Source organism: Hetaerina americana, unplaced genomic scaffold, assembly GCF_022747635.1.
Source record: "Hetaerina americana unplaced genomic scaffold, ioHetAmer1.1.p SCAF_6, whole genome shotgun sequence".
NCBI classification, from domain to species: Eukaryota; Metazoa; Arthropoda; class Insecta; order Odonata; family Calopterygidae; genus Hetaerina; species Hetaerina americana.
In genome coordinates this window covers 48,808,778-48,880,866 of record NW_027287205.1, presented here as the reverse complement: position 1 = coordinate 48,880,866, position 72,089 = coordinate 48,808,778, and positions in this window count along the sequence as shown.

Below are 72,089 nucleotides of genomic sequence, written 5' to 3'. Positions count from 1 at the left end.
TTTTGCGTGTGGTCTGTGGTATTGGGAAGCGCTGGACGCCATATTGTATGCAGTCGGAATGCTAGGCACGTAGCGTTAAGTTCTTGGAAAGAGCAATAACTGAAACACACCCGGCACTGACGATGATTTTTATCCCAAAATTAAGATGGTTTTGAGCGCGAGAAGGGTTGGTAATATGCTCGGCGATGTTTCCAAATGGTAGTATTATTCCTGTATGTGTATGACAACGGCGTATTTCTGGAATTCAAGCAAATGTTTATTAATTTTGAATATCAAATGAGTGTGAGGTATCATATAAAAAGTAAATTTAACGCTATGGAAGAAATCTCTCTCTAGCTCTAATTTTAACTCTTCATCTGAACTGAGCGGAACTGATAATTTTTCTATTTATTTCAAACCACTTTAGTTTTTCTTTCAAATTTTCATCTATATAACTATAATTAAAAAAAACAATGCTACTCTTTTATCACCGAGAGGAGATAAAAGAATTAGGTAATGTAAAAGAATCGTCTTATACTATTATGACTAAATTCTTAAGATAGATTGTTTCCTCATTTTAAAAAAAACCTCCAAACAGTATATTGGTAAGGTATTTGATTGGTAGTAAATTCTCATTGAACCAGGAGACCGTATTGTTCTTGACTTGAGCAAATTGCCAACAGGTGTCTTTTTATAATGTCATTTATTTTTCATTTAATTTATAAATTTCATCATAAAAAATAAAACTCAAAAAACTCAAAAATCTGCCAACTATGAATCTGACACAAGAATGTATATCAATATTTTTACATCAACTAAATATGTTGGTCTAATTAATTCTACCCATGTGTTCATATATACATCTAAAACTCAAATCGTGTAATATTGTTGGTTATCCAAATAACCTAACGCTATAACTTTCCACAAAATAATTAATTAATTGCAATAAAATAAAATCCAGATAAAATCTAATCAACTAATTTCTGCATAGCAGTGTCAGTGTAAAGGTACATGTAGTGGAAGAAGATTCAATGGATCGTAGGATCACCAATGATTAAGCTTTATGGAATGTAGGGAAAGATAAAATCTATTGCAAAGGCTACAAAAAACGTGCTACGGATATTAACTGTTGGTGAAAATAGGTTTCTGAATAGTATGTGGTGAAATTACAGCAACTAGTTTCACTTTCTAATAAATACTAAAATAAGCTCACTAGTTATTGTTATCGCTGGTGCTTCCGTATAAATGAAAAATACTCGAAAATAGTAATGGGAGCTCTTTCCTCCTAGGATATCCTCGTTCAGAGAATTAACTGAATTTATTAGCTTCCAAAATTTTAGACACATTCAGAAGGATGCGCTTTTTCATCAATGATTTTAGTATCTACACTTATCTCTTCATGAGAAAATATTTTTGCACTGAAAGAGCTTATTTTGAGTTGACAGGTATCAGGTTAGATTAGTTAATGACTGTTAATTTTTACCCAAAATAATGTTTCCCTTAGGTAATGACGTAACTCGTTAATTCGGCAATGAAAATAAATCATAAACTTAATTCCAAATCGGAATAAATTTAGAAGCATGAAGATTCGTTTTTGAATATAAACATGTTAAATGCATTTAACATTTTTGATATGATAGTAATGGGTATAATGTTTTTCTACGACCTAAATCTAATGCCATAATTGGAAATTATAAAATGCTAGTTCTAATAGTAATGATATAATGTCGAATTTATTAATGTCGATTATGGAATGTTATAGGCGTTCAGACAACTAAGACTTTTATTACTGTCGACCCTGAAACTATGGTATCACCTATACGTGCCAAACGAGGCTTCAATTGTGATCTTAGGTGAGCCGGAGAAATTGGTGTTTCTGTCGTCGGAGCGACTCCGGTAGAAAATGTGACCTTGGCAATATGTGTTCAACAATGCTGACTCGTTTATAAAGAAAGGGAATAGGAAGTGTGGGTATGATGGATTAAAGTTAAGAAATAGCAGCAGGAAAGCCTTGCGATTATCCGAATTGCAGAGGCTGGTGTTTTGATGTTCCAACTTGTGACAATAGGCGATTATATCTCACGAAAATATCTTCTGCTCTACAAATTTAATTTCGTCTTATGTTGCGGTGAATTCAGGAAAACCTCTTTCACTCAAAATTGCGGCTTGTATGAAGGCTACCGAAATCGATGGTGTTAAGAGCTCAGTTTCGCGATGAATATTTCTCCTGCTTTAGACAAACACATTACGCTTGGAGCTGGACATTCCTTAAAGAATAGCAAATCCGGCAGAATATATACAATTTCAACGTTCCGAGTTTTTGCGGTCGTATTACATGTAGTCTCTCGGAAAAAGTTAAGGGAATAGAATCTTCCCGGGGGATTTTTTTCATTCCCAATTTCCTTTCTCTCCTTCCGGCTTTCCTTCTCCTTCGCGCCTTCCCCAATTCACATGTTGTGGTCCTGGCAGTGATGGAAGGAGGGGGGGCAGAGAGAGAACGTACCATTCCACCGCAAATTTATACATCGGGATTAACGTACTGCAGAAGCAAAGGTGTCACGACAGACGACACCGCTCGCGGGTGGTGTCTGTTTTTTGTTTTCTCCTCGAAATTGCGTTCCGACATCAAGACAATGCTCTTCCTCGAGGAAAAAAAACATAAACGGAGGCCGACCGTAGAGCTAAAAGCCCAGAAAAAAATAACCTCTCAAGGAACTTTCTCGAAGAAAAATACTGTAGTCTTTCTGGGAAGACTTTCTCTCCTTACTCTGCAGTTGTCTAACCTGAGGAAAATCTTATTTTATCTGGCCCTATATACTCATCAGCCAATGATGATTTTGCTGGTATTGTAATCCGTCAGTTCCGAGTCATATATTTCTCTGTATAAGAACACTTATCATTTATAATAAAAGAATTGTATTTTTGCCATATATGACTTTTTCAATCCAAAAAATACGTAGTACGATTGCAGGATCTCAATAAATACATCAAGTATAAATATGACTGTTCTTTTCATTTATATATTCTGCTAATTTCATTAGATTAAAATAAGGGAATAATTGTTGGAGTGTTTTGTGTACCCATGGGGTTTACATTTCAAGTTTTCGGATCGTATGCGGCTGAGGGACCTATTTCCTAATTGTGTCAGCCAATTTAGTTTAGATGTTTAACCACGCGGAAATTATTGGCATCGCATCAATTCCATAATGTGAAGAATCAATCACTGGAGAAGGATATCAGAATAACTATATTGTGAGACCTCATTCATTTCAGATTCATACTTGTAGTTTTTTCTCTCATATCTCCACTCGGGAAATTCCCCCCTATGAGTCTCAAAAATGGCGAATCTATAGCATTCCTCCCAACAGGGTTATTTGCTTCGAAAGGTATCGGACACTTGTAAGTCTAGATGTAAATTAAAGTTTGTAGAGCATTTCACCTTGAATATTTTTATTATAGGTAATCTACCGGTTAATGTATGCTTTGGATGAACCCGACAACCAAATAATTCTCTTGGCTCTCCTATAAAGACACAATCCAACTTCCTACTTTACAACCAAATCCCTCTTCATGCGTACTTCCTTCCTCACTTTATTCCCGTCCTAAGTCCCTATCGTATTCCTACCCCGTTTGCCTAACATTCTCCCTACCCCGTTTGCCTAACATTCTCCCTACCCAGTTTGCCTAACATTCTCCCCTCTATATCTGTCTTCAACAATAACCTGAATACCAACCATTCAATTTAAATTGAAATGTAATGAACTAATTGACTTTGTAATTCCACACATACACAAAAAAAATTCAATTTAAAACTGTGTTTATGACGTAATGATACATGGAATTTGATATCAGCTGGCGGGGATATACATTTGCTTAGTCCTTGGAAATGACATTAAAAAATAACACCAACTGAGACTGAAAAATAATTTAATATTCAGAGGGGTAACAAACATTCAAATTTTGCATTAAATTTCGACTGAAGTTGGAAAAAAATATATGAAAAAGTTACGAAAATGTGATAAATAATACGAAAAAATCCTTAGCCAAGCATTCCTGACAAACGTTTATTATATTATATTTTAATGTATCTTAGTTTAAGTTTTACGAGCCTGTCAAGAGTAGCTAATTAATGTTTATAATACCGAGTGCAATAGGATAAGTTTACGATGCCCATATTGATACTAATAATTACCTTTAATGGGCAAAGCGGCCAACGGTTTTGTTTTCCGGTCATTCCAATTAAAGAAGAGTATTAGTAGCATTAATCAAGCCACATAAAATAAAAAGTCCTTTCGAAACTTTGATTTTTCCATTAAAATTTTTTGTAGACCTCATGGAAAATTTATCTTGGAAAACTTCCGTTCAAAATTTGTAAAAGTATCAATCCACAAGTAGGTCCCATTCATGACGTTTCTAGAGTATGAAGTTATTAGTGACTAATAAAATGAAGTCATTTTTACACCACTGATATACCTAGTGTTCAATTAATTAATCTATTAAACATATTGAAGTATTTGAAAAATCACTTAGCTCAAAAAAAAAGACTCGTAAAATTTTTAATTTACTTATTTTCCCGATAAACTTAATTTGTGTCAAATTCATAGAGCTCCTAGTGACTAGGCTGTAGAAATTCTACAGTTAAAATCCCTGAATTTCAGCAAATGGGTATGCGTGTAAATTATAAATGGTTAGCGCAACATGAGAGAGGATTGGGATAGTGTACATACTACTCAATTGTTACGGTTAGCGAAGTATGGCCCAAACGTTGTTCTACTTGAATGTTACATGTGTTTATTAGTAACTTTGGTAACTTGTTCTTATGAATCATGCCTGCGGTAATCTCAATTGTTTTGTCAATGTGAATTGAGTCGCATGGATAACTTAATGTGTTTGAATATAGTATTAGTAATTTTTGTTTCAATTAATTCTGGGAATTTTAATTAAAATATCTCTCAGCCTTTGGTGGTTTTTTCCACAAATCCACAGAGATAGTGCCATTATGTTTTCACATATAACTACATGTCAGTTTTCAATAAATACCTTTCAAATGTACTTTAAATTCTTCTTCAATTCAAGAGAGAACCTACCTACATTTTAAGAAATATATTTGTAGCCATTATTTTGTACCTTAAATATTTGAAGAAAAATGTTTCTTTCTAAACATATAAGCTCCCTATAATTACGTACAATTTGGTACAAATATAGTAAACAGAAATATTCTGTTTTTAGCAATGTTTTAGAAAATATTTTGCCGCATGCCTATTATCGTCAAATTGCAAGAACTATGTTATAATTTATTCACATAATACCAGGAGAAAAAGCAGTATTTTTGCCTCATTTTAGCATTATGATTTTTATCTTTTGAAGATAATTTGGCAGCATAAAACCCGGATAAGGTTTTATTAATATGGTGGTATTTTCTTCTTGTTTTTATCAAGGAGAAATAAAATTATTTGCCTCATTACATTTTTCTTTAATGCATAACACTAGTTCTTTGTTATGCTCTCTAATGTGAAACAAGTTCACAAATGCTAATTTATGTTTGTTTGGAGTGTCTAGGTTAAGATTGCTGTAGGGAAATCCATTTGCATATAAGATTAAGGAGTGTTATTTAATTTATTTTTAGAAATTGCGAGTTTGTTTTTAGAACCAACCCAGCCCATTCCTCAAATTTCTTTGTGGTATTTAAGTTTTCATTTACTTTCAGCAGAGCGATAAAGACACTATATCTTCTTTGGCGTGATTCAATGACATGGACACCTAGCAGTACTGCTTGATGGGCATGCTTATTATTATTGGCACTTCATAATCGTACTTTTAGTTCCCTAAGTTTATTTATTGATCGTGTCTTACTTTCCCATTAGACGGCTTTTTGGATCATACAAGTATGTAGACAACTTTGATAATTTAACCCCTTATTTTTATGAGTAAAATAATTGTTTTGTTTATTGTCGTTATTTTTTAATAATGGAAATAAACTTTTCTCTTTATTCCAGGTGAGTGGACTTCAATTATTCAGCCATCGTGGTGGTTTTAGTACCGCTGTGATCTACTAAATGTAATGTATCAGTGCTACGCACCTGGAATATTTTTTTTATTTTTTCTTTGATAAACCATAAAATAACGCGGGTTGTTAATGATCAATCTAAAATAATTTCATACTGTTTTATGGTGTGCTATGGTTTCCATTGTAATTAGCTGTGCTTTTTCCCATTTGACTAATTTTAGGTACATATTTAAAATATTTATAGGTACCTCAATGTGTTGTATATATATATATAGGTCTTATAAATTGTTTTCGTAAATATATTAAATTTCGATCAATTTTTATTTTAGATAAAAAGTTTTGTAATTGATGTGATTATTTCACTTGCCGATGTTCTATGGATCTATGGCCATCTTACTAGTGAGGAAGTTTTCATTGGATACTTTAATAACAGGCACACTTATCATGTTCTAAATTAGTCTCCTTGCTCCAATACGATATTTACCACAAATGGAAGTTTCCTATTTTTTTGACTCCCTTCAGGCGTATTTTTTCCGCGGATAATTGATCTCATCATATTAAAACAGAGCACGTTAAAAGAAAAATAATGTTTCAAGCTTGTGCCCTCATACATTCAGAACCCCGCTAATGTAAATAATTTGGAAGAGTAACAACATATTAATTTCCTTTTTAACATGCTATTTCAATATTTTAACCCAATTACTAGCTATTGTATTAGCTATTACTCAATAGGTTTCAATGAATTCTCCTCACATCAGAATGTGTGTACCTTTTATACTTTTCCCATTGGTATTTTCCGGAGTGGGAGTATGAGGCGAGCTTCATTCTTCAACCTGTCTGGGATTATCGAACTGGCCTCTTGTTTCCCTTTGCTCTTCGGGAAACCGTTTCCGTTCGTGTGATGTACTTTTAGTATTGATGATGACTGAGGATGATTAATGATCAATTCTGATCATTTTCTGGCGATTATCGATTGAGTGGCACTCATAGTTTCCCCTTCCGAAAGCAAAATTTGATTATCTTGTCGTAAAGACATGGGAAGGACGACCCGACTTTGGGTAAGAGTGAAGCCAGCAAGACACTCTGCGATCCTCAGCCGTTTATTAGAGGGGTCAGATTGGTAATGTTGACTCGATCAAGCACCGGAACGGGTAAGGCAGGGAACTTACAGGGGAAAGGAAGTATTCGGGCGGGAATCATCCGCAGACGTGCTGGCAGCCGACTGATGAACGCGGGGCTTCGTCGATGGCGGTGGCCTAGCGGGGAGTCCGATGTCGGTGGTCTAGCGGGGAGTCCCTCGGATACTCCGATGCGGCGGCGACCAACGGGCGAACACAGGGTCTCGGCAGCAGGTTATATCAGTAGACTGCCCCTCTATCGCGTCGGTCCGGATCGCCTCCCTGGTCCTCTCTTTCTCCGCCCCCGCACCACCCTGCCGACCCAAGCTGGTCCGCGCGCGGCGGCACCCCTCCCTAGGGCCTTCCCCGTGACGTTGGTCACTGGCCCGGTAGCCCCTCCTCCCACCTGGGATTCCCTCCCTGGAGGCGTAGGAAGGATCATTGCCCCCGAGGCCCTTTGGCGGTGCCCAAGAACCGCTAGGGTTATAGAAACCCTTCCTACGACCTCGCCGAGGCTTTCCCGCTTTAGGTCTTCCGGGCCTTTCCCGTGACGTCAAAGAGTCCGTCGCCTATCACAGGCATTGTCTGGTCATGCCCCAAAAGCTTACAACGGCGAGAACAGAGCCCTCACCACATCACCCTCGCGGAAAAATAAACCCCCAGGTATTAGGGGTTGGCGCCAGCCCCTCTCTTTGCGGTCTGGGCACGACCCTGCTGTTTATAGGTGTCCAGGTGCCCGAAACCACACAACACGTGGCGGAGTAATAGGGAAGGGGGAAGGGAAGAGAGGGAGTTTGGTGCACTGACCTACCAACATTTCCAAAGGTTACAATACAATACAACTTACAAACAAATAAATAAGTACACTTGGTGAATTCAAGGCAGGTAGTTCACATAGCAAGATACGAAATTCTCATGGTTCATGAATGTTTAACACGAATGTCTGAAATCTATATACAATTCTAAATATTGTCTTAATAACTAAAAGAGGAAATTTTACATTTTCTTACATATAGGGATGCTTGTCGACTCTGAAAAATATCTTACACACTAAAACAGAATTTTTACATTTTCAGATATTTGACCAACCTTAAAAATGTCTTAATTATTGTAAACAGAATTTTTCACATCCCGACACTCAAATACTATTTCACGCCTTGAAAATGGACACCCTTATTAAATACAGAAATATCACCTTCGTTGACCCGTATTTCAATTCACAATCACAAAAAGGAAGAGGTCACCTTTTCGTTCACACGTTTTAAGTTCACATCACAGATCACTAAAACAGAAGTCACTTCATCGTTCCCGCTGTCTTGTCCTGCGCGGGGTCTTCCCTGAGATGCCCCGAGCGCGGTCGTAGGTTGTACCGGTGTCGGGGAAGGGAATGCTTCTCTAATTGGGCGGTCGACGTAGGCGTCTTCGGATCGTTAGGGTTTGGCGAAAGGGATGAGGGACAAGGTTCTTGCAGATCTGGGGTATGATGTGATATGTGGGTATCGTTCGCAGGTGTTCCCTCGAGGAACCTTGGTGGAGTACTGGGTACGGGATCTGGGGGTAAGGGAAGAATATTGCGCAGATGTGCAATGAATCTACGACCACTCTGGAGATTTTCGATGTCTAGCGTCACCGGGCTTCTCACTCTAGTGACTTTGTACGGCCCGATCCACCTGGATTCCAACTTCCTAGATTTTCCGGGGGATGGAGCCATATTCCGTAACAGGACTAACTGGCCTACAGAAATTGCTGGCAAGGACAAGCCTTCATTATGGCGAGTATATTCTTTGTTCTTATTTTGTCTATTAAACTCAGTTGCTTGTCCGTGTGCCACGCGTAAGCGTTGGATTAATTCACTAGGGTAATCGGACTCCGATTCGGCATGTGCTAGCGTCGGCGAGAGGACGTCATCCCAGGGCATCATTAACTCACGGCCGTATAGTAAGTATGCTGGAGAATAGCCAGTCATCCTATTTTTCGTGTTCCGGTAAACAAACAAAGCAAAATTTAGGTGTTCATCCCAGTCGCTGTGGTCTTGCTCCACGTAATGCGAAATTATGTTTGAAAATGACTGATGAGCTCGTTCTAGCCTCCCATTAGCCGACGGGTTATAGGGGGAAGTGAATATAGCGGTTATCTTTAAAACCTGGCACACGTTTTTCATTAAATTGGATGTGAAATTCGCCCCTCTGTCCGTAAGAAGATACTGAGGAACGCCATGGCGACAAATGATATTTTCCGCAAACGCGCGGGCTACGGTTTTGGCTGATTGATCCGGTATCGCAACTGCTTCGGCGTATCGAGTGAAATGGTCCTGACAAGTTAAAATGTACCTATTTCCTCGATGAGATTTAGGAAGTGGGCCCACTATGTCAATCGCTACTTTTTCCCAAGGGCGAGTGGCTTCCGAAACCGGTTGCAATGGAATATGCTGGATCGGAGCCTTACGCTTTTTACATTCCAAGCAATTGTTTACATAGGTGCGTACGTCGGAGTAACAACCCTCCCAGAAGAAGTGTCTTCGTACGAGGTCTAGTGTTTTGTCAACGCCGCAGTGGCCGGCTAGCGGCGACTCATGGCACCGCTCTAAAATATGTTTCCTCATTGACTGTGGAGCGCATAAAACTAGAGATGGACCCAGGAGTTCAACAGTCACCTTATACAGAAGGCCACGCTCGTCGTAGAAATAATTTAAATCGTTCCGACGAGCAAGAACATGGAGGGCAACGAGCGATGGACAATCGGCTTGCTCTCTAAGTATTTTTTCTTTGTCCCAATTTATATTACAGTCACGGGCATCGAGAGAATTTACGTTGGTCGGTACCCTAGACAAGGCGTCGCTGTGAGATATTTCTTTCCCTCGGCGATACTTAACGTCGAAGGAATACTCGCTCAATTCCATTACCCATCTGGCGAGGCGCGGCTTCGGCTCCTTAAGTGACAATAACCATTTCAGAGGCTTGTGGTCAGTGCAGAGAGTAAAGCGTCGACCCAACAAGTACACACGAAATTTTTTTACCATCTCGACCACCGCCAAGCATTCTAATTCGGTGGCTGAATACGATTTTTGGGCTTTGTGTAATTGGCGGCTGGCGTACGCAACGGGATGTTCTCCATCCTCCAACTCCTGTGACAATATACCCCCTAGGGCGTAGCTGGACGCATCCGTGGTGAGAATAAACTGTTTGGAAAAGTCGGGGAATTTTAGAACAGGATGAGTTGCTAGGCAATTCCTTAAATGTTCGAAAGCACTTTGTTGCTCCTCTCCCCAAATAAAATGCACCTCCTTACGGATTAACTTCGTGAGAGCACTAGATATTTTGGCAAAATTAGGGATGAACTTTCTATAATATCCCGCGAGTCCAAGAAAAGATTGGACGGTTTTCACATTCGTCGGTGTCGGAAATGTTTGTAGACATTCAATCTTTTCGTCGTCCGGCTGTATTCCTTCTGCCGAAATGAAGTGTCCAACGAATTTGACCTTCTGTCGGAAAAAGTGGCATTTTTTTGGTTTGAGTTTTAAATTTGCGTTACGAAGCCTGCTAAATATTGCACTTAAGCCGGCGATGTGACCTTCCCACGCCTGATCATATCGCAAAATATCGTCTAAATAACAAATGCATCCGTTCAGGAGAAGCCCTTCCAGTACCTTCGTCATAAGGCGAGAAAACGTGGAGGGAGCGTTCGCCAGGCCAAAACTCATTCGATTACATTGGAAATGCCCGTCAGGTGTGCTGAAGGCTGTATATTCTTTACTCTGCTCGTGCATTTCTACTTGCCAATAACCACTGCACAAATCCATCGTGGAAAAATAGCGTGCGCCTCCTAAGTGATCAAATATTTCCTCTAGGTTAGGCAACGGGAATACTTCTTTTTTAGTAACGCTATTTAGCGCACGATAGTCTATGCAAGGACGGTACTGGATGGGCTCTCCGAGCGGCGATTTTTTCTTTACCAAAATAATTGGAGAGGACCAAGGGCTCGTTGATGGTGAAATTATGCCCTGTTCAAGCATCTCTGAAATGCAATTATTCAGAGTAGTCCGCTGTGAATGAGGAACGCGGTACGGTGGTTTCTTTACAGGTATTGCATTTCCCACATCGATCACGTGCTTGACCATATTTGTACAGCCTAAAGCATTTCTGCTGTGAACAAAAATATCAGAATAACTCGATATGAGTATCCTCAATGAATCTAAGGCTTCCGGTGGGACGTGACTGAAATCAAATAGTGTTAAAAATGGTTCTTCCGACTGTTCTTCAGGCCAAAATTCGTTCCCTTCACAAGAGAGTTCGTTTACGGTGGATGTTATTTCCTCTTCCACAAACGGTTCTGCTGGAATATTCGCCCCTTTATGGAAGATTAGATCATTAGCTTCGGGATTAACAAGTAATATGGGAGCGAGACCTTCATTCGAAACTTTAGCAACTACTGATAGCACGCTAGCATTCTCATTGCTCCCTCCAAGGAGAACATTTTTTCCGACCAACTTTTCGTTTCTAGCCCAAAATAACACGACTGACCTGGGGGGTACTCTAACGCTTTCCTCAATACAAAAATCCTCAAAGCCATTTTCAGCGCCCGGAAAATCTCTCTCTATTAATGACCGTGCGATATGCCCAGTGGCCGCATCCGAGACCAAACACACAGACTTAGGGGTCTCAAATGGCCTAGCGTATTCATCGCCTGTCTCCTCACTCTCTATTTCACCTTCCGTTGCAATGGTGGCTTTCCTTTCTGAATGCGTTTGGGTTCCCTTCCACTCGCGTGGGTTATCTTGCACCTCCACGTGCTTGGGAGAAAAATCGATCTTCTCGGATCTCTCAATGTTCCTTAAAATTCCCAAATCCAAGCAAGAAGCTGAATGCGGTTTGTAAATATCCTCTTGAGCCGTCAGCGACGGATTGTCGGAACTCAAAGGACACTGAAAATTGTCTTCTTTGATGGGCCCAGTACCTTTCGGGGAACCAACCTCCGAGTCAATCTCGAAATCTCCTGAAGGTGGGTCATCATCAAATGAAATTAAGTCAATGTCAACTCGTTTGGTGATGCTGGATGTCAATGGTATTTGGTGCTCCCTATTAACCGTTAATATTGAGAGGTCTAAATTTATGGTGCAGCTGTAAGTTACCATGAAATCTAACCCAAGAATTCCATCATAGGGCGTATTTCCTAGATCTATTATCAGGACATCATGAGGATATGCCTTACTGTCAATCACAAATGGGACGAAGCACTGACCGCTAACCGTTAAAGTATGTCCAGAAGCACTTTTAATGGGAGTGTAATACGGAACAAGTTCTAATTTTGTTGAGGCTAAATTCCGTCTATGAAAAATAGTGATTGCTGCACCGGTGTCCACGAGGAATGTATACCTTCGCCCAAGGATATTTATTTGTATTGTCATACCAGCCTCCGGTATCACGGACAAGATTAATGGGTCCCCGACCTCGTGGTCGGGGTTGGCCAGTTTCCCTGATTCTTTATGCTTTGGCAATCAATCGGGCGGTGCCCAGACTTGTGACACAGTCCACAAAGTAGTAGTGGGCATTCTCTTGAAATGTGCGTAGTTTCACCGCACTGAAAGCAACTTCGTGAATTAGCGAGGCATTGCCGGGAAATGTGTCCTAAGCGGCCGCACCTGTAGCACTTGCGTGGAGGTGGTGGGGAAAAGGGACGGCTGTTTGAATGCGTAGAGCGGTGATTCTCACGGGAAGAATATTTTGTGCCTGTGACAATAGAGTGGATATTCTCTGCTTGCTGGGCGAAAAGAGGATCAACTGATGAGCGACAGGCAGGGGAGAATGGGATTGGAAGGGTATGTGGGGGTGAGAGGTAATTAATTCGGGATTGAGGCAAGTAATGACTGGGAACGTCTGCCACTCTAACTGCATAATTCCTGACATGCGCTTCCTCAATCCGTGCCAGTTCTTCAGCCTCTAAAATGGTCTTTGGGTTCCGTACGACAACAAATCTACCCAATTCTTCTCTTAGTCCCAGTAAAAACTGTGTCAAAAGCCTATGACTAAGAATGGAATTTGTGGAGTCTGATTTCGGATCAGGAAATGTTTCCTTTAACTGTCGCGAGAGTGTGCGTAGCCGGGTGGAAAAGTCGTTAACAGACTCGAGGGGGCGTTGTATACACGAGTTAAACATCCGTTCAATTGCAATTGGTGAAGTCCTTAAGGAGAATCTGCGCTTAAGATTTAATGAAAAATTTTGGAAACTGTCTAAGATGTGAGGGTTCGCCTCAACATATTCGGCTGCGGAGCCACTCAGCCTTAACCGTGCAATACATAGGGTTTGTACTTCCGTCCAGGCACTGATATGACTGACTATCTCCAAGCATTCTAAGAATTTACTAATGGAGGTATCATCGTCTCCATTAAAGTTTGGGACAAGATACGCCTGACTACCTATCGCGGCAGGCGGCTGGGGGAGGGTTGTACTAGCAGTTGGAATCCTCGGGTCAACGGACGGCACATCAGCTGATAATGTATTTACAAAGGGGTTGAAATTTGAACTCGGATCAGCTGAGTAGGAATATGGGATTTCGGGAGATACAGAAATAAAAGGATTGGTAGAATAAGAGAGGAAAGGATTGTACGAATACATGACTGTAGATAAATTATGTAACATTCAAAATGTAAGAAATAAATCAAATGAAAATGCACTAAGCCTTAAATATGGATACCGGCACAATGATCTGTTTAGGGGAACCGGGAGCGGATTCTTCCTCTTATACACCTGACACCAAATTATGTCGTAAAGACATGGGAAGGACGACCCGACTTTGGGTAAGAGTGAAGCCAGCAAGACACTCTGCGATCCTCAGCCGTTTATTAGAGGGGTCAGATTGGTAATGTTGACTCGATCAAGCACCGGAACGGGTAAGGCAGGGAACTTACAGGGGAAAGGAAGTATTCGGGCGGGAATCATCCGCAGACGTGCTGGCAGCCGACTGATGAACGCGGGGCTTCGTCGATGGCGGTGGCCTAGCGGGGAGTCCGATGTCGGTGGTCTAGCGGGGAGTCCCTCGGATACTCCGATGCGGCGGCGACCAACGGGCGAACACAGGGTCTCGGCAGCAGGTTATATCAGTAGACTGCCCCTCTATCGCGTCGGTCCGGATCGCCTCCCTGGTCCTCTCTTTCTCCGCCCCCGCACCACCCTGCCGACCCAAGCTGGTCCGCGCGCGGCGGCACCCCTCCCTAGGGCCTTCCCCGTGACGTTGGTCACTGGCCCGGTAGCCCCTCCTCCCACCTGGGATTCCCTCCCTGGAGGCGTAGGAAGGATCATTGCCCCCGAGGCCCTTTGGCGGTGCCCAAGAACCGCTAGGGTTATAGAAACCCTTCCTACGACCTCGCCGAGGCTTTCCCGCTTTAGGTCTTCCGGGCCTTTCCCGTGACGTCAAAGAGTCCGTCGCCTATCACAGGCATTGTCTGGTCATGCCCCAAAAGCTTACAACGGCGAGAACAGAGCCCTCACCACAATCTGACGCTCCAGTGGCATCTCTTCAAACTTTTTTGCGTGAAGACCGCCTACAAGTCCACTAAGGGTATTTTTTTTCTTTTGAAAGCTTGGTAAAGTTACCGAATGAGAGGTTTATTATGTTTGCTTCAATCCCTCAAATCCCGGGACGTTAAAGACTGCTTCGGTCCCTCATCCATTTTAGCCCTTTGAAAAACCGTTTTCACCATGATTTAGTGCTTCTTGCAATGCAGGAATCACTGTATCAGAACACCATGAGATGACCTGTTACTCTATTATTTTGCTACTAGGCCCTGAATGAAGGAGCTGAAGAGTATTTTTTTCATGCGATGCTTAACCTTATAAAAAAAATGTTAAAAAATTTCGAAAAGGACGGAGGATAATGAAACAATAACATTAGAGAAAAAAGACTGGAGCAGGTGTTTAGTATTCTACCTGCTATAGTCTTTTCCCTCCAATTTTAATGCATATTTAGTCTCTATTTGGAGCTAATGGCAATGGTGATGATTATATAATTGAGAAAAGATTACTAAAAAATTTTTATATTGAGCGTAGTATTGTGCGACGTAAAAACTTGATCATTGAAACATAGATTGGAAGCGTTTGAATTAAGGGTATATAGAAGGATAGAAAGAGTGAAGTGGACAGTAAGGTAAACAAATGAGAAAGTTCTTGGAATGATGGGGGAAAAGAGAAGATTGTAGGGATATGTGCAAAGGAGGTAAAGATATGGATGCGGAGCATTTAAATTGGGGATAGAGTGTTGAAGACTGAACAAGAGAGGAGAGAGTTAGATCAGCGGAAAGAGGGAGGAAAAGTTTGTGAATGTTGGACACAATGAACGGGGGTAGAGTATATGGGGATTGAAGAAGGGCTTATTATTATTGTAATCGGTTGTATCTTGTACGAGGGTTAAAAAAATATAGGGTTTTAGGTTTGTGTTCACCCGTAACCTACCCTTTTCTGTCTACTAAGCAATAAACTTACTCTAGAATGTTGACAAAATTAAACCCATTAGAGTCACAATAAGTGAAGTAAACTAGTCCGGTATCCTCCTTCAATGCAACTCACAGCCAAAAGCGAAATTTCGTATGAAGTCCATTTGGAATTCTTTTTCTTGAAAATCTGCGATGTATGCTGTTTATAGGAACATGTTTGTGTTGTAAAATGCGACGATTGGCTTATTTTTGTGTGCCAAACTACACGCAGTAGTTCGTTGAGCTCGGTACGGGCTATGATCATGGGATCTAATCAACTGATTAGATGTATTTGGTACCGTTAAAATTCATGTTCATTAAGAAAATAGAAGGAAACTTGTAATGATTTGCTCCGGAAATTATGGCATAGATGTGATATATTTACTTAGTTGAAAGAAGCTAATTAAAAGGCGTTTTAATTTGGTAATTATAAACAGGGTACTTTCCAAAAGTAATGCCATTAAATTTTCCGCGGCGCTCCTAGTGGTTGAAGTGGAATCAAACTACATGAAATAGGTGGACGGGACGCTAAGCTTTACCGCGAATCCGGTCTCGGTGATCTCCAAGCTGTGGAAGCGGCAGGACGTCAGTTATTGTAAACCTCTGCGTGCCAATTGTGTCACGAAGGGCCAATCGAGCGGAAATTTCAAGTGAATTTTTGCAACGCATTGAAAATGAAACTAACAGTTTGGACAATGTCATCACTGGAGATGAAACCTTGGTTTTTGAATACGACTCGGAGACAAAACGCCATAGCTCTAAGTGGCACAACGACCAGTTACCCGGGACCAAAAAGACAAGAATGAACAAAACAAAATAGAAAACAATGCTCATTGTCTTTTTCGATAGTAAAGGAGTGTCATATAAGAAGTTCGGTCCTCTAGAACTGACTGCCTACTACATGGGTGTGATGTGAAGACTCCGAAAAATGGTCTTCTCCGCTACCAGGCAACTCTATCACGACGACGCGCCTGGCCACAACATGCTACGAGTCTGCGAGTTCCTGGCCAAACACCAGGTGCCAACGCAGAATCACCCCCATTATAGTCCTGAAGTTACCCTAGCAGGCTTCTTTTTGCACCTTCCGATTAAGATAGCCTAGAAAGGAACACTTTTTTCGTCCATAGAAGAGATCCAATCAGCCGTGGCGAAGATCTTGAGACAGGTCCCCGAAGACACCTTCCAGGCCGCGTACCGGTCATGGCAGAGTCGTTGGAAAAAAATTGTAGAGACCCAAGGACGGTACTTTGAAGAATTATAAGTGTTTGTGCAAATATGTTCGATAAATTACTATAAAAAATAAAAGCATTACTTTTGGAACGCACCCTGTATGTTTAATATTTTGTGTAAAAACTCATTAATCTGCGGGGATATTTTTCTTCTTCTGTCAAATTATTATCTGCCACTGGAAACCGTATATATGAGAATATTTAGATTTTATGCGCTATTTGATGAAAATGAATATATTTAATGTTGTAAAATTTCAACAAGAGTGTATATTGAGCCAATGATTTGAGGGAAAACTATACCATTTTGCATCAGACATTTAAAGCACAAAGGATCCACGGCGAAGTTATAGTGGTGGCTGATTGCCATGAAATAAATAAAACCAGTAATTTAATTGTTGAATTAACCAGCATAATTATTCCTATTATAATTAAATATTTTTGTGAAGATTGACATTAAGTTCAACTTTGAGCAAGAGAACCAAAGAGGATTAATTAGATTGGTAAATAATTATTAAAGACGTTGGAAAGATACCATCTTTAAATTTTTTTGCATAGAAATGGTAAATATTTCATCAATTCTATATGAAATACAATATCAGCAATCAGATCTTATCAATACGATTTTTTGTGTTGTCAGAATTTTTTAATGGTGATATAGTAGGGAAACAAATGAATCGCTTTATTGTTGGATATCACCTTGTAACTTGTATGATTCTTGCAGGTAAACAGCCAATAATCATATGAACTGGTGTAATTAATTACGTAGCAAATCAGACTATTAGATTAGGGAAGGAAATAAGCGATGAAGCAAGAACTTATTTTATGTAGATGTATATACCTGTGTGTGTGTGTGTATATATATATATATATATATATATATATATATATATATATATATATATATATATATATATATATATATATACATATATATCGACGGCCGTCGAATCATCAAAACTACATATGTGAGTGCCCTTTCTTCGTGAGTCTGTTTTAAAAATCTACACCTGTGTTTATATATACATCCATACATACATATATATATATATATATATATATATATACTACCTTGATCAAAAAGTTCCCGGAATAACCACCGTGTGGCGCTCCCATCGTTCCGATTTGAGTTCTGTTTTTTTTGTTGAATTGGTACATCTGTTGTTGATATTCCCTTTAAATCTTAGTGTCATAACTTGACATTTGCAAAAGTTACGTAGCCAAGAGTACATCTATCTCTGTGTGTGTTGGCGATTTTTTACAATTTCAGAAATGGATTTAAATTTGCAACAACGAACTTGTATTAAATTTTGCGTAAAAAACGGATTTAGTGGCGCACGGACGTTGGAAATGTTGGAAAAGTGTTTCGGCAACGATTCTCTAAAAAAACGGTCGTTTACCAGTGGCACGAGCGGTTCAGAAGTGGTCGTGAGTCAATCGAAGATGATGAACGCAGTGGCAGACCATCGACATCGAAAGTCGGTGAAAAAATTGATAAAGTAAAAGAAATGTTGGTCAATAACCGCAAATTAACCATCAGAGAAATAGCGGAGGACTTGAACATTGCCTATGGATCCGCCCAAGACATTGTGGTTAATGATTTGGGTTTCCGTCGTGTAGCAGCAAAGTACCTCAATTTCATGCAAAAAAGAGACCGTGTTGACGTCGCAAAAGACATGATTTGCGAGGCTGAATCCGATCCCACATTCATCAAAAGGATCATTACTGGAGACGAGACGTGGGTTTATGAGTACGACACGCAATCTAGACATCAGGCAAGTGAATGGCGTTCACCAAATGAGCCGAGACCAAAAAAACCACGTCGTTTTCAGTCAAAAAAGAAGGCAATGCTGACGGTTTTCATGGATTACAACGGTGTAGTGCATCATGAATTTTTGCCAGAAGGCCAGACAGTAAACAAAGAGTATTATTTGGGCGTTATGAGACGTTTGCGTGAAGCAATTCGCCGAAAGAGACCAGAAATGTGGGCAGAAAACTCGTGGATTTTGCACCATGATAACGCACCGTCGCACAGTGCTATCATTATTCGTAATTTTTTGACGAAAAATGCAACAAATACCATCCAACAGCCACCGAATTCACCTGATTTGGCTCCCTGTGACTTCTTTCTGTTCAATCGAGTTAAAAAACCATTACGGGGAACGCGTTTTAGCAGCCGAGAGGAAGTAATGGAAAAATCGCAGGAAGCACTGATGGACATACCGAAAACCGAATATAAAAAATGTTTCGAGGATTGGATCAAGCGCTGGCATAAGTGTGTTGCAGTCGATGGGGATTACTTTGAAGGGGACAATATAGATTTAGATGAATAAACTTGTATTTTTAATTTTCTGAATAAATTCCGGGAAATTTTTGATCAAGGTAGTATATATATATATATATATATATATATATATATATATATATATATGTATGTATAGAGAGAGAGTTTTCGTTATAGCATTCTGCTCAGAGAAGAAACAGGCTTTGTCGTCAACATTACAAAGGTTCAGCAACGTGTGACTGTCACCATTGTATGGGTTAAATCCTATGGAATGCGGTGAAGGTCATTGGAGAAAACAGCTTTCCTTTGTTAAAAATTGTCGGAATCCTTGAGAAAACAATTTGGATATAATCAATTGGTTGCACAATTATTACAACCTCCACTTAACCTCAGCAAAGTTTTTCTATGATCGCTTTGGAATTTCACGTATGGACAGCGATAGATAAGAATGAAAAGGATGTTATCTCCTAAACTATTTAAAAAATGCATTGAAGCCATACTCGGCCAGTCGAGTTTGATTTTGTTAGAGAGAGTAACTCAGACGATCGTTAACTTACCACTCAACCACGCACCGCTTAACTTACCAATGATATCGTCCCTTATTAACTCGCAATCTAAAGCTCAACTATACTATGCGATTTTGGATTAATCCGTTAGGTCATTGAAATCATACCTCAAATGCAATGTACGACTGTGGCCTATATTCGTTGAAATTATCCAAGATAAATTTGTGGTAAACAAAGGAAAAGATAATGGCATCAACAAAGAAGAATTTTTGATTAGGATAGCTACATCACTCCCTTTTTTGTTATCACGAGGTCACATAGATTCATCGGGAAAACTTTCTCTTTTCTTCGCGCAAACATCTCCCAATCCTGACCACGAAATTCCGCCGTCTTTTATTTTTCCCCTCTCCTAATCCATGATGCTTCCAATTAACCAGGGTCTGAGACTCATTGACATTAATTGAGAGGATATTCAGGGATAGAAATTGTTTCGGGTCGAAACCTCTCTTTCTTATTTGCAATTTGAGAAATCATCAGCCTCATTGCACACTAGTTCCTTTGGACAGCACTAGAATTGAAGGATTATAAACAGTTATCGAGTGTCATTCAATACGATTAGCATAGTCAATATTTCTATTTTTCACCTTCAATTTATAACGCTAATATCCTTTTTAGACTCAATTGTCAATATATAATAATAATAATGGTAAGTAATTTCTGAGTTCCACCAAGCTCCTCAGTTTTTTCGCTGAGATACCTTATTTAAACGGACTTCGTTGATTATAATCTGTTTTGTAGATATCCGTATGATACTTTAAAAAGTATGTTGTTATGTACTAAATCAAGCATTTATTTTTATTTTCTTGGAGTCATACTGTATCTTTTTATATATTTTTGCATTTTATTTCGACAAGGGAAGCTAGTCGGCAAGACCGTAATCCAATTAAGAATTTCAGTGATTCGTGAAGTGTACAAGGATACTTCAGCCTTGAGAGCCTTTCAATGTTCTAATAATCTAAGCCTCGAAGCTGGACGACAAGTTTTGTGAGTAGATGTGAGTTGGAGAATGGATAACGTTCTCCTTACATTTCTTTTCCTTTCTAAGTAGTTCTTCAACCACTCGATATAATATTTTTGGAGTGTTTTGGAGAATTCTCATGCGTATTGCCATTCGTGTTTGAGAACTACACGAAGTCTCATTGGAAAGCATTTCGATGTCTCACTCTCCCGATTCCATCGCGATCATTAACAAATATGGCGTTCTTTGGGCACCCTAAGGTCTGAAAATAATGACTTCGAATTCTGTTTGGTTGTTTTCAGAGCGACTCTAAAAGCAATAACATCGTCTATGCTCTTTCGCAGACCACCAGCAAAATAATATGACTGTCAAGTTTTTACCGATATTTCCTCTTTTCTCTATTTTCGATAAGTCTTGAGTGGACCTTCAGAAAGCGTGAAGAATCGGGGAAAAGTTTAGAGCACAATGGACTCTTTAAAAGTTGCAGACGGACGGAAGTAGGCACTTTGTTTGGCGTAACTAATACGCATTTCTTCGCTTCTCGGATAATGGCTCATTATTGAAAAAGGAACACTCCATAAGGCAGTCGCGGAGAACACTCATAAGGCAACATCCGCATTTATGCATAATTACCGATGATTCATGGGAAAGTAGCTTTCATCTGCGAGATAATTGAGGAAAATCTATTGCTCTGTTTCAACAGAGCTAAGACAGGGGTTTGAAAGAAACTTTACGCACATTAAAAACAATTTAATATATTTTTTATTTATGAGTAAATGGAAAACATTTATCCCCTCATTTTCATGAAAATCTGGCCTGGTCATTTCATTATTATGGCCTGATTCAACCACTTTGAATTTTAAATTTTCATGTCTTGACTGAAAATGTTTGATCTCAGAGTATTTCTCATTATTTAAAATATTTAATAGATCTAAGAAACTAAGTTATACTCGTTAAATCCTTCAAAAAAGTTTAAATGAAAATTAGGAAAACCTTCATTTGATGTAATACAACATTATGAGTATTTTTATCAACCTGTGATAATATTATTTTGAAGTAAATTAAAGTTGCGCTCGGTCTCCATTTTGCAAGTTGCATTAGCTTTTAGGAAGCCATTTCCTATTCCTCTTCTCCCTACGGCCTCTATGATATTACTAACAGATATCAAGACATAGCCCAATATGGTGGTATTCAGGGATACGAAATAGACCTGAATTTGTGGCACTCTATATAGAAACCCGATGCACTTAACAAACCATCGCTCCACCAATTAAGCGAGGCGTTGTGATAAACGCATCCTTATTACGCAGAGATCACGAAACCAAAACTCCCCTGAGACTCGCATAAAACTGAGCTGCCCAGCGGAGTGTACAGATTTTCATCAAACGTGTGTCCAACCAAACGACTAATTCACCCGTAATTGAGAGGTCGGATGTGGCCCTTTTTTAGACATTCGGCGGGAGGTAGGAGCGCTGAAGGGTTCGTTGGGGAGAAGGAAACTCTTCATGACTAAATTCGTCCAGCTCCGGTGTACCGTGCTTGGAGTGAGTGGAGAATTTCAGAACGACGATAACCGCTAAGTGCCTGTGTGCGTAGGTATATATGCGAGCAGAATGCGTTCCCCATTGGCTGTAACGGAATACATAAAACTTATATCGGTTACTCTTTTTTTGAACTGAAAGTGCGTGTGCATATCACACATCTGAAAATACTCCGATGTGTGCATAGTGCGAGTTAGTCCTGAATTTAATATGACCTTATTGTGAATCGTGAAAAATAGTAAATAAATATTTTGCAGCGTGTCTGAGATCTAACTAATGGAAATGATTCAGTGAAATTCGTGGTTTGTGAGTTAAACCAAGTCTTTATTTGAATCGATCCAGCTGTACTTTTTCTATCTCCTTGAATATTTTTCCCGAATTACGTTCTACGCTCATACTATGAAAGTACTTGATATATAAATTCATCTCATCTTCAATGTTAAGCATACAAAACAAAAACTTGATTACACGTCAAAATACAAATTTCCTAAATTCTTCATAACAACAACCTTGTGTATCGAAATAACAATGTCAGTGCTTCTGCCAGTTGTGGTATGCTTTCTCTAAGGCAGTAGTTCCCATAGTAGTAGCTCCCAAAGTGGGTGCTACCACCCCCCGTGGGACGGTGCCCTAATCTATGGGGGCAAAAAGAAGTAAGGAAGCGGCAGGGGATGCCGGAGGGTCTTGACAATGTAATATTGGCGAAGGCTCGGTAACGTTCCTTTTGCCTCCGTTTTTAAGCTTCTTTTTTAAAGTTTACATCGTTTTCCGCATCTGAAAGTCATTTCAACTACGAGGGTCATCCGGAGAGTAGTACCCGTTCGTGAAATAAAGACACAAAAGTAAATATTAACAAACATAAAAAATTTTATTTGAAAGAGGATACTTTAAACTACTTCTCAACATAATCTCCAAGCAAATTAAGGCATTTGTCATAACGTGTGACAAGTTTCTGTATTCCTGCTGCATAGTCCTTCGCCGCCAGCTCATTGAGATACGCGAGGGACCCATCTTGCACAAATTTTTGCATAATGCAGATGGTGTTTAACAATTTCATGAACAATTGTTCGAGAAACATTGGGAAAATGCTCACAGATGTCATCAATTGTGACGCGCCGATCGTTCCTCACGAATTCGTCAACTGAGCTCACCAGTTGGTCTGTAATGACAGACGGTCTCCCCGAACGCTCATCGTCGTGTGTGTTCCCCCTCCCCATGTTGAAGTTGCGACACCACCGCCGAACAGACGACTCGTCCATTACATTGTCTCCATACACCTCCTTTAATTGGCGATGAATATCACATGGGCGAACGTTTCTTGCATTGAGGAATTTAATCACTGCCCTCACTTCACAACTGGCGGCGTTCTCAATTTTTTTAAACATTGTAAACAATCACAGAAACAACACAGGCAATGCTAGCGTCACGCAACTTGGCTCAGAGAAGGCAGACAAGCCACTGAAGCTACCTGACCTCGTCCAGCGGCTACTCGCGTCGTCAGCATTTCATGCGGCACGAACGGGTACTACTTTCCGGATGACCCTCGAATGTATTTCCTTACATTTTTAAGTATGAAAGATTGAAAAATATTTCCAAGGCTCTCTCGCACAAGGAAAATTTTTGAAGGGGTTCAATCTCATTTGGTCTATCATTGGCACAGCTTTACGGTATTTTGTCCTTAGATTGTTAGGATCTAGGCGTTGAATAAGGAAGCAATACGTTAGAAAAGTGCGCATAGAATGACATTATATGGATCAAATGCCATAGGATGAGTAAATCTGAGAAAAATAAGGGCCTTTAAAAAATGATTTTTGTGAATGCTGAAGAGAAGCAGTGGAAGTTATTTGGGGCGGAGACCCAGAGTTGAGGTTACTTGCACCATAAGGGATTGATGGGTTAATCGGTAGAATTAGGATTTTCAGGGAATTGGTTGGAAAGAAACCCGGCGTCGGTATTGGCCTATTGTTGATGTAAGGTGCAAAGGAGTTCATATTTTACTGACCCATCCGAGAGCAATTTCCTCCTTCTGAAGCGTTCTCCACAGGGCATCCAAGAGATCGAGAAAAATCTGAAAAATAAATTCTGATAAGTGTTAGAATTCAGAAGTACATGCTGAATATTATGATAGAAAAAATAATTTAATGCACTAAACCAAATGGACTGCGCCTACCATGAAAGCCAATAGTTTTTTAATTGCAATATTCTAGGAGGAAATTGGTAGAAAATCCTCCAAGAAAGATCATGGGACAAACATAAAGACTATAAAGAAGTAGAGTTTTAGGATGAAACAGCATTTTGAATTTAAACAATAAAAATTGGGTGTGGTAATGAAAAAGTCGAGCAATCAGATTGAAATGCTGGTGAATGAAATAATGCAGCGGTGATATAATACTTTCTCAAATGTTTTCTTTCGAGATGGATCACAGAATCTGCGTCGTATCACATCGGCGTCCACGCAGACTTTTAGATTATGGAGGATTGTGTAATACCGAGATCTCATAAACCGGCCAAACACAAAGGTATACATGTGTGAAATGTTCGCACATTTCCTCAAATGTGTTTTTTTACTACCCGTTCCATCTGCGTATTGAGGAAACTCTTTTACCCACCTTTCTTTTTCAACCAAAAATTTCGAGAGGTTATTGAACGAAACCCCTGGTGGCTTCATCGTTTCCTAGCAAGTTTTCGAATGAAGTGGATGGATATAAAATCTGCCGATCCAATTTCCGGGTGCGAAGTGTCCGTTTCTACAATAGCAAGGTAGTGCAAAGGGCGTATAAATGATCGGAGGTGGTTTATAAGAACGTTCTGGGTTTACGATATCTCGCGTTTATGTTCTGCCCATTTATCTGGAGTTGGTTATGAGATTTCTGTTATGAAGTGGTCGGTTACGAGCGAACGTGATATGGTCCTCGATACCTCTGCGTCCTCTTGTGATGTTTAAAATGGTTCTTTAATGTATTCTCTTTTCATTGATCAAAATTGTCTCCTTCCCGTCGCCATTCGCTGAAAAACCCGTCCACATCCTTACTTTCCGAGTATTTTACTGATTATTCTCGTCTGCACTTTTCTCCTGGACTGATACTTCGGTTGTCCAATAAGCCATTCTCATTTAATTCCAGCAACGATAAAACTCCTATCTCTTACCCCAAGTCAGGAGGTCAAAATGAGCTTGGCTGAGGGAAAAAATCTCTTTTCTCAGGTAGATAATGATGTTTTCCCATCCGTCAAATATTTTTTCCTTCTTCTACAACCATACCGCTTAATGTGAGCATCCAATGGAAGTCCGGTAGGAAGCAGTCTTGATTTCGCATGCTCGACAAAACTGTTTGTGAGCATACGGTTTGTGCATGTATGTATATCATTGGGCGTCTGTAATATTTTCCTTTCCTGAGCTTTCTCCTCCTTTCTCCTTAGCTGTAAACGATAGGGATCATCATCTGCAGTGCATATGGGAGATCCGATTTTCACTCTTTAAATGGATTTTTCAAAATGCCTTAGTGCGAGGTTAAATTGTTTTGAATATCATTAATGAGTAGGCCATTCGTGATGATTAGGCTATGAATAGGCTATTCTACTGTTAATGAAGACAAATTGAGTTTATCTTTACTATCGCAAATAACTCCCAAAAATCCAAAAATTATCCTTTATTTTTCGATCTATTTCTTAATTCCTAGAAAAGGGATAGATGGGTAGAAAATAGTTGTCTTTATTTTGGGGCAACATTGAGACTATGGAGTCTCTGCTGCCGCGTAGCCCCTCGTCACACATTTAGAATATTCAACTTACAGCTAAATTTCACAAGTTATGTATAAAGATTAATAAAACCAATACATACGATGTCTTAGGACTAACATACAACAACACAATACAATAGTTTCCTAGTTAATTAATTACTGTAACACAATGTGTACAACATACACGTACAAAACATACAAGTACTATACTTACACATACCTATACATTCAAACAATATTTTTAAAGCAATATTCCAGTTTATATGCACAAACACCGATACAAAGTATGATGCCCCTGAGAAAGAACAAGGAAAATTCTCTAAGTGTGTTTACTGTTCCAATAACCGGTTCATGTCGGAGCGTAATGAGGTCACGTTATAGAGGTTTCGCAAGCGAACGATCGGAACTGTGGAAAGACTGGAAGCCAACTACCACCGTCCTCCAGTCTTTCCTGAGACTCCCCTTCCTCGAACCCAGCTGGAGAAGCCGCCACCCGTCCATCTATCTATCCGGGAAACAATAAATCATACTAATTTTGGGAAAGGCCTCTTGTATTATAATTTTGACTTCATGTTTAATACCTTCTTAAAAATATATAATGAATTATTTTTTTAGCAACTAATGAGTCAATGAAATAATACTTTTCTCTGAAATGAGTCCTAAAAGTAAATTAAGAGGTTCTTCGTTCAAAATGTACATTTATCGCATTTTACCGACACATGTAGTAATACGAGTAGTGAGAATTGAAGTGATTGTGCTTTCGGCGGTGAATCAGATGAGAAAGCCTTAAGTCCCGAGTTATTGCTGTGGTTATTAGCCAGGATTAAATACATTGATTCTAGCACTGCAGAAAAATTACAATATAATATTGCAATACAAATTTTTCTATATATATTGGGAAATGGGTATATAAAACCTGTTTAGTTTGCGGACGAAGCTTTTGTTCTTTCGCCAGACAAGGGGTTGCAGGCATTTATGAGTAAGTGTTAACTAATATAATACGATTTTCGATAAATACAAAGGATATATGAAAAGTTAAAATAGGATTTAATAAACTGGAACAAGTGGAATAGTTAACTTATCTCGGAAGTCTTTTGGAGTAAAATGATCGGAATAGGAGGAACACGGGGAGAAAAATTGCGTCAAGGAAAGAGACTTCAGCAGTAGGGAGTTGATTCCATGGACTTCGAGTAAGGACGCCAAGAAAATCCTCATCACAACTTTGAAATGGGGCGTGCGATAGTTTCGCGCGGCGCGGTAAAATGGTCACTAAAGAAGGATGATAGGCGTAGATTGGAGGATTTTAAAATGTGGATATGAAGATGGATGGAACAGGTGAAGAGGACAGAATGAAAAACATGAGGAAGTGCTAGATGTGATGGTGGAGGAGAGAAGATTTTGGGAGTAATCCAAAGGAGGAGGCAAGAAAGGTGGTTGGAAAGTATTTTGATTGACGATGGGTAGTTGAAGACTGATAGAAGGAAAAATGTTGGGCAAACGAGGAAGGAGAAGGAATAGTATGGTTGTGCTGGAGGGAATGAAGGGAGGAAGGAAGCATGCAGAATTGATGAGGGGTTTTTAATAGTGCACGATGTTGGGTTGCATTTTGTTAGGAGAGGCAAGAAAATTGTCGCTGCACCGTTTTGTAGCTTGTGTCCATCCAAAACCTACATTAACCGGTTGATTACCGACAACAGGAGTAATGCTCTATGCAAATATTTACAAAAACGATTACTTAATGAATACTTTTAATAATAATCTTTGAATCATTTTGTCTATGATAATATCCGTGCCTCACGCAATTCTTCTCACTCTTATTTTGTGGTTCAATTCTTTTTTCATTATATTATTTTTTTATTTTTTGCATTTTCATCCCTTTTGTTTTCATATACCTCGAGCACCGTCCGCCGAGGAGACTACAATTTTGATTGACGGCAATGAGTAAAAAGAAAAGTGAAAAAGAAAGAAACGCATAAGTGTGAGAATGGGGGGTCAAGGGTGAACGGAGGAGACTGAGGAATTGCTGAAAAAAATCGAATAGGAAGATGGGAAGTACGAGTATAGGATCAAGGGATGGGAGGATGGGGTTCGGTGCGTCAGGAAAGAGGGTGAGTGGTTTGGAGCAGTGGCCTCTGGGAGGGAAGGAAAATGAAGTTCGGGGCTAGGAGAGTGGAGAAGGACGGAGGGCATTGGCGTGGTGGTTTGGGTGAAGGGAGAGGAGAAAAGCAGCGGTATGGAAAGGTTGTGAGCTGGAGCGGAAACGGAAGGGCGGGACGCAGATATGGTGGATGAGTGTACGTGAGAATGCGTGTGTGTGTGTTGTGTATTTGTGGAAGGCTGACCCAGTAGAAAAGGGAGCCCGGACAATTGAAAGGTGAAAAGTGCAGGGATAGCAGAGAGGGCAGACTGAAAATCATCATGGATGGCTGGCATTTCGCTCGGAGGAACGGGGATGAAAGCGAAGCGAGTGAGGGAAACAAGTTTTGGCGGCTTTAGAAGAGCCCTGAAGCTAGGAGGAGGAAGGCGGGAGAGGATTGTGGTGCCACGGAGTGCCCTAAGAGGGGAGGGGGTATGAAAATAAAAAAAATAACCTTCTCCCCTGTCCTTCTCTTTCAGTTCCCGCTGCGCCCCCTACCTCGAGTTGAAATAGCTCTCGGCAAAGAGGGAATACTAAAATAAGAGTGCAGGGTCGTCCGAAATCCATGTCGCAGATCTGAAAGATTGAATTGAGCTTGATAGTCGGTCGGATAAAACATTTTTTTCTCAACGTACTCTAACCGAAAAAATGTAAATCGAATTTTATTGCGTACGCCTCTTTGCTTTTAGTTTCTAAGCAAACATATATTGAGATAAAAAAATCTCTTCTAATCAAGAGTAGCGGTGAGATTTGGTCGATGTAGAGATATTTGCTCCTTTTTTTATCTTCCAACCAAATGATGCAAATTCATTACATGAGCTCACTTGAATGCGCTATAAAAAACTATCTGGAAAATAATTCCGGTGAGCTAATGACATTTGCTTAAATCTCCGTTTAAGAGCTTTTAATTTATTCAGCATGAGTAATATCGTGATTCAGTGAAATATCTTTGATATGACGATAACACATTTTTCACTCATCCAAAGAGGCAGCATTAAGGAATTGTTTACCTGTATACTGAGCTGGATACACAAATGTTTGAGACTTATTTAGATTTTACTCCAGAAAATAAATTTAAGTAAATAATTATAGCCAGATTCAATCTTTATTCCCAGAATCCATGAGTGGCCATTAAACAAAATATATATTCACGGCCTCAAGAGTCAAATTTTTGGCTTGTGTTTTTTATAATATGCGTGTAGTTCACCTAAAAATCTTTAGTTTCACTGACTTTTTTAATTTGTCGATTTTTCTGTATCTCTCACATATTCCTTGATATTAATATGAATCTGATTTACTATCATTCCAATTTGAAGAGATGTTTTCAAATACCCTACTAATATCCTTTGTAAAATACCTTTTCAGTGATGCCAAATTGTGCATTTTTTAGCCTAAGGCTATGGGATTTTGTGCTTGCGTGTATATCTACATGTGTCTGTGTGTGTGAATATATATCTAAGCATATATAGATCTATGCATATGTATACGCAGACATGCATACACACATTCGTGAGACGTGTGTGTGTATATATATTTACATATATGTGTGCATGAGTTTGTACGTATATTTATGGGTCACGGTAGTCCAGGGTGTAGAGCGTCGGACTACTGACCGGAGGGCCCGGGTTCGATTCCCGGGCAAATATCTGGGCACCTGCAGCTTCACCAGATCTTCCTGGGAAACCATAACCGGTACATGGAAAGGGACTAGTCCCCCTACCCTGATGTGTGAATTTCACACACCGTCGGGCTTAGTACTCTACCGTCACCTACCAAACCGACCTAAGGGTTGATTACCGTGTTTATGGTTTTTATGTATGTATTTGTAATGATGAATACTTGCGTAACAATTTCAGAGCGTAAAAATCATTCGCCTTGACCGGGATTCGAACAGGGATCCCTCGATGCCCGGCCAAGTGCTTTAGCCATGACTCCGTCAAAATTTACTGGCGCGGCATCTCTTATAATTTCTAGGAATTAATACTTGTGTCATGTTAATCTTAAAGACTTCGCTGATGTAAAGTACGAGCTAACATCACCTCTATAATCTAGGGTAATAATATCAGGGTTGTTATTCCTTTGAATTCCTCGGATGAGAATAACTGGTTAGATTGGATGCGTGTGATTTCAACGTTTTATATTTGTGCTTCATTACTTTGCGATATTTTTGATAAATGAAACAACAAAACTGGCAGATTATACTTCATATCTTCCGCAATTCATAGCCGTCGAACATTTGTGCACGACAATCATTATTGCCCAAAGAGAGTCAATTTATATATATATATATATATATATATATATATATATATATATATATATCCCCTCCCTGGACTACAACCTTGACGCGGTGGAAGGGCTTGTGCGTTCCGATGACCCCTAGAGCTGTACTGGCAGGAGTAATAATTATTGCTCCTGGTAGGGTCACCCATGCCAGATAGGTCGAAGGTTAGGAGCCAGACGAAAGGTAGTCCACGCAGCGTCTGTTCCTCAGTGAGGCGGCTGCAATGGCGTCTGACCCCAGTGGGGCGGCCAGTAAGTGATGGTGTCACGTTAAAAACACTATTGAGGAAGGCAACGGGAAACCACCTCAATTATCATTCCCTAGAAAAATATGATGGACAATAGAGATATTTTGAGTCCTGGCAACCACGGGGCTCGGCCCAATCGGCCGTGTGTCGTGCCCGGCAGCGGGGGAGGCAAGGCTTCCGCGGTCGTCATCCCACGAAACCCTTGCAAGGGAAAACCAGCAGCAACAGGACAGAAGACGCAGGAGAAGAAGACAAAATTAGTTAGAATAGGAACGTGGAATGTTAGGACAATGATGAGGACAGGGAAATTGGAGAATGTTAAGCGAGAGATGGAAAGGGGAAATATAGATATTTTAGGTCTATGCGAGGTGAGATGGAAAGATAGCGGGGATTACTGGAGTGATAAGTATAGAATAATATACAGCGGTGGGGACGAGAGCCAACGAGGGGTTGCCATAGTATTAAATGAAGAGGTAGGAAGAAGCGTAGTCAACATAGAGCAGGTAACGGATAGAATACTACTAGTGGAGATAAAAGCAGAACCGACGAACTTAGTTATTATTCAGGTATACATGCCACCGAGTAACCATAAGGAAGAAGAGGTCGATAAGATATACGATCAGTTAGAGGACATGATCGCGTGTGTTCCAGCAGGGAAACATTTGATAGTGATGGGGGACATGAATGCGACGGTAGGCGAAGGAAGAGATGGTGATGAGGTGGGCGACTACGGTTTAGGCACGAGGAATGACCGCGGGGAGAAAGCAGTTGAGTTCTGCAGGAGACAGGGGTTAGTCATCACCAACACTTGGTTTAGACACCACAAAAGACGCAGGTATACATGGAAAATGCCAGGTGACTCAGGAAGATATCAGCTAGATTATATCCTGGTTAGACACAGGTTTAGGAATAGTGTGATAAATTCCCACAGCTTTCCGGGAGCGGATGCGGACTCAGACCACAATTTAGTTGTTATGAAATGTAGCGTACGTTTCAAAAAGATAAGGCAGGGGCGGCGAGTTAGAAAATGGAATGTAGAAGCATTAAATGGTTTGAAAAGGAAGGAATACAAACATGCGGTAGAGAAAATAATGGAGAATGGTAAAGGGCTTATTACTATCGAAGAAAAATGGGAAAGTTTCAAGGAAGGGTTGTCTAAAGCCGCAAAAGACACTATTGGAACCGTTAACGCTAAAAGGACTAGGAAACCATGGATCACGGATGAGATGATTACAAAGATGGACGAGCGGCGAAAATGGAAGAATATAAATACAGAATTAGGCAAAATGAAGTACAAAGAATTGAACAATAAATTGAGGCGGGCAACAAATAAGGCAAAAGACGCATGGTGGAAGACGCAGTGCGAGGATATGGAAAGTCTCCAGAGGAAGGGCGAAATCGGTGCGCTGTACAGCAAAGTTAAATCGTTATCGGGAAGTAAGAAAGGAAGAGCTATGCTAATAGTTAGAGATAAAGCGGGTAAGGTAATAGTTGACGCAGGAAAGATCCAAGAGAGATGGAAGGAGTATATAGAAGAACTGTATAGTAAAGAACTCAGACCAACACAGTTAGACATTGAAAAAGAAAATGACGTAGAGGAAGACAGCTTAGGTCCAGGCATACTAGACAATGAGATAGAAAGGGCATTAAGGGAGATGAAACTAAATAAGGCCGTGGGGGTAGATAACATTCCCGTGGAACTTTTAAAATGCTTAGGAAAATGTGGGAGGAAGAGGCTATATGGGCTGATCCGTAGCATTTATGAGGAGGGAATCTGGCCGGAAGACTTTGTGAGAGCAGTTTTAGTTCCGATTCCGAAAAAGGTAAAGGCCACGTCATGTGAGGACTATAGGACAATTAGTTTGATATCCCACGCAGCTAAAGTTGTTCTCAGGATCATAAACAAACGGATAGAGAGTAGGGCAAATGATTACTTAGGGGATGATCAGTTTGGGTTTAGGAAGGGGAGAGGTACGCGTGATGCCATTGCAGTAATGAGATTATTAATCGAGAGGAATATAGAACACAACCAGGAGGTATTTGCCTGTTTCGTAGATTTCGAAAAAGCGTTTGATAGAGTGAATTGGGAAAAACTAATGAGTATATTGCAGAAAATAGGAATAGATTGGAGGGAAAGGAGGCTAATCCGCAACCTTTACATGTCTCAGACTGCTCAGGTGCGGGTGGGAAACGGGGAGTCAGGATGGGCAGTGTTAGGAAGGGGTGTAAGGCAGGGTTGCCCATTATCACCGTTGCTGTTCAACCTGTATGCAGAGGAAATGATCAAAGAGGCATGGGAAGAACTGGAGGTAGGAATGAAAGTGGGTGGGGAATTCGTAAAATCAGTTAGGTTTGCTGATGACCAAGCTTTAGTTTGTCAGTCAGCCAAGGGGCTGCAAGCATTGCTGAGTGAATTGGAAATTCAGTGCGACAGGTATGGGATGAGAATCAACATTAATAAAACAAAGGTTATGCGATTTTCTAGAAAGAAAAAGGCTAATCTTAACATTAAAGTAAGAGGGCAAAAACTAGAGCAGGTAGAACAGTTTACGTATCTCGGTAGTGTTTTGGACCAACACGGTCAAAGTAGTAGGGACGTAAGGAGAAGAATTGCGCTAGGCAAAGAGGCTTTCACGAGGAGGAGGGAGTTGATGACGGGGACTTTGAGTAAGGATGTTAAGAAAAGACTCGTAAAAACTTTGATATGGAGCGTAGCTATGTACGGCGCGGAAACGTGGTCATTGAAGCAGGAGGATAGACGTAGACTGGAGGCTTTTGAAATGTGGGTGTGGAGAAGAATGGAAAAGGTGAAATGGACAGAGAAGAAAACAAATGAGGAAGTACTTGGTATGGTGGGCGAAGAGAGGGGTTTGTTGGGAGCAATCCTATGGAGGCAGGAAAAGTGGATGAAGGGGGTGTTGACCGGCAGTGGGATGTTGAAGACTGTGATAGAGGGTAGAATGTTGGGCAAAAGAGGAAAGGGAAGGAACAGGATAGGGATGTTGGACGGGATGAAGGGAGGAAGAAAGTACTCAGAGATGAAGAGGGACCTGGTGTAGAGTAGAATTTAGGGTTGTGTTTTGTTAGTAGTCACAAAATATTTGTTTGGTAGTTGTGTCCATCAAAAAACCTAATATATATATATATATATATATATATATATATATATATATATATATATATATATATATATATATATATATATATACACACATTCAAACACGAAATCCCGCCAAACGGCGAATAAATACTCATATATACAGAAACAGATATAAGGAAAAGGGATAGGAACACATATAAAGGACGAACACAATAGAGGTGGGGAAGGCGGCATCGAACGGATCACAAGAGTAAAAATATTTCCTCAACCGGGACTCGAACACCGGATCTTTCCACTTGCCGGGCGGATGCTCTATTGTGTTCGTCCTTTATATGTGTTCCTATCCCTTTTCCTTATATCTGTTTCTGTATATATGAGTATATATATATATATATATATATATATATATATATATATATATATATATATATATATATATATATATGTATATATATATATAGACGACAGCCGTGCTGTCGAAACGTCAAATGACAAATTGTGAGTGTCCTTTCTTTGTGTCTCTATATTCTAAAAATCTACATCTGTGTTTTTATATATTTGTGCGTCGCCGAAGAGCTTTCCATTTCGAAGATATTATATATATATATATATATATATATATATATATATATATATAGTTAATATTTCCTATCAACAGCAAATTAAAGAGGTCACTTTTAATTTATATTATATGTGAAACATATATAATTAAAACTTTAATTCCTCACTGTCCCAATTTTATGCAAAAGGGTTTTGTAATAATTTTCCCCTAGCTTCTATATTGAACCCTGTTCGTTTATTTGCACCAACGTATTGTTTACGAAAACGCCTACCATTTTAATTTAAAGTTATAGAGTAGGTATTTCATTCCCTAACTCAGATTAACCTTTGGCAACGCTTGATAGAACTTTTAGTAAAGGAAAGAGTGCAAACACGAAAAGTGAATACGAAACAATCTTTTCACCCAAATCCTATTGAGCTAAAAATAATTCCCTGCGGTGTTTTTTTATTCTTTGACTTCCTTTTCTACGGCTTTCAGTAGCATATCTTTACATAGGTTAATTCTTTTTCCATGCATTCTTTGCCCCTAACTGCGATTATCCCGTACCACTCACACCAGTTCTTCTCAAACCCAACATCCAGTTATTCTCAATGTTCAGGGAATAAATCCTTCCAGAAACCCCAAATTTGTCTCTTTTCCTCTTTCAACTTTATTTATTTGTTTAAAAAGGTTGCGTCGTCCCCTAGTTATCATCAAGTTTATCGTTATGAAATTCACTTATATGCTCCTTCCGCAAAAACAGTTGTAATCACCTTTCCCCTTCTATTCCGAAACCATTTTAATTCATTTCTCTCTATGCTTCCGATTTTGCTTTCAATAAGCCGCCTCCACTATTCTACCAACAAAGCAGCCATGTGGATTTTGTATTACATGCTCGATCCACCGTGAAGTCATGGAGCAAGTCTTTGAATTTCTTCTTCAGGATTTCCCAATTATTAACTAGAATGTCTGGGTTTTATTCCTTTTTGTTGTTCACGGTCCCTTAGATCCTAGATTGTATTAGTCTATTCGACCAAACTATGCTTCGTTATCAATGGTGGAATGGGATTTAAAACTCTTATACCTCGATGTAATTTCCTCATGCTAGTATAACATCCCTGCAAAAGGAAATGTAGTATTTTGATCGAATTTTTAATCATGTTGGTATGTACGAGGGTCATCCGGAAAGTAGTACCCGTTCGTGCCGCATGAAGTGCTGACGACGCGAGTAGCCGCTGGACGAGGTCAGATAGCTTCAGTGGCTTGTCTGCCTTCTCTGAGCCAAGTTGCGTGACGCTAGCATTGCCTGTGTTGTTTCTGTGATTGTTTACAATGTTTAAAAAAATTGAGAACGCCGCCAGTTGTGAAGTGAGGGCAGTGATTAAATTCCTCAATGCAAGAAACGTTCGCCCATGTGATATTCATCGCCAATTAAAGGAGGTGTATGGAGACAATGTAATGGACGAGTCGTCTGTTCGGCGGTGGTGTCGCAACTTCAACATGGGGAGGGGGAACACACACGACGATGAGCGTTCGGGGAGACCGTCTGTCATTACAGACCAACTGGTGAGCTCAGTTGACGAATTCGTGAGGAACGATCGGCGCGTCACAATTGATGACATCTGTGAGCATTTTCCCAATGTTTCTCGAACAATTATTCATGAAATTGTTAAACACCATCTGCATTATGCAAAAATTTGTGCAAGATGGGTCCCTCGCGTATCTCAATGAGCTGGCGGCGAAGGACTATGCAGCAGGAATACAGAAACTTGTCACACGTTATGACAAATGCCTTAATTTGCTTGGAGATTATGTTGAGAAGTAGTTTCAAGTATCCTCTTTCAAATAAAATTTTTTATGTTTGTTAATATTTACTTTTGTGTCTTTATTTCACGAACGGGTACTACTTTCCGGATGACCCTCTGAATTTTTTGAATCTGCCTTTTTATTTTCATTCACTTTGTTTTTCAAATAGAAGTTTGTCAGAAATTGTATGCATGAAATACTTATTGACATTCAAAATTAAATTTTTTCCATTGCTATCTCGTAGAATGTTTTATTATTATTACATGCGTGTGTATAAAAAATCTTCATAATTAGTGAAATCATTATTGCCGACTGTTAGGTGCTTAAGGATTCTACCCGGCGTTCGACCTTCTCTGAACTCTCGCACCCACAACGCACATTTTACACGCATCCATAACATGATTTTTACATGCCTCACTCAAAGGACGAAGAATTTCCACCGGTCAACACACGCAAGTGTAGAAAACCGACGAATGCACATTGTTCTTGTGCATTGATCGTGCTATTTTAAGTACGGAAAACTCTCCGAAATCTACAGGTAGCTTTAAGAATTGTTTGCACTGCACTGCGTGGCTATCTTTGCCTGGAATTAATAGAGAGTGCTCACGCATTTTAAGGAGAATTACACCTTTCATCTACTCCCGGTTCCGGGAAATAATTGTGATAACATAGACCACAAAGACACCTCGTCTTATCTCCGATTGAGAATTGATAGTGAATATCTTTTATTTAGTCCTCAATCATTTTTCATTCAAAAGTTCAATTGAATTTAATAGCAAACCTTCTTCATCCACTTAAAATATGAGTTAGAAAAATTAATTTAGTAGGTTTTCACTTTACTGCCCAATGATATCTGATGAAAATATACTTTACCTTCTTAAGAAACGTTCCGGATTCCGTAACGAATTCCAACTCGCTTTTTTCAAATAACCATGTGGGCCTGATTTCAATTTAGAAAAATAAGTTGCCCAAAGGAATATAAATTCTTTTCCAAATAGGGATTCAAGGAATAGAATGCTTCGTGTGATTTGGATAGCACTACTGGAATGATTAAAGCTCCGAAATCTGTTTACAAACACTCCTATGGTCACGCCACAGTTGTTGTTGACAACATCGGATTTCATTAGTTTGCCTGGAATTCCGAAATACTAAAAGTAAAAAGTGCCAAATTAAAAGTGAATGAATTGGAAGAGGGCAGATGGGAGTGATAGGAACACTTAGGGAAACAGCATGTGGTGATGCATACCAAGCACGAGGGCGCTAAAGTTAATTAAATTAAATGGGGTCCGATTCAGGCACATGTCCGCGCAAGGTTAAATAGAAATATTTAATCGATTGGGATTTGGACCTCATTTTCCTATTCGCTAATAGGTATGACACACATTTGACGTTGATCATTCGAATGGGTGTTTCGTGATGCTTTAAAATTTAGCTGTATGCGATATTGGTAGTCTACAAATATTTATCCTTTAGGTTGTTTGTGAATGAAAGGGATATGCAAAATAAAGGAAAAAGGTGAAAACATTCTCAATCGAAACTTTTATATTCAACCGCACCTTTTTTGTTCAAAGTATTAAAAAAATTGAACACCATGAAGTTCGAGCTAACCGTCAACCTGAGGAAGGAATTCGCACTGATTGTCCTCTCTCCTTCTAGTTTACTCCGCTACGCTACGCCGCAACGTCACATTTCTGCTAGAAACTTTATCGGAACGTCAGGAGAGGTTTACCGTTTAACCTTATTAACGATAAACGGTTAATGAATGTTTTGGATCGGACCGCTGATGCCTCTGCATCAAACCCCAAGCAGTCTCCCTTCCATTCCTCTCTCCAAAACCCCCAAAACCTACTATTCTTTTTATTTCGTATCCTTTCTCACCTACACTTTATACCAGCAATGCACACTTGGAGGTCTGAACATTCGAGGGGGCTTAGGAAGCGGTCTGTGGAAAAGGACCCCTCTCTACCCCTCGCTCCCCCTATACCTTATTCGCGATTTGCCGCGCGCGTTGCTTTGGTGCCTGTTTTGTTCTGCGGCGTCTTTTGTACGTTCAAACCGCCCGACAGGCATTTGGTTGCGAACATAAAAGACTCCTCTCGCCCCTTCTCTCTCTATGACCACCGCGGAAACTTTGTGCTCGCTCCTGTCCAAAAAATATTCCCCTCCTCCATCCTTCCCCTTCGTGGGTCCTCCTGTTCAGGCACACGCAGCTATTTCGTAACACTTTCCCATTAAATCCTCCCACAGGAGTACACCTCTCATACGCGCAACACTGCATACGACATAGACTATCATTTGCATGTGCATATATTCTACACTGTCATGTTTCACTTCGTGAAAGTATTTAATATCCATATTAAAATATTTTGTACTTTACATTGACTTGACTACTGAAATTGCATGTGTACTTGCTTATATGTGTTTCAAACATTTTTAAAAGAAAACCAACGATAAAATGCTAGGCATGGTTTTGGAGGCTAGAAAGTGGCTGGGGAAAGTAAAAGTCCCTAGGAGACAGAAAAGTGGATGCAGATATTTTCATAGGCGATGGAATGCTAGAAACTAATTAAAAGGATGGGCTTTTAACAATCGAGGCCGAAGGAAGAAAAGAATGAGCATGTTGGAGCAAATGAAGGGATTATTCAATTTTGAAATAAAATCAAATAAATTGTGGGTTGTCAGGTTGCTTTTAGGACTGAGAAGTAAAGCAATTATCCATCCAAAACCTACATTCAACATATTATATAATGTGCCGGTCTTGGAATTCTGTTTGGAATCCGTACTTTTCCATTTGTCTTTCTAACCATTGGTTCTTTTTGTGTTTTACTATCCCTTAACTCTATTGCGTTGTATGCGGATACACAAAGCCAGCGGGTAAGATGACAGGGTACGTATTCCCAGCTGAAAAAAGTTTCCTGAACATATACGAGTGTTTACGGCTTCGGGTCCGGGCTAACTAATTTTGTCGGTGGTTATGTATTTCTCCTTAATTGCCGTCCATACACATACAGAGCGTTCCGAAAGAAATGCAATTGAATTTCCCGCCCCATTCCTATTGGTTAGAGTGGGATCAAATCACATGGATGGAACGCTAAACTCGGCCACAAATCCAGTCTCAGTGATCTCTAAGCTGTTGAAGCGGCAGGACATCCGTTATTATAAACCTCAACGCGTGCCTACTTGTGGAGGATGACAGCTTGTGTAGTGTAGGTATTGCTGATGATTAGTGGCTTTGATGTGCACTGAAGTGGTGAATTTTTTGTTTTGAAGTGAGATGTCTGTGTCAAGAAAGATGATGGTGGAGTCTGAAATGGAAGACGTGAATTTAACAGTGAAAGATGAATTTAAGGTGGATAAGAAATTATTGAGAGAATCAGAGCCATGTTTCCAGAGAATAAAAATATTGTCTATGCAGAAGAGGTTGGAAGGGTTGCTGTGACAGGAAAGTGTCTTCGAGATGGTCCATGAAGAGATTGGCGTGCAAAAGTGCTATCCTCGTTCCCATCGCTGTGCCTTTTGTCTGTAGGTAAAAAAATTTTGGAAAGAGAATGCATTTTTAGTCAGGACGAAAGTGGCAAGATTGAGGAGAAATTCATTCGAGGGGCGCTGGGGTAGGGGGCGTACAAAAGATAATGCCGGAGGGAGGATAAACCTTCTGCATGGGGAATAAAAGTATAAAGTGAGGTAACGACGATGGTGGCCATAAGTAGGTTGGGTGTGGAGGGAATAGAGACGGAATTTAGACGGTCGAGGAAGTGTTATATGTCTTTCGTGAAGGAGGGCAAGGAGAGTACAAGTGGTTGTAGGTGGTGGTCAAGGAATGCGGAGATTCTTTCGGTGGGAGAATTGTAACTGGAAACTATTGGACGACAAGGGATGTTGGGTTTGTGTATTTTTGGGAGGAGTTAAAACTGGGGTGTTCTGGGGTTTGGGGGTGAAATTAGGGATATGTCTTGGGTGGTGAGGCCTTCTTCTGGTCCGGAGTGGAGGAGAAAAGACCGAATTTCGGTTTGGAAAGTTTGTGTTGGGTTTTTGGTGAGAGTGGTATAGGTGGATGTATCGTTCAGGTGAGCGAGGGCTTTGGAAATATAATCATTGGTGTTTAGAATTATAACAGAGGAGCCTTTATCAGCGGAGGTAACAACGGTGTTGGGATTGGAAGGGTTTTAGGGTATGACGTTCGTTCATGGAGAGGTTATTTTTTGGTCTGAGATGTTTTCTGAAGGATTGATAGGAAACTTTTTCGATAAGGAGACGTAGAAAAATCTCGACAGGATGGTTACTAGGAAGGGGTTTTGGCTCATGAGTTGAAGCCGGGCGGAATTTGTCAAGTGCGGGATTGGTTTTTAAGTTACTGAAAGGTTTACTTTGTGATTTCTAGATGGTGCGCCATCGAAGGTTTCGGCAGAAATTGAGGGTACCAGTGAGTATGTTTATGTGGTTTATTATATATATATATATATATATATATATATATATATATATATATATATATACATACATACATATGGTGCATACTCGAATAAAAATTCAAAAAAGTATGATTACTATCAAACAATAAAATATGACCCCTTTAGACGTAGGCACCCATGCATAAGGGATGTTTGTTTCGACGGTCTCCCCGCTTTTATCAGTAGGGTCCTAGAGATAGGTGTAAAAGTGGTATGACCGCCAAAATGTTTAAATATTCATACAAGCGACCTTATTTTATGCCATTTATTTTTAAATAAGTTCGATTTTAGTGTGTATGTGCGCGTATGCATGTCTTCATGTATAATATATGTGAAGGAGGGACACCAGGCGGAGCGATGCTGAATCCAGGCAGTAAAAATATATCCTGTCCCATGTTCTGAACCACTGCGGTTATTTTATATGCCATCCATCCCTTACCGTATATTCCTATTCTAACTGTGGGAGTTTATGTATGCCTGTGTGTGCGTATACGAACATAAATAACCTCCTTCCCTTCCTTTCTCTAACGTTTCCACGTTTAACTCTCTGCCGTGCCGCTTCTAAACTCCTTTCCCTACCTTCGCCGACGGTATCCTGAGCTTGGGAAAGCCCTCACTCCTCGCCTTTCCTTCCCCTCTGCCGCCGTCGTCTCTCCTCCTATCACATCCCTCTTCCTACTCGGGAGACCCCTTAATGGGAAGCCACACAAGCCTCTTTTCCCGCCTCACCGGCGTATACCATTCCTTTGGCGACATCCTTGCCCGCACTTTACTTTAATCCCCTTCGTTTACCCTCTGTCTCTGAAAATCCTGCTTCATTTTGGCTGTTTTCACCTACGTATTCGTATCTTTCTATTCTTCTTCCAATGCCTTTCTTTAACATAAGTGTTAGCCTGTCTGATATATTTCATTTTATTAATTATTTATATCCGTAATCTAACAGATATCTTGAGACAAATATAGGCATGATGTGAAATACGACAAAGTTGTCCATTCTGGAAAGTAAAAAATATAGATTCCAAATAAAAGAGTAATTTATTTGAAATAAAATACAATTTATGGCCGTTAAGTGAGAGGTGTGCGAATCTATACTTGTGCTTACACGTAAAGGAGCATTTATATATTCGCCACTACCATCGTAACCTACTAGAAAGCTGCTTCGTTATAGCCAAGGGAATTCAATTCGCAAAAGGCCTGAGGTGTGAGAATTCCTCATATTCATGTCCATTTCCTTTCTCTCTGTCAAATTCGGAGCCCCACTTGGTAGCCATAAAATCACTTTAGCTGAGGGAGTACGAAGGCATCAGCGGGATTGGAAACTTGATCCCACTAGCCTGGAGCTTTACCCGCGAGGCTACCATGCCTCCGTATAAATTATCTTTGAAAGAAATTTAGTGCGGAAAAGTATGTATATCTACCGCACGCTAGGGTAAAATTCAATGTTGAAGATTGCCAAGAACTATAAATATATACGAAAGTTTTTGAAATTATCTAACGGTAAAACTTAACTAAGTTAATCAATAACCATATTAAATGAGTTAGTTTCCACGGACTTTTAAGTCTGTGGAAAATTACCAACTAATTTAATATGGACATCAAGCAATTTCACGAAGTAAAACTAGAAAGTATGAAGTACATAAGTCAATTTCTTAAGTCTTTCATTAGTTATATTTGTTCCTTTCACGCTCACGTAATCCCATTTTCTACAAAAATTATCCACTTTCATGCCAAAATTAAAAAATATAGTGAGAGAAATATTTGATGTCATTCAGAATTGAATCCAACAACCAAGTGGCACGGAAACCACCATTCCGGCTTGATCTGGTACTGGTACAGTAGTCCTCATATATTTACACCTCATCTTCAACTTTGATGAAAATTACGATAGATTTTTCAGTTGTATTAAAAAGGTGCGCATGACCTTCAGGGGCAGCTCGATCGTAAGTTCCTCCCCATTAGTTATTACTCACAGACATAGTTTTTTTATGACGCCACTATTATTGGATTATAATTAATTGTAACATTACAAACGCTTGCATATCACAACAAATTAAACTACGCAGGAACTTAGGATAAGGAGACGAGTGGAATGAAACTGTGTCCGAATTAGCCTGCTGTTAGTAATCCATACGCCTCAATGTGGTCCGAATTTAAATGCCCGTTTTGGCTGGGGGCAATCGAAGTCCTGTACGCAAACCGTCAGATGTATCATCAAGCTGATCATCATGAAGTTCCCATATTTCATTGTTTGAGGGTCATTGTCAGAGCCATAATTGTATCTGCTCTTCCCTATCTTATTTCTACAATAACTACTGTCTCTAATTAATTAAAGGTGTTTGAAGGAACTCAAACTGAGCTTTATTGGGCTTCGGGTGGCGATAGTTATATACAAGTGTTAATTTTAGTAGTAATGAAAATACATTTAAATTCCTTCATTTCATTACATAAAATTTCAAAGCAACCACAAAAGCATTTGATTTGTTTTAATTAGTGCAAGTTTGGTGTTGGAGTTGGAGCTTTACAAGAAGGAAAAAATATGTTTACAAAAAATGTCGTTCATTAAATAAATAGCATTGAAATATATTAGAACTGTAAATTAAAGAAAGAGATGAAAAATTAACAATATTTAATTCAATAGAAATGGAGTTAAAATAATTTATTCAAATTTAAAAAAAACTATAACTATATATTTAAAACGTTAAGATACCTTAATGCACATACCTCCTAGCAAGTAAGGTATGTTCCGATGCTGTGCCGTCTTAATATTCTGATTCACTTTATGGGTAATTTTGGGAGAGATGACTAACATAATTGAGTGAATAAATGAGATAAGAAGGTTGGTTACACATTAGTTCCTTAGAATAAGTATAGTATGCTGTTATATATATAAATAAATATATATATATATATATATATATATATATATATATATATATATATATATATATATATATATATCTGTAAATTTCATAGCTAGAATGTCGGGCACTATTAGCGCTCAATGCTGTATAAAATTCAGTGGAAAAGAGATGAGGAAATGTCGTTTAGGATTTAAAGTGATATTATATAACCTTATTTTAGATTCACGTAAAACATCTGACTCCTTATCTAATTTGCCTGTTTCTATTATTTAGTTATTCGTTTTTAAAACATTTAAATACCCATTTGTAGGTAAATTTCCGAAATAAAAGGTGCAGTATCAGCTTTCTAGATGTTCTCATTTTATGGATTAAAAAATGCATTTGAGTATGAATCAGCCCGCTCTTCTGCATTCCCATTGGGAGGGGACGACCCCACTTATTATGGAACTGAAAAAACTCACGAGGGAGCTTGAGGCTCAACCGAGGTGAGGCACCTGACGGAGTTTCACCCCCAGGACCAAACATATGGTGCCACTATTTCATTATTGGAGGGTCGGTGTCAACATCAGATGCCCCCCCTTTCCATTCATTTCAACTGGAATTTATACCGCCGCTAATTAACTATAGGTTTTTCATGGAACGTTGTTATATAACTTTTTGGTCGTATGAAATGAAATGGCAGAATAATATGTAAACAGAATTGTATCAAACCGCTTTTAGTTCCTCAATTTGTCCTGTTATTAATCATAATATGTTATGTTTATCTCTTCCTATTTTTAGAGCAACGGATGGTGACACAGGAAAGTAATCAAATTGAAATTAATAAATTCTTTGCGATAGAATTGCATAAAGTCTTTTTATAAATATTCGTAGAACCTAATATTAGTAACACGTATTATGAATTGTGTGGTGCCTGTACAAATATACATCTTAGGTATGTCTGTAAAGAAATTTATATTTTGGGAATTAAATAATGATGTTATCCTGAACTATAGTATTACCGATTAGGTTCCCAAATACTGGTAATGCGGTAGATGTAACAGGAAAACGTTGGAGGTGATTATATACAGAAGGGACACAGGGTTAAACAACAAATAGAAATTTTCTAGTAAAGATTTTCTATGACGGAGTCACAATAAAAAATTTTTCAGTCCTCTTTTTCTTTTATTTCACCTGGGTTACTCCGCGAACTCCCTCACGGTGTTTTTTTTTTGTTTAAATGAGCGAAATTGCCCCTGCCCTCGTGGAATGCATGAGACCAGGCTGATTCAAATCCTTTAAGGGGTAGACGAGCTAAAACCTTACGCAAAGTATCACAACTCAATTTTAACCTCTTTATGGCTCTTGCCCTTTTCAAAATACTTTAGTTCCCTTATTTTTATTCCGTATTAGCAGTAATTAGGGGAGACAAATGAGAGTCGGGATCAAGATGGCGCTATTTGGGGTAGGTGGATACTTTGGCAGGGGTATAATATTTATAAGAAATTAGGTGACGGTTTAGTAGAGATCCGGCACCTAAATTAGACTATTCTTAACGAAAGACACCTAATAATATATGGTATGGCGTCTCATGAGATGGACGGCGTACTCTACTTGAGGTACTTTTCACATAGCATCCAAGTAGGGGTTGGTAGGGTTACCACTGGTAAATCTCTCACCTTGAGATTTGAACCCAAGTCACCACTAGTACTCGTATACTAGCCATTGCACCAATGCAGTACTCATTTTTATCTCGACTGATATGACTGTAATCATAAAATATTTATACTTGCGATGATTTTATTAAACGCAAAAAATGACGTTTTTCTATTTTGTTAAATAGCCACATGCAAAGTCGGGCAATGCCGTCGAGTTACATAATCTTTCGGAAGAAGAAGAAGGAGATAGGAAAGAGAAAGTGGCCTGAAGAGCAGGGTTAGCAAAGGGGAAGGGATCTAAGGGGCTTAGAAGACTAAAAGGGGAAAAGTGGGTAGAACAGGGAGGCCATAATTTTAGCGGCGAGTTTAATAGCGGCATATGGTTGGGTTACATATTAGAAAATAGGGTTATGAGGGACGAATAGTTTTCGGTCCATTCAGATTATTTCTTAGTGTGGATAAAAGTTTCTTCCAAGGATTTAATTATGAAAAATTTTTGTCTATGTTTTGTTAGAGCTATCGATCAAATCGGTGGGATTTAATGAGTGAAAATTGTCACTCTTCGAAAGAAACGAGTGCAAAGAAATATCGAAATCATTTACTTATGATTTTTCCTAGCGTTTTGTAATGTAAAATCTATTCGAGGTGGATGTTCGAGAACCATCTTCCACAGTGCTTTACTTGTCATCCAAACATTTATATTTCCTCGAGTCATTCTTTCGTTGGCTGGAAGTCTCGCTAGCAAAAGCGATTTCCGATTTTTAATATTTTTTATTGGTAGTTTGAAATATTCACACGCTTTGCTTTAAAGGTTTCGGTACCTTCGTAAGTGTTAAATTCGGCTATTGACCTGAGAACCCCGGATTCCAATATGGGCCTCTAGCCCGTCAACGTTGGTTAAACCCAAGCTATGCGATTTTCTGGTTGCCATAACTTCCTGTAAAACCGCAGGTCGTTCTGGGGAAGAGGTTGACCCCATTACTTCAAACGTGTGGATTTTACACTGTAGGGCTTAGTACTCGTATAGGTCTGCTCTACCATGATCTATCGAAGACCACCTTTTGATTGAAATACTAATGTGATACATGAATTCATTTTATCATTATTAAGGCACGTGATGTATTAAAGTGAAAAATAGCTGAAAGATAAGTCATCATTTTAAATCTCAAAACTTCTCGACCTCCGCCTTTTGACTCCTTTTTGGTGCAGTTTTTCTGCCTTGGTTATTCTTTTGTCGCAATAGGAAATGGGCGTTTTCCCTATTATCTTTCAAATGGCCCATTTTCGTTTTTCATTTCGCCTACAACATAGGTATGCATAATTTTCGTCTTTGCTTTATTGTTTTCACTTTCCCCTACTTACATATTTTTGGTGAGTCAGTTACCAGATGGACTGTAGAATATTTTCCAGAGGATGTCGCCTCCTATCTGAGCAACGCCCAATACGAAAGCGCTTAAATATTGCTTTTAGTAGGTATACGTATGTGTTCAATAGAAATTTTGCAGGAAATACTTTCACTAAAAGCGGAAATATTTCCGCTGTAAGAAATATATAAAAATCTTATTACTCACTTTTGCCATTTCAGTAAAATAAGGCGGTTAGCGGGAGTTGATAGTGTGGATAGAAATAACCCAAAAAGAAACTAGAATTCCGACCTCACATCATAGCTTCTCATTCGTAGAATATTTTGCAGAGTTAATGGGTATATACTCCGATATATATCCGTTCATATTGAAAGGTAGATAGAGACAGCGGCTCGGTATTCATTCTGCAGACCTGAAACCACAAGTACTGGTGTTCGAATTCAACGCAGCTGGTCGGAGGGGTTAAGCAACGCTCCCGTTAAATTAGAGCGGTAGGGTAAATAAAATATCGAGTTTGCAGCATTGGTCAGTCAGCCTCGTCGTGTTTGGACCCAATCTCTCACTACTTTGCCATTTACAGTGAATCTTTTCCTTCATCGCTCTGCTCTTCTCGTCCATACCACCTTCCTCCTCCTCCCACATTCTTTCTCAGGTCTGCATGGACTACAAGTCCCGAGTACTCGTATCTCCCGCACTATCCCTCTCTACTCTCTTCTTTGCCTCTCGCTCTTCCCGCGTTTCATCACCGGCCCCTCTGCCAAAACCGTACTCGTATCCCTCTCCATTCACGCCTCCCATTTCGGTGAGCAGCCTTCGTACAGGTCCCCACCGCAGAATCTCTCCCCTTCTATCCATCGTGCCACGCCCGAAACCAATCTCAACTCCTCGCCCCTCGTTCTTTCCACCTTCCCCCACCAGCTTGTAGCCTCCCTCCAACTCTCTCTCTTCCCTTAGCCTCCTTTGATCTATCTCTTTTGTTAAGGGATTCCAACCTTCTCTCGCGTGGATTTCGTGGTGGCCGAGAGGGACCAAGGAGGGTAAGGGATTTCGGGGGAGGTTTTTCGGGAAGGGTGATGGAGCTGGGGAGAGTAGGAGACAGAATCGCGGGCACCCTCTGAGTTGCCTCACACCCTTTCGTTCATATCCCAGGATCATTCCTTCCTCTAGAGCCCGCAGACACCCTTTCCTCTCCCGCCACAAGCGTTTCTCTCTCTTTTGCTCTTTTGTGTCACTCCTTCCCTACGACTCTATTCACTCCCACTCTCTTTCTCACTTTCATCGCTTCCTGCATCTCTCTTCCAACTCCGTAGATTTCTCACCTTATTTCAGCCCTCCCCTCTCCGCAGCTTCCCCGTTGCCCTTTCCCTCCCCCAGTCAGCCACCATCCTCGCGCCCCATTACAGTAACTCCTCCATCACCTTCTTTATTTCCCTCCTACTGTTTTATAAAGCGAGCTTACCTTTCAAATTTTCGCGTCCCTCCATCTTTCAAGCACTTAATGAAATTGAAACTGTAACTTAACCAAAGTGTAGGGATGTGGTGAAGGAGCTGGAGAGTAGGTTGTTCCTTTAGTTCTGATATTTCGTTCCCAAATCTGTTGCTGTAGTTGAATGTGTATATTATCTTTCTAATTCTCAATAACAATGTGGAGGAGAACGTTTTTTACATACAGATTTTTTTCTGTGGACCTCCAGGAATGCAAGTGTGTTAGGTTGCTAACTATTATGGATTGCTGTTATTTTTAACGTTTGCTGACAATTTATTATTAATAGTTTTGAATAAACAATAGACTTGATTTCCTGACGCTGTGATCGCAAAGAGTGCAAGGGAACGATTCCCCTAAAAATTTAGTTAACGGAAATCAAAACAAATGATGAATCTCTGCTCATAAGCCGATGATGGTGTAATCAATATGAAAAATGGGTTTTTGTGGGTGCAAAAGCTCAAAGAGGGTCGAAATTCGTGGAAAAACGTACCCAAGAAGCCTTGCCCATGGACCATCGACTATTTTCCTGGGGCAAGGAGACTCTTATATAAGCAAACTCGATGGCCATTGAGTAATGGCGTCGGCGTTTTGAATTTATGTGTACACGTTTCTGCAAGGAGAATTTTTAAAAGAAATAGAATTTTTAGCTTACTAGTGTTTAGTCGGAAGGACGGTAGGGAATCTTAGAAGCTGAACTCAAAACATAGTGAGTCGCAATATGCTAATACGTATAATGGGTGAACTCGTATAAATTTAATGCGATGGATGTGAAATAATCAAGATACCTACTTCGTTTTTCTTAGGATATAACTGCATATGCATAAATGTAAATGGGTATCATTAATGTTAGACCCCCAGCAGTAAAATTTCAACCACCTGGCACAGTCCATCCAGCTTAAATAAATACTCAATTACTGTTATGTTGAAACAGCCTTACATGTAGGATACTAATTTTGAAATTAAATGCTAAGAAAACTCGGATATTAGAATTTAATGGAATGTTTCCGTTTAGAGATGTGTTGAATTTTTCCCCACATTGTTAAAAATAAAGAAACATTCATCTTAAAAAATAAGAGATCCAGCATTACGACATATGTAACCACAGTTGTCAACTCGACGGTTGGTTATGTGCAAGTGGTAAAAATTCACCTAATACTAAGCCCAGTGGCACGTGAAATTCAAACATCAGGGTAGGTAGGCCGGTTGCTTTTGCTGCGCCTCATGTGGTCTCCCATGAAGATTTGATCCAAAACCATCATACGACTTGGGCGAAGTTTGGAGTTCCCAGAAGCGTCACCCAAATTCGAACCCGGACCCTTCGGTCCGTAGCCCAGCGCTCTGGGCTACAAAGTGTGCGTATATAATAGTGTGTATATATATATATATATATATATATATATATATATATATACACACACACAAACACACAATCCTCAAATAATCCTATGTTATAAAATGCAAAGATTACACAAGAAATAAATACACGATACGTATACATACAAGTCTTCTTTCTTCCACCAAAGATGGTGGGTTTGCTATTGACATTTTGTTGAACCCTTAAAGTCTCTTTTTTGCATGCGTTAGGTTTTTTATTTATCTGTGTCATATAAACTTTCTATAAACATAAATGTAAACTCGTATGTGTGTATATATATATGTATTTATTTATTTACATGCATATATATATATACACACACACAAATTGGTTTCGAGTGCTGATTGTAACTCACAATAAAACTTCGAAGTATATAATGTATGTTTTTACCCTTGAAAGAGCTTTTCTTTTTTTTCGCCTTTGGAGCCTCGGAGTTTATCTTTTTTCCCCGCACTCTGTTCATCTTCGTCTTTGCGGACCAATTTTCCATCCTCTCCCTCATGCTCCTCCTACTGATTCCCTCGACAATGATGTTCTTCTCTTCCTGCCTTCCCCGATCCCTTTCTTGCCAACCAACTCTCATCTTGTTATCCATCCTTCTCTCCCTTCCTGGGAATATTTACTTTAAATCTCGCCTCATCTCTTGCATACCGCTGTTTACGGACAATGGAAATCTCTTTCTAACGCGGGAGAGTGTCGACCTTCCATGAATTACGACGGTTCTCAAAAAATCAAATTTTCACCAGGTGAGGCAAATTATTTTTGAAGGTAAATATTTTTTCTTTTGGCTATACTGGCTCATAAAATCGTCCCCGGTCTCTAATGATTCATTCTCATCCCGAAGGTCTTTAGGTACCAACTTAACGGGCCATCGGGTGATAAGAATTGAAGCGCTTTTGATTCTGGAGTTTGTTCCGTGCGTACTGTTTTGCTACATAAACAAGGGTGTCAACAAATCAAGCGCTATTACCGTAGCGTGAATAAAAAAAACCTAAAATGTTCGAATAATCACTCTCCCCGGAAATTTTGGATTCGAGAGTAAAACGCGACACTGTCAAAAAATATGTAAGTGTATCATAATTTGCGTCTTTATCATTCAGGTTACACCACCTACGTGCATTCATCTACTGCTATACTGCCTCAGTCGCTTGGATCTTCGTAGGCTCAACACCTTCAGGCTCCTTTCCATTGCGGAAGCGATTAAACGTGTACTGTCGTAAAACTTTATGTCGAATTTACGCGAGGTCCTCTCATAAACCAATCCATCAGCTCGATGACTTTGGCTGAAAAATCTTCGTTGATGATATCCCAACGTAATTTTTTTCCAGGATATTTATTACCACATACATGTATAATGTAATTGTAGTGTTATCAGAAACTCATGCTGTCGTTATTTTGGTCATCAAACCATATATAATCGTTCTAGATTCTGTTTAGAATCGTTCTAAGATTTCCTTAGAATGACAGGAGTGGGGTAACTACGTCCAATGGTATTTCGTATCCTTTAGGATATCTTTATAAGTAGTTTAGAAAAGTAAAGTTTTTAATAATCTTGTTTTTAGCTACTATTGCCATCATACCAAACTCAGTACCAAATATTTGAAAGACACACAACGCAAAAAACCTGTATTATTTCTACCTTTATTCCATCCAACCCTTCTAATCTTTTCCTGAGTTGGGGATTCATAGATTGAATTTATCCTTCGAATACTTACTGCAGGGTATGGATATGATTCATTTTGCCTTCGGGGGAACACGGCTTTACCTTAGTGGTGTGATTATTTTTCGGGTACCAGATCTCCCTGGAATATATTATGCTGGACTTGGATGGTCGATTTCTGTGGTTTAATACAGGGTGCGGCAACATAACTTCCTTTTTTCAAGCGCAAAGCGCTTTCCAAAAAGGCAATTATGTTGCCACATCCTTGTTATAGTTGGTGAAATTATTCTTTTATCAGGGCAATGATTTTTATCCCGGGTTAAATATTTCTCTTGCAATTTGGTAATTTTTTTTCAAATTTTTATTTTGACTTACATAGTTTAACTTAAGTCGGAAAAAGCAAGGAGAACAAGGCTTTTTAAGGCTATCTTTATTGACACAGATCCCGTTAGAAAAGTTTAAAAATCCCATCGTTGCGGTGCTCATTGCGATTATTATACGATATTTTTAGCATTTGAAATAACATGCATTCAAATTAATTCCGGTTGTGATTATAATATATTGGGGAAGTTAGGAGAGTTATTTTGTACTCTCGATAGTTATTTTTGAAACTAATATAATGCTGCATTACACGAAGAGATATTTCCGTTCTGTTCATAGGGACGACCTTCATAATAATTTTTCAGTTTTGAATTCATGGGCATTCGTTTGAAACCAGTAGCGTGAATTTTCGTCAGGTCCTTGAGCTCTTTCACAGACTTACTGTCGTGTATGCACCCTAATCAGAGAGGCGTACGATGAACACTTTCCATTCAGGCATACCACGGAGGACAGTTTTCCGCCCGTTCGTCAGTTCAACCCTCCTTCGTCCCTTGCTGTAATACGCCTCCCGCGACCTTTTATGTTTTCCGCTCCCCACTGCGAGTTTCATTCGAGCACAGCAGATCCAATCGCATCCCGCCCCATTCATAGATGGCGCTGCTCTGTCACCTCGCACGCTCTATCTCTCTCTTCACACTCCATTGTCTCACGGGGCAAATTATGCGCCTGGAGTATAACCGCGGAAGCCGAGGAAAAGTCAGGGCTGCCAACACTTCCACCCTTGTCAACCTCTCGCTCGTAATATCGTCCCCCCCCCAGCCCCTTTACCCTTCCTGCCACTCCTCGCTCCCTCCTTCCCCTACACATCCCCCTTATCGCTTCATCTCCCCTCTCCCACACATTTCACCCACCTCATTCTATGCTAGTCCTTCGACCCCTTCCCTTCCCCCTTGTCTTCTTTGTTCCACAAAAACCCAGAGGTATAGTATTCTCTCTAATCAGGATGAGATATAGTGTGGATATTAGCTCTGTAGTTTGTGAATTCCTTCGGAGTATCTCATTCGCATTCAGGGGTTGTAATATATTGAGAAATTTTGTGGTTCTCATATCGTTTGTGACGCCAAAATTATTATTACTCTCCCACCCTCCCTCTCTCACTCCCTCTCTCGTGTCGAAGAAATAGGTTTGTGTGAAAAACGGATTGGTGGATGAAGGAGCGTCCTAGAATCTTCGAGGATTTGAGGAAAATCCAGAATGTTGCCCCACTTAGTGCCCAACCGATGCAGAATCATTTACGAGAATTGCGGCTCGCAAATCATGAGTGGCGAATATAAAAACGGGTATCATATCTTTTCCTTCCTACTCTGGCCGTTCTATTTTCATGCAACACATTTATGGCCACAATTTATATCAAATCAGGAAAGTTGGCAAGCTTCCGCATCCAGCTCTGGAGTCGGAAAGTATGTACAGCGTGCCACATTAGGAATTTTTGTATTATCCACTTACTCAAGACATCATCTATGATCACATGACTAACTCAGTGTTGTTCTCGAAAATTTTAGATCGTTTGGGAGAGGTAGAAAATGACATATAGGACTATTATTGTCAAAGATAAGAACTAAATATTTCATATCCTCGTGTATTACTCGTAAATTTGGGAAATTTATACATTTATTAAGCTCTAAATAGAATATGAATTTCTGGCTAACATTAGTATAGCTATGGTAAAACTTATGCTGTGCAAAACATTGTTGCTGATGCACTTTCATGATTTCAAACAATACTCTAGTGTATATTGCAAGGACATAACTCCTTCGCTAATAGAAGTTTAAACGTACTATTAAGGAAAAGTGAAAGTTATAGCATTCATAAGATAAAGCATGAGCTAATTACATTAGCGAGACCTAACGTTTACTCACGTCCACTTTTTTTCAGAGAACCATACAAAAATGTCCTCAAAGTTTTAATTAAAAAGGAACTTCGACTAACTTGCCTAATTACTTCCCCTTTGGATGCTCCAGTATTCTTTCTAGAATTTATTTTTGTGTGTTTGGAATGGCCATGTTTTTTTAAATAATTACAGAAAGAAAATTAAATTTGGAGAACAGGGCTAATTGTGATATTTCCATCAATTATGAAAACAATCTTAACTGTTAAGTCTGCCCTGAGGGCTTATAAATAATGAGTGTAGACGTATAAACCTCAAAATGTTATTTCCTTTTCACTACAGATAAATGCGAAAACTTATTTTATTAATTCTAATTTGATACTTACCATATCGAGGGAAATGGCAGTCTGGTGGATTCCGGCTAGCGCCCTTGTACACCCTCAGCTTCGTCTGAGCCATGTTATTTTTCGAGTGCCAGATATTCTTGTGAAACCACAGGTGACGTGAAAGAAAGAACTGGCTACAATTTCAGAGCGTAAAAATCATTCCCCTTGACTGGGATTCGAACCCGGATCCCTCGATGTCCGGCTGAGCGCTTTAGCCAGTTAAGCTATCGAGGATTTCTTTTAACTATAAAATTTTCGGGGCTTTAAAGTAACAACAATTTTTGACGAAATACCGTACATATAATGTCACAGGCATTCCTTATAAGTTGCTGTTGCGGCATCTCCCGTAGTTTCTTGGAAAGAACTGGCTCCCTACCCTCTGCGATTTTTACCCGCCATTGGATCTAGTATTAAGTTTTCTCAAGACTCGCATGTTAAATCAACATTTGGATTGAATGCTGTAATTTAGGTTTAAGATAACGGTGGTTTCATGGCAAAATAACGAAATTTCTTATTTTTCTCAGAAATTGAAAGGCCCCAAGTTCACTTAGGATTGATGCACATCCGAAGACCGTTATTAAAACCTTCAGTATCCAATGATATTTTTAAACGATGGATTTTATTGATAGCAATACTTTGTCTCTGGAAGTGATTTACGATAGGTGTCTCTTTGATCTTATCTTCTCAAGTATGTGACTTCTTCGATTAGGTTTGAATATCTAAATCTCCTTTGTTTTGAATGAGTCAGAAAATAACATGATACTCCTCACCTTACTTATTTAAAAAAAATGTGTGACTATAATTCAAATTCAGTGCGAACCCTAGAAAAACTTGAGGTCTTACAAGAAAGCACATATAGCCAATAGTCATATAGCTATAAATTGTTCAGCTTTGCCTTAAATAGTAAGCGATGATTTTAAATTTACCTTTATTAAAACACTTTTGATCCTCTATTTAGTACAAGCAGGTCTTCAGAACACCTATGGCCAATTTGCATTGAACGATAAATATTAATTGTTTATTTATTTATTTGAGTTATATTAAGTGTTACTGTAAAATTTATTTTAAAAACTAAAATGAATGCGGTGTTTTTATTCATGTGCGCTTAACACATGAAAGATATATGAAGTGGAATTAATTGTATGGCAAAATAAATCCAGAAAATGTTTAGTCCCTGTTGTAAAAATATCTGGCTTGTTTCCTGAGCTGCTGGACAATACAAGTCTTATATGGCCAACACAGTAGGTGTTCCAAGATAGTAATGACCCCAAAAATCTTGGCTTCATTAATAAAACTAACTCTTTTTCGAACTATTGTAGATTTATGATAATTGTTCCCTTTATCATATAGTATCAATATGGTTATACATGACTAATTATTCCAATAGAAATGGGTCTGCTGATTCAAATTTCAGTTTATTATAAAGTTCATTTATATCGCTCTATGTAAATTAACGGATAGATCATAAAACGTCCTAGCATCTATTATATTTCGGTTACGCTATGGTGAATGTTAACTAAGATTTTTATGTAAGTTCTATCTCAGCTGAGGGTGAAAATCGTCAATCTTTAATATCCTATTTCATCTTAAAAACAACTTTTTTTCTTTTAATGCATTAAGTTATGTCAGGAGGTTAGATCAAACGAGCCATCCTCGCTTTGAGAAAAGGCAGATTTTTTAAACCATTCCTGATGAAATTTAATAAATCTATATTTCTTTAAATTATGAATAAATTAATATATAAATTTCAGTTTCTGGAAACTTCACATGTTTTGGACATAATTTTATTCGGGGCCGATCTCATTCAGCGCTGGCGAGAGGTTCACTTATTTCTAAAAGTGAATCAATCAAAAGGTGAAGACAAAGTGGTTTGCACCATCTTCTCACTGCACGCTTCTATCATCCCTCGGTGGCTACTTCAGCAGCAAATTGCATTAATTCCTTAATCCCTGTATCCATCCATTTGACATCATTGAAAGACAGACTTCCCGCCCTTTACCACTACCCTACCTTATTAAAATAAGTCTATAGCTTCCAAAAAGCTGTCCTTCTCATGGTTCACCCGTTTGCATCCACGCCTTCAATAATTCTGGAATATAGGTTCCGCTCGATCTATATAACCATTTATTTTAAAAAGGCGCTTCCAGATTACAATCTCGCCAATAATAATCACTGCTTACATCTACGTTCATCCCATGCCCTCTTCGTAAAACTCCCAAAAAATCTTTTCTTGACGAATTCCTGTGCGTAGGTTAAGCGCAATAGCCATACAAAACTCAGCATAGCAACGAGTTTTTTTCCTAAGAGCGCCCCTTTCCACAACTCCTGACGTATTTCCAGGCCTATATCATTGTCATCCATCACTTCTATTCTCATAATTTGCTAATCCCCTTCAAGGGATGATAAATAGACTCCATTTAGTGGAACTAGGCTGCGAATCAATCACAGAATGAAGGCTATATTAGCGAGCTAAATGTGTTACATTATTTGAAAATAGTTCTCTTATGTGATAACATGAAAAATTTTAAAAGCTCCGTCGAACTGTTGCAGGAGACCAAAAGAATATTTTTGTATCACTAAAGTGAAAAATTTTGGGTTTCTTCAGAGCTCTTGGAAAATACAAGTCTTATACAACTTATGGTTAGAAAGACTATCGAACGGAGTCATTTAAGATATGATTTACCTAATGTTTTTAAAATTTTTTCCGTGTTTTATATTTTACCGATAAATAAAAATTAAGCGATACTTAACCTTTATTTTGCATACCTGGAGTGGAATCTTACCCTGCCAGAAACCCTAGCGGTGGCTTGCTATGTGTATATATTTATGGCTGATTACTTTTCAAATATTTTTAAAATCACTCTCTTGCCAGATGTGTGAAAGTCAAATTATTCGTACCTAGGTTCTCAGCTATTTTTCGACATTTTATGATCAGTAAAATTTGCGAAGTCACAGCTACATTCATTTTAGAACTTTAATAGCGGGATAGATATAAGAAATTAAATTTTAATGATTAAGAGAAGGCCAACCACATTTAAAATATGGCAAGCTCATGCCTTTTCTGTCTCGACGATTTATCTGTTAGCAGAATGTTGAAGAAGCTTTGAATCGGTTTATTAGAAAGATAGGAAAGGTAATGGGGCGTTTTAAATTGGTGAAGGGATGATTTAATGATGCTGATATTTTTATGAATATCAGCTGTGCCTGTTTATTTTCTTATTTTACCTATTCCTCCTGTTGCTATCCGGTCAACTGTTAATCTATTTCGTTATATTTTTTGCTATCACATAGCTTTTCAGATTTTTGGCAAATATTTTGAATTTTTTTTCGGAACCTTGCCGTTTCATGCTTACTTTCCTCTTGTTTTAATGGAAGCCTTTTGTTTTGACGAAGATTGTGGTTTTTTGTCTTCTCTGTCAACGTCAATTTTGACGCTGCCCAAAATTTATTTGAGAAGGTTAGAACCCTTGTAAGTGGCACACATCGTAACTGGCAGGCGTTGGTAACCATGTTTGTTCACCAACAGTATATCCTTGCGTGCTAAATTTATTGAATCGTTCACCAAAGCTAGTAACTGTTCGAAAGCAGTTATGAACATTGTTACATTGAATACACCAAATTTAGAGCATATTTTAGCAAATGTTGCATATTATCAAAATAACGAAACTTTACCCCTTTTGCAAACCTCATTGGTGCTTAAAAGATCTAATGTGCACTGATTGTTTTCCCTTTTTCTGGCTAATGAATGCTATCGGCAGAAATATGAAAGCCGATAAAGGACTATTAATTATATTAAAGGGTCAGTCTGTCGTTAGCGATGCGGCACCATGTGGGTGGATATTTTTACTACCCACACTTAATTCGATGTCGTAATTTAAGTTTTGGGCGAAAAAAGGATAATTACGGGTAAAGTGGTAGCCAAGGAGAAAAGAACCAACGCTTTTGTTATAATTAAAAAAATCACGATGAAAATGCCTTTTCATAAAACTTTGGTTAAAGTTGCTAAGTTTGAATAAAAAACACAGAGCGAGTAAAATATTTCGGCTTAAGCCCGGTGATTTTAAGGGAAATGTGTCTCCTGAAAGCGCGCGGTAGTAGGAATCCCTCATGTTAAGTACACATATTGCAAAAACCAGTGAACTTTTTCATATGGGATTTCTTTGATGGTTTAAGCACGTGTGAGAAGAAAATTCATCAATTTTTTTGGGTTTGTTTTTACTTGGGGCTGTTTTTTTTCTAAAACGCATTCAGTCGTGCAGGAGGGTAGCATAAAAATGAATTCTATGGGGGAGCTTCAAAACATGCACGCGACTTATATCCAGCGCCAATGGCTTCGAAATGCCTGGAAGCGATTTTGCGGCGTGGCTTGGATAATTTATGGCGGGATTGTGATGGTAGTATGGGGTTTGGGTTTTATGCGGAGGGAGGGGTTTATTTAGGGCGTGATCAGAAGGGGAACGGTCGACAAGGAAATAGGGGTAGAGAAGGGAGGTTCATTGGAGAAAGGAAAGGAGATGAGCACAAATTCTGCTCACTCACAGGAGCCAACTGTCTGGAGTTAATCCACACGCTTGGATTTAGCAAATTGTTTTATTAAACCCTGAGGCTGTACTCCAGAGATACACGAAGAGAAGAACCAGAAACAAGCAAAAATGATGTGCATATATGCTCCAGGTTTACGGGGATATACTTCCACGCCTGTGACCCACCAGGAGAACCAAGAGTAAAAATGGTAAGGTAAAAAGACTTGGGCAATTACTCTTCCAATTCTGTTTGTGTTTAACTATGAACTATATGAGTCTCAATGAAGTACACATTAAGGTTGGAGAATTAAACCCACACCAGGGCTCCATCAAAGGCATTTAAAAGAGATTTAAAATAATTTTAATTACCCCAGCAAACACTACAAAAGGGGCAATGTCTTCTAGCGTTACAATCGCTTTCATGCTTAATAAAAGGAAAAATGGCAACGTACCCAAAACCTGACCTCAAGTGTTTTTTCTTTGAATACAGGGATCATAGTTAAAGATCTTAAATGAAATGCTAGCCAATATTTTAATGTGAAGATTACTTTATGGTCATAAACATGGCCGTTTAAGCAAGTGGATGAACGTGCACTGGAAGATTATGAAATTTAAGTATGGGTGGAGGATGGAATAGCTGAAATGGAGGAAATGAAGTCTTAGGCATGCTGAGTGGGAAGAGAAGAAATCTGTAGAAATTAAAGTAAGGCTGTAAAAATTGATGCAGGTCGCATTGTGGCAATGGATTTTTGAAAACAGTGTCAGAGACTACGGTGTTGAGTAGGCAACATAGAAGTAGGAAAATAAAAAGAATTTCGGACAGAACGAAGGAAAGCAGGACGAATGTAGATTTGAAGAATGGTTCATTGTAACGCAGGTTATAGCGTATTTTTTAGTGTCTTGTTAGAAAAAACTTCGAAACTTGTCGGAAATTGGATCCATCAAAAATCTCCATTGACCGGTTGATTGGGCTTACTAATAATAAATGAGATTTTGGTTAGAAAACATCAGAGAAAAATCCATACAAAAACAGCCCGCTGCAGCAGAATTCACATTCATCAAACCGAATAGTATGTTGACGAACTTTTCTCAATGTATTTCACTGATTTTATTGTGGTAATGATCATTGTATGAAATGAAAATTTTAGTCTCCACATCCACACGCCTCGAGGAATGTCAACAGCATTGAAGCTGAAAAAGGTGATTCAACACGTCATGCTACATCAGAAGTAGTTTATCTTCATTTTTAAATACGAATGAATATTTAAAATTAAAAATTTCAAATAATGGAGATAGTTAGCTACAGGGATATGTACTTCCGTACCTAAGTATTAGATACATCTTTACGCATGCGGGGCGAGTATACACTATTGATTAGGTTGTATGGTGCAAGGGAAAAGTGAAAGACACAAAGGAATTTGTTTTTCTTCTAGTAAACCTGAAATTTTACTATGAATTTTAATCCAATCTTGGCAGTTTACTAAGCTATAACTTTGCGGCAATTCCAATCAGAGCCTTCGGATCTGATGATGATGTACTTGGGAATGCCGGATGCCATAAAAGGACTATTCTGAAGGATATAGTCCCTGAAGCTCTTTATGTAAGCGTTAGGTTATCTAAATATTCTCGACCTCCCACTAACACCCCCAAGTGTCCTTTAAAAAAAATACGACTCCAAATCCGCAAAACTCTACAAAACCAAATAATCGCAACCGATTCTTTGTAAAGGTCACGCGGAATATATTTCTTGTGGTCTTTACTGACAATTTAATTAATTGCAAAAGTATTATTTTTTGGGAAGGTGGTAACTGCTCTGCACCATAACCACCCAAGGACACCTACTTAAATGAAATAGTGTGCAGTCGTATTAATCTAACACAGTGGTTCCTTTTGGAACTCAATCGTGAATAAATGGGAGTTTAGGGAAAGGGAACAATTTAATATCATATTTTGCTTTGTTGATATCTTAATTTATATTTGTTATAGAGCACAATATTCATAACGAAGGCAGTTCAACATAGACTTTTTTATTTCACGTCCCGGCATTCGTGAAATCAATGTCGACGCCTCCTCAACACGTAAATTTCGATGTTGTAGGCATCTGAACCATGTCGATGTCGGTCATGAAAATGTCGAAAATGTCTTGGTTGATATCAATATCGACGTTCATATTCAATGCCGCATTGACATTCAATTTCGAAGGTGACATCAATGTCATGCCGAAATGATTGTCATTGAGTGAGATCGGATAGGGAGCAGTATTCTTTAAAACCTCTGTTTTAAACATTTTTAAAGATTTAATTTACTTTAATTGGCAGATATTAAGAATTATTATTGGCGCACGTAGACGACCTCGAACCTAAGAGGTTACGAATTGAATATGTTATGAATGTGATATGTAGACGACGCTTCAAGTCAGAGTCAACATATAGGCATCAAAAGATAATATCGACACCAGGGTGTGATAAGGATATAAATGGGTTTATTTTTCTCCAAATTGATATTAGAACGATTTGGAGGAGGGATGCCAAAAATCAGGTAGTGTGATAAAGTGGTTTACTTCCAGGGAATGAGTCGCTACACTTGGTGCTAATGTCTTGCGATCCTTCAGTACAGCTAGGAGTTAACCAGTCTTACAACCATGTAAATATTTACATAAAAAATCAGAGCACATAGGAATAATGCCATCCATTGAGCTTTTGCGGCACAGCCTTTAATATTTTGTCAGTGGGTATCCGAGTAGCCGCTCCTTAATAATTTCAAATGCTTCATTTGCGGCGTTAGTTTCCTCATCCAATAGTTATGTGGTGATTCTAGAATGTTGTGAAATTAATCATTATATTTATAAGGCTATCCTTATAATGTACCCTTACATTTTTAATCTCTGCCAAACCTGTCATTCTTATTACTTCTCGATAAACATACATAACCCCTCCATCCGCCCATTATTTTGTCTTCGAGCTATCCTCCTTTACCTCCCGAATATAAGTTATACTTGTTCTTCTGTTTTTCACTCTTTTCAAGCTATTTTCTCCACCCTTCACCATACATCTACCTTAAATTCTCCAATCTGCGTTCTCCTTTTTCTATTAATACGTAACGAAATCTCGCATCCACACATCTTCGTGCTATATTAGAGCCTGCATAAATATTTTTCTTCCATTCTTTTACTGAATTCAGTCATTTAAACCCAATTATTCTTTAATTCTGATTTAGATGAAGCAGTTAATGTTATATATGTAGAATTTTCTGTTTTCCACCAAAGGACTGTGAAAGTGCCTGTATTTTCCATTTACTTTATATAATTTTTGCTCAAATAGTGTCGGACTTAAAGTTGATGCCTCTTTAGAATTCAATTATTTTTTCTTATGCATTCTGTTTTTTAGAAAACACCTTAATCTTGAGTCTACAATGTTCTCAGCAGTGGCGGAAGGGGCTCCCGCGGACTCCTCTGTGAATCCTCAGCTTCGCCCAAGTTATAATTTTTAAGGAACCTGAACTTACTGAGGAACCGCAGGCATCACAGGAAAGGGAATGGTCCCCCTTACAACCCTAATTTGTGACATACACCGTACTAGGCTTGGTATTAGATGAGCTCTACCGTCAAACATCAAACCAACCTTCGGGTTGATAACTGTGGTCTGCGGGAAATTAACATATTTCCTATTTGTTACGCTCTTGTTCACTAGCTTATTTCTTTCGGCATTATCACCGTTAGGCGTTCAATAAATCATACCCTCTAATGGGAGTTGTGTGTTTTTCGCGCTGTCTTTGGTACTCTGTGGAATTGGCTTTACTAGGCTTTCGTTTCTAACGGAACCCTTTCCTTCTTTTCCAGCAGTATATAGATGACGTCCCATGGGAGACAGCGGTCGTCGTATATGCGCTACTGCAATGTACACTGAGTTCAACATAATATCTTCGGAAGATAAATAAATTGGTTTCACTTATCTTATCCTTAGCTATTGAACGCGACACCATAATTTACAACGAAAACTTCACTATAAGTAAACTAATTACAATATTTTCACAAAGAAGAGGTCCCTGAATTGGTCAACTTAAGTCAGGGTTTTGACCTTCGTATTTTGGGAAACCCATGGTGGACCTTATCAGAAGTACTTATTTATCAGCAATGTCCTTATCGTTACTAATCACCAATGAAGCTTAAAATTTCATTGAAACTCTCCTCTACTCACGCATTACACAACGGAAGCCGCTACATGCTCGTGTTGGTAGATGTGGTAGGGAACTAGCCATACACTTACAAATATTTATTCCAACATGTACTCAAATATATATTATATGATAAAAAACATTCTTACACGGTCACGCATATATGACCAAGTACATGATGTGTTAATAGATGAATCATGGAATCTTGAATTCTAGCAATGCTATTTAATATACAGGTTTATAATAACAATATATATATGATATAGTAAAATGTATAATATAGTGTATATTATCGTATAATACTTCTCCTATATATATATATATATATATATATATATATATATATATATATATATATATATATATATATATATATGTATATATAGAGGTGAAGTGATCATAGAACAAGGACTAGACATGACTTTCTTTGACAGAAATATGCAATAAATGTGTTGCTAGTAATAAATTATTACTTATTACCTTCAGCCGCGGTACATAGGTTTTTGTGAACATCCATTTAATAATAGTCTTATCCATAATTATAACATCTTGCCTCGTTCATTCCAGATAAAAACGCTGCAACGTGCGCATGATAATGAATCCATTTAATTATTCTTTATGTTCCCAATGATCAGATACTCTATTAAACAGGAATCATTGCATTAACTCGTCATGAAATCCACATGGTTATGTCCTTATCGAAACCATTTATTTTGAATGGGAAATATTTTTATTTCGTTAATGATGTGTGAACCATTTAGGCATACGCGTCATTTCCATGGCGTGATACGTGCAACCATAGTGTGAGAGAATCGGACAGATTCAATCATGGCGAGGTTGAGTCCGCGGAATGTAAGGGCAGGTCGAAAATGGGGCTATTCTCGCAAGGAGGTTGAATGAGAGCTAGAGCGGGCGGGTCACAGCGGGACATCGGGAATATGGCGCCACAGGTCTCGAAGGATGTATGGGAAAGGAAGGTCAAAGAGCGGAGAGAACGGATTCTCGTGGAGGGAGGGTATTTGGAGAGATAAGAGGAGGTGGTGCTGGGAATTATTGGCTCCTAGAGAGTCGTGCTGGCATGTCCCCGCATTCCTTATCGCAAAAGACGCTGAACAAAAGATTCTCTTCGTCGAGTTGGTTTCGATCTAGGCTGCTCACTTTTTAATTATTGTAGTATATCGGTTTATTAACCTCCTCCGAATGCAAGTGCTCCTAAACTACGGGAAACACCTGTATTTTGGACGTTATCAAGCTCTGAAAGCCGAGGAGTTAGGCGTTCCTTCTCTTTAGTTCTTCGTATTTACATGCATTTACCAATGCGTGTTATAATAGGCGGTGAAAATTATCCCCTGTGAAAATAAGTGCTCCTAAACTACGGGAAACACCTGTATTTTGGACGTTATCAAGCTCTGAAAGCCGAGGAGTTAGGCGTTCCTTCTCTTTAGTTCTTCGTATTTACATGCATTTACCAATGCGTATTATAATAGGCGGTGAAAATTATCCCCTTTCCACTATCTCGTAAGGATTTTTAAATGTCTTCCGATTCTATCTAGTGAGGTAGAGTGCGAGATGGTTTTTCTCGTCATGCACCATTAATATTTCAGGATACTGCGTGGTGTAGTCAGCTCCAATAAATAAAAAATAAATAAAAAAACCCACATCTTCCTAAAAATGTTGGAAGTTTTTAATCCTATTCGATTGTTGCAAAAGAAACACTTGGTTTTTCCACATAAAATATTTATTCACGACCTAGGTTTCGACGCTCAGCGTCATCATCAGCGACAGCGACATCCTGATGATGACGCTGAGCGTCGAAACCTAGGTCGTGAATAAATATTTTATGTGGAAAAACCAAGTGTTTCTTTTGCAAAATGTATCGTTTCCACAAAGTGACGCCTGAAGTTTTCTCCTCTATTCGATTGTTATTATGTGAACTGTAGCATTTTGAATAATATGTACATATATACATATTATTCAATATGTGTGTATATATAAGTATATATTTATATATATGTACAAATTAGACATGTATATATATATATATATATACATATACATGTATATATATATATATATATATATATATATATATATATATATATATATATATATATATATATATATATACATTCAAACACGAAATCCCGCCAAACGGCGAATAAATACTCATATATACAGAAACATACGAGGGTCATCCGGAAAGTAGTACCCGTTCGTGCCGCATGAAGTGCTGACGACGCGAGTAGCCGCTGGACGAGGTCAGATTGCTTCAGTGGCTTGTCTGCCTTCTCTGAGCCAAGTTGCGTGACGCTAGCATTGCCTGTGTTGTTTCTGTGATTGTTTACAATGTTTAAAAAAATTGAGAACGCCGCCAGTTGTGAAGTGAGGGCAGTGATTAAATTCCTCAATGCAAAAAACGTTCGCCCATGTGATATTCATCGCCAATTAAAGGAGGTGTATGGAGACAATGTAATGGACGAGTCGTCTGTTCGGCGGTGGTGTCGCAACTTCAACATGGGGAGGGGGAACACACACGACGATGAGCGTTCGGGGAGACCGTCTGTCATTACAGACCAACTGGTGAGCTCAGTTGACGAATTCGTGAGGAACGATCGGCGCGTCACAATTGATGACATCTGTGAGCATTTTCCCAATGTTTCTCGAACAATTGTTCATGAAATTGTTAAACACCATCTGCATTATGCAAAAATTTGTGCAAGATGGGTCCCTCGCGTATCTCAATGAGCTGGCGGCGAAGGACTATGCAGCAGGAATACAGAAACTTGTCACACGTTATGACAAATGCCTTAATTTGCTTGGAGATTATGTTGAGAAGTAGTTTAAAGTATCCTCTTTCAAATAAAATTTTTTATGTTTGTTAATATTTACTTTTGTGTCTTTATTTCACGAACGGGTACTACTTTCCGGATGACCCTCGTATATAAGGAAAAGGGATAGGAACACGTATAAAGGACGAACACAATAGAGGTGGGGAAGGCGGAATCGAACGGATCACAAGAGTAAAAATATTTCCTCAACCGGGACTCGAACACCGGATCTTTCCACTTGCCGGGCGGATGCTCTAAAGTCTAATATTTACGCACGCACACTAAGTGTTTGAAGGCATGAGAATATTGTGACCCTAATATTTATTGTCTACAACCGAAATACTGGTCTCTTTATATCTTTACCTTCCTGCTCCATAAAAACTTGTTTCTTTTTAATTAATTACATCCGTCTCTCTCCCCTTTTCACCGTTGATCAGCTTTCATGCTCACTAGAAAAACTATTTTACCCTCTTTTTGAAGAGCGTGCTACCAAAGGGAAGATTCCAAACATTTCAGACGATGAAAAACAATTTCACAGAACAAATTCATAGGGGTGAAAAGCAGGTCTTAGTTTTTATTAGTAGGTCTTACCTAAATAATGAGATAAAATATCTACCGATCGGAATGAGTAGTGGTTATAATAAAACAAAAGAGAAAAGATGAACTTAGGAGAGATGAGTTTTATAATAATTTATATACATTCTCTGTTTTGACCGACGGTATTTTTAATACTCAACCATGTTGGGTAAGGAGAGAGGATTGTTGGGAAAAATCTTAATGAGGCAGGAAAGATAGATGCAGACGGTTTCGATGGGCGTTGGGGAGTTGAACACTGAGATAGAGTGGAGGATACTAGGCAAGCGAGGAAGGGGCAGCCGTAGGATATGGATGTTAAACGAAACGGAAGGAGGAAGTAAGTGTACGGTGTTGAAGAGTGGCTTATTGTAGTATAGGGTTGTGTTCTGCTAGTAGAGACAAGAGAAATACCACTGTACCGTGCTGGTACGTTGTGTTCATCAAAAACTTACCTTAATCGGTAAATTATCGATAGTTTTAATAAACTTAAATTGATATCAGTTACCTATAATATATAAATAATTCTTCCTGTATTCTAATATATATTTGTTTCCTATCCATAGTTTCTTCATCGATGCGGTTTTTTCGTTTTCTTGGTGGTATTCGATTTATTTCTCCTTTGATGAAAACCTTTATTGATTTGATTACCTTTCTCTTAGTCTTATTTAAAGAATAATAGAACTTATTATATAACCTTGGATAAATAAGATGGCGTCTTACATGAACAGAATTTTGTATGCACACATTTTTTGCCCAATATTCTCCTGTTTGTCGCGGTCTTCAGTTTATCGCCACTCCTCAATATCACTACCATTCACCTTACCTATTATGAGATCAGGTGGAAGAAAGGACTACCTATTCTTACACTTGCCACGATAAATGCGTTTTAATATGATTATTACCTTTTTAAATTGCAATTAGAATCATCTTTTCTTTCCACTTTATATTTAAAACGACACATTTAAAGTTATCCTATCCCTCCAACTTATTTTTTGCAATCTTCTCCATAAGCAAATGTCCTATTTGCATTCATCCACAAGGAAAGTGATGTAGAGTTCTTTAGGTGTAATTCGTGTGCTTATGTAAACATTATTGATTACATTTACTAAAGGTGATTGAAATCTGACGAAAAAATATGATAGCTCCCGGAAGTAACTGGGGTACCCATGTAGCAAAGTCTGCAAACGGTTCAGAGACTTCTCAAAATATGCAATGCTATACACACGGGCACATATCTATCTCCCGAGTTAAACTTCGAAGGGGCAGGTAGGACTGTGTTTACGAGAGCCTTTGGCGGTTAATTATGCTCCAAGCGCCTCGGTCGTGGGTATGAATTCAATTCCGGGGGCGGAGGGGATATGGGGCAGCCCAGGGATGAGGGTGGGACATGTGGGGGCAAGGGCGGAGAAGGGGAGTGTCATAGAAAGGCGAGCCAGCACCGAAGATGGAAACAAATGAATCTGGCGGACCCTGTTTCAGCCAATTATGACGTCCGGCGTGAGAATTTACGTCCGTTATCGAACGCTCTGGCCCACAAGGCAGTTGAAGATATGTGGATAGGTTGGTCGGTTAGAGTGAGCGGGGGAGTGAGGTGTGTGGTGGAGGGTGAAACAGTGGGGTGGGGGACACCAGCTTGAACTACCACACACATGGAAGAGGAGGATAAGGGGAAGGGGTGGGTGGGAAGCCGAACTTCGTAGTGAGTGGCGGTGTGTTAGGTGTGGGTTGGGAGAAGCGAGCGCACACTTAGCGCTGAGTGAGAGAGGGGGGGGGAGGAGGCAAAGGGAGCTGGGGGTGGACGGGGTCTGGTGTGAAGCTTCAGGTGGAAGGGTTTGCGGGGTCGCCCCTGGCTACGTGAGGGTTGGAAGCGGGGTCGTTAGGGTGCGGCCGTCCTCCAGGTGTACCCTGAAACTGTGGGGAGTGGTTTGCTGTGTGGAGGAGAGAGCGAGAGTGGGAGCAGGGAAAGAGAGTGAGGGTGCAGGTGAAGGTCGCGCACATAGGCAAAGGCAGAGGCGGCCACTGCCAGCGGGTTCCAGGCAATAAGGTGCCCCGCTAGAATCCACTCCCTCGGCATCCAGCACCCTTCCGTTCCCCAGGGCCCACACTCACACGCGCGGCCACTCACACTTGCACCGCTACTCTCCCCCCACCCAGCGCTCCGTTTCACGTCCCTCGCATTTTCAGCATTATGCCTCACTCTCCCTTTCTCTCTCCCTCTCTCGCGCGTGCGCGTTACTTTTTCATCTTTTTCCCTCCCTTCCCCATCCACTAAATATCGCCCATTCCATGTCTCATTCCTCTGGTCCTTGCGCTTGATCACTTTTTATTCTCCCCAACTCTCTCTCTCCCTGCCGGGTGTACTCGTTTGGATTGAGCTCATCCTTACTGTCGTTGCCACCGTACACATTCGCTTTATTCACATTACAAAATGCTTTTTAAATTTTCAATGAATATTTAAGATTTTAATGTCATCATGAATCAACCGTATGAAACAATTTTCCAAACAGTATTAGCCTGAATTTTTGCAGTTAACTTCAGTTTTTTTAATTTTACATATTCATAGATATTACACCATGTGAAATACATTTTCTTCAGAGAATTTATTTAGCTTTCGGTTAGAAAAATGGATTTAAAAAATAAATCTCGAAAATATATGTCTGTACCTGTATAGTAAGAAACATTTATGTCCCTTTACTTACTATATCACTGTGTGGAAGGAGAGAGGGCCGTTCGGAGATAGCTAAAGAAGGTAGGAAAGGAGGATGCAGAGTATTTTGATTGGAATAGGGCTGTTGAAGAGTGTGATAGCCGGACAAAATAAGTAGGATGAGGAAAAGAAAAGGGATATTGGATGGACTGAAAAAGATGGAATGTTTGCAGAATTTAAAAACAGTTTATGGTATTTTGGGGTGTCAGGTTGTGACGATTTAGGTGAGGATAAGAAAAGTAGCGACACTTAGACTATTTGCCCTACCTTGAACGGTAGGCTAACAAAATAAAGTTTCTTAAAAACAATGAGATTATACTGGCATAATGACGAAGTAGTGAATTACTATTATTATTTTTTGAGGAGCAGAGTATTTTTAAATGCTTTTAAATCATCTGGGATTATTTTGTAGACTAATGCTCATATTGAACTGAATACACACAGTTATACTCGAGACATGGCGAGGACAACATTATTTCAAACTTTTTCTGCGCACCTATTTATTGTTGTCGGAAATGAATGCGGTGAATCCCTCAACAGTGACTACAGGAGAAGCACCCGTTGATGTTAATACAAATATGAGAATTTCACAATGTAAAAACCATTTGTAATGACTCGGATTCGGACCTGGATCCCTCAAGTTCCGATCGAGCGCTTAAGTTAATTCATCTATCCACGCGTCTTTTTACAGCTTGTGGCAATTGAGGAATGCGATCCCCCCTCAAGACGATCTATTTTTGCTCTCTGACATTCTCCTATTTGTGCATGTAATTTTGGTGGGTGAACATACCGTGCTACTGGAATCAATTGCAGGAGATTTGTCAAGCCAACGAGACGATTTTGTAATGGCAGGATATAACGCTGACACAATAGCGAACAATTTTATTTTACGGCTAATAATTTAACCTTTACCACGTCAAAAATGGCACCCAACTCTAAACTGCTATTGCAAATTTCGTTTTTTTAACAAACCTTGAATTACTTTAACCGAGAATTTTATGAACTGTAATTTCCCGTGCTTAAACCAACATATAAGCAATAGAATTACATTATTTAAAGAAACATTTGATCGGTCATTGTTGTACTGCTACGCATTGCAATGACTCACGAGTCACTGATATTGATTTTTTGAGAAATTGTTTCTCCTTTGGAATTTAATGTCCTATTACTCTTTAATTTTATTTTCAATCAATTCCTCGGAAAATTGAATACCAAACATAACCAAGTACTTGATATTACCTTTTATTTTTGTCAACCATATGACAACTCTTCCCAATCCACAGGTGTACTAATTGGAGCAGTTAAAGCGTCAAATATTTTTGTATAAAATATAACGCATAAGTCGTAAAAATTAATTTATTATATTGATTAAGAACTTAAGACAATCGTGTAAGAAATATATAAGCGTAAAACAATTCCGATTTCATAAAAACTCTTCTTTAAAAGATATTTTTAATCATTGCGCTTTAAACGATATTATGGAGTGATTTGGGTGTTTCTTCCATGTTAAGGAAGAGATTGAAATCATTTACCACGACCAATAGTTACCCAATCTTCTTTTTTCATCTTATATTAGTATCTTTATATATTAGGACGTACTTCAAGTTCTAACGTCTTTTATTTTTTGGCAAAGTGCTCCCTCCTAAAAGTTGAAGCTTACAAGTATGGTACTTTTCAACGTAATTTCTGTGTTAACGTACCCATAATTCACAACGTTGATCGCATGTAACCACCTAAAATGTTTCTGTAGGGTTCCCTTTTGTCTACTGGAAAAATTGCTTACGATTCGTGGCTGATGCCTCTTGGGTCCATTGTCATACGACGTAGGACATGATTTGGACTGTCGCTCCCGCTAACATTTACATATCCATAATATAAATTGAGCATGTCTCACTCAATCAAAATGAACTTAACCCATGCAAGTGGGGAACACGCTGTTAGTTTTCTTTCTTGTAATAGTGTAACACACTGTATTGGAAACGCTTCTCACTCTGCCGGAAGTTATACGTATTCTGTAAACTCTCCGATACAGCCATTTATACAGCGTATTTCTGAAAAGTGCTTCTGTTTTATGAACTCATGTTTTTTAATCGCTTTCCCGAAAACAAATGTGTGACCTTAGAACTTACACGCATTTCGTTTGTAGCCCTTCTATTTAATACTTGTCGCGTATCCTATTTAGATTCAAATATTCTTTTTACCCAAGTTCATTGTCTTAATATTATCATGTTGCTCAAGGTTATTTTTTTAAATGGAAAGAACAATGCTAAATTTCAGGTCCGACGAAACACTCTTTAGTGCATATAATTAAGTTTAGCGTGGAATTAACTGAAGGTAATACGAGAGTAATCTGAAAAGCTTCCGACCTAGCAAATGAATAAGACATTTTTTTTCTTCTCCAGTCCTTCTCAGTTTCCATTTAAATCAATACACTTTTTCCAGCGGCACTCTCTTTTAACCCACCCAAGTGGTGATTGACATATTTCTCTGCGAAATAGGCGTTTTACGAATGCGATAACCTACTCATCCGGTGAAAACCTCTCTACTCCAAGCGAAAAATTAGTGTTAGGTAACAGGAAAAAGTTGCTATGGACCAGATTAGGCGAATACGGAGAGTGGTCAACCACTTCGAAGTGAAATTCGTAAACTCTAGCTATGGCTACCGCCAAAGTGTTAGCAGGTGCGCTGTCTTGGTGGAATACTAGCACTTTCTTCTTCTTCTAATGAGGTATATTTTTGTAATTTTCCTTCAGATTGCCACTAAGTGATACGTAACTTTCTCATTAAGATAAAATCATAACGAGAGAGTGCTACATTCTTTAAAGATAAGCGATGGACACAACTCCAGGACTACCCTAAAAAGAGTCCCCATCACCTTCCCAGCCGATGAAATCATCTTGGCCTTTTTTGAAGTAGGCTCAGCCTACGCAGTGCCTCTCCAAGTCTTAGCAGTGCAGTAGTGGATACGAGTTTTATTTACAGTCAGGAATTGTTGAAAAACATCTGGCTCTTTTGGCTTAAACCGCTACAATAGGGCTTCGTAAGTGTTCATTCGAATATATTTTTTGTGTTAAGTGAGCATAGGCGGCACCCAACGCGTCGAAAACTTTCGGATATCCAATTCTTCAGTCAATGTATGGAAAATATTAGACTCTGCTATCTCTCTAACCTTAATTTGACGGTCATCTAGTACCATTTGGTGAAATTCAGCCAAGCTGGTGCGGCCACGTTTAAAACCAGCTGCCCAAAATTTCACGGCCTTAAAGTATGCTGCATAGTCCCCGTACACAGAGTTGCGCAGGCATCATGCCGTTAAAGAACAACTTTTTAATGACAGTTTGATTCTTAATTTTTTCTATTTACCCAAAAACCTCACGATGACTCACTCAAACGATTATCGAACAGGAACTGGGTGCCTCAAATGACTGAAATTTTGGTGAATAGCTTTCAACGCATGCGCAAAAACATTCGCTAACTTTTGTTTAAGAGTACTGTCATCTTCATGTTGAGTTTGGAAACTTTTAGGATAACCCTCGTGTACCCAAAAGCGTTATTTAGCATTGACTAGGAGGGATAGTAAGGGTTGACGAAATAGATTTAATAGAAAGATTCAAATAAGAAGAGCGCCTCTACTTATTTTTAGCTAAACCCCATGCCTAATATCCTACTTAAATTCCCATGATAAAGTATAATTCAAAAGACCAAGCAACAATTTTTATCTGGGTAATGTAGATTAAATACCTGTATTTTATTTAATAATTATTGCAATGCTTTAGTAACCTATTAGGTATGGTTAACTTTAAAGTAAAATATTCCTTGGTATTCCTAGTATTATCTTAAAAAATCTATTCCTTCTG